This window comes from Scomber japonicus, chromosome 17, assembly GCF_027409825.1.
Source record: "Scomber japonicus isolate fScoJap1 chromosome 17, fScoJap1.pri, whole genome shotgun sequence".
Lineage (NCBI taxonomy): Eukaryota > Metazoa > Chordata > Actinopteri > Scombriformes > Scombridae > Scomber > Scomber japonicus.
The window spans coordinates 28,515,826-28,587,914 of NC_070594.1; the positions used below are offsets into that span (position 1 = coordinate 28,515,826).

Here is a 72,089-nt window from a genome sequence, read left to right on the forward strand (position 1 = left end):
CGTTGTTCCCACCTTGGGTAAACCGTGTGGGTTTGTTGTGGTGACCGTGTTTATTGCTCGCCGGCTGATAAACTTGACCAGGCAAACAAGCCGAAGGTTTGTCCAAGTTTTTGATCGTAGCAACGACTGTAACGTGGCTCTTGAGGGTGTGAGTTTGTGTGTATGTGTGTGTGTGTATGTGTATGTGCGTGTGTGACTCTTGTCCAATTTTTAAGATGTTAAATCATATTCAATTAGACAGGTAATTTTTCCTACCACCATGTACTAGATAAGGCTTTTGAATGAATATGAGGTGATATTCTCCTTCGTCCAGTGTTGCTAGATTGGATGGCGCTCCCGTGCTTTCTGTGGCTGACTGCTACAGGGTGATTAATGTGTTCATTTCCCATTATTAAAGACTAGAGCAGTGCTGCAGGCTACAGATATAGGGCCTCGTCATAAATCTTAGCCAAATGAACAGTCAAATAATCGCTCATCGGAAATGAAATCTGGGCTCATTAATACTGACACCCAGACTGGGGGAAGAGTATACACACACACACACACACGCACACACATATACATACACAAGTCTGGGGCATCTCATTCTCATGCAGCCACACACCCGCATGAATACACACACACACACACACACACACACATACAAATGCACACAGAATGAGGACTTGAGGGGGGCTCTGGTCTGGTCTGCCACCTTGGCGCACCACTCAACAATGACAGGCTAATCATTAGAGGAGAACACACACAGGCTCATTGTGTGTCTTCTCTCATGTCTCAGCTCCCACACAGTGAGCAGTGACCCATCGGTGCAAGACAAAGCAATCACAGGCTACGAGTGGAGCAGTAAATAATAACCTCTGCACATCGTTTGACTTCACACCTCCTCTCATTCCCTTCATAGTCTTTCCAGTGGATTTTTACTGATGGATTTATTGCTCACAGTGTAGAAATTGGAGTTTATTTTTTGTTCCTATTCTCTGTCTGGGTTTAATCTCAGCATGGGGTAATGAATATGAATAATCCCAGTTTTACACTTTTGAAGAAATATAAATTGGAAACCGGTCGCTGATTTTGATTCCAAATAATAAAAGTTGAGACTTGACCTCAATATAATTGTATGGGTTTAAAGAGGCACTCCACACTTTTATAGTTACAGGTGTCTTTACCCATTATGAGGAGTCTGTAAAAATAGTTTATTTTATTTGAATAGCCCAAAATCATTAAAAAATAAGGAAAATTGTCGTTAAACTAAATGATTTAAAAAAAGAGAAAAATCAGCAAGGAATCCTTCTACACACAAAGAAAATGTAATATGTTACAGATTATAGTTACTGTATTTAAAGTGTAATAAGTAATGTAACTATTTCAATGACTTCATCAAAGTAATGTAACTTATTACATTTGATAACTTTTGTTCTAACCAATATTTTCAGCTGTTAGGGTAAATGTTCCCATTAAGCACCAAAATGTAAGTTAATCTGTTTTTCATGGATACTGACATGATTTATAAGAGAGATCATTTTTTATAAAGCGACATTTATCTCTCATTGTAAAATGTATTCATTAGTTCATGTAGATTTTAGAATATAAAATAAAGATATTTGATGAAAAAAGTCAAAAGTCTGGCATGAGCTTAATAGGTACTGTGACTCCATTTAAACCCATGTGTGTTCCAAATAAACCCATTACTAAATATAAAAAATATTGATTTCAAAGAATTAAAAACAGCAGTATATGTATTCAGTAACATGTTAAATATTAAAAAATTAGGAAAAAACCCTCCTGAGTAAAGTCTTAAAGGTGTGACTTCAGATGTAACCTCCTTTGTAATCATCAACATTTTCATCAGTAACTGTAACAGATTACTGATGATTATACTTATACTTATTTTTTTATTATTTATCTTGTAATGAAATGATGTAACACTGTTACATGCACCGTACATCTGAACCTCCACCTCACATTTCGTATCATTAATACTTCAGACCAACTTTACAATCATCTGACCTCCTCCCATTATAAACACAACCATGGCTCTATGTAGCAGCGCCTGTCGCTCCACCACTTTGATCCAGACTGAAAAATCTCAACGAGCACTGAATGGATTGTCACAGACATTCATGGTACTCAGAAGATGAATCCGCATGACTTTTCTTCTTGTGGTTCAGAGTAAAATACCTGGATAACTATTGCATGGACTGTCATGAAATGTGCAAATGATTTATTTTCATGACTTTGATACATTGATTTTTCAGCATATTGTCATTTTCAGAATAGATTTGAATGAAGTTTTGTTAGACATTCATGGTCCCCAGATAATGAATTGTAATCACTCTGATCCTTTAGCATGTATGGTTACATTTTTTAATTTTCAGCCCTCCATCTAGACTCAAACAATTTCAAAAACTCTCCAAAGTGTATAAATCTTGCAATGAATTTGAAATGAAATATGTGTGAGTGCCTGTGATTGAACAACTGCATATTTGAGTAATTGTGATTCTCTGTATTTGAAGATTTAGGTGTGTGTGTATGTAATTGGGTGGGTGAGGATAATGATGAATGTGATTGTATGGAAGTTGGTGGTCAAGCAATTTAAACAGGTCAAATTCATGTCATTTAATTTCTAGAAGGAATAACAAATATGTTGAAAGGTTATATGATTATATGGTTATACAAATCACAGTAACATACTGATTCCATTTTTTCTGCAACATTTTTTGTGGAATAAACAGATAAAGATACAACACCTAACCCTCCTCAGTCACCCAACTTTACAGAAAAGCACATAACAGAACATTTCCAGGCTTTTCATTTTGATGTGTGAATATGAAATTTGAAAGTTATAGATTGACTTGATTGAGTACATCTATGAAGGCGACCAAAGACAGAGAATGAGGTCATATTCAAATCGAGGTCACAAACACCAAACACTTCACTAAGGAACAACATATACTGCATTTTTGGGGCCGATGCCAATACCAATATTAGGAAATAAAAAAATTCCTATATCAATTAATCAGCTGATAATCTTATATATACAGAATATATACATAAACACTGTTAACAAACACTTGTGATAAAGATACAGTATGTAATGGAGGCTGTAACATTTTACAGTTTGAGAATAAACTTCACTGGGAATATAATATGTAAACTTGAATTAGGATTAGGGGTTAGGGTTAAGGTTAGGGGTTAGGGTTAGTGTTTGCTCTCATTCGGTGCCAAATATATGGAAAACATTTTTTGACAGTTAAGATATATTAAAAATATTTGAAGAAAATGATATCATGTAACAGGTTTTGCATAGCAGTAGTGATTCTGGAGTCAAATCACAGCAAACACACACACACACACACATGTGCTGCCTATGTTTTTTTCTCAGATCCACCACTGTAGACTCAGAGGTGCAGAGTAAGTAGTCTAATGACTAATAGCATGCAGAGGATTGATTATCACAATGATTAATGTTGAGTACTGGCTGCATTAGCTGTGAGATTTATAAGATGAAAGAGTGATTTATGATTTATGGAAATGATGAAGGTTCCCTTTCTTCAAAAGCTCAACAATTACTGCTTTAAACTCAGTGTGAAGGATTCACATCTAGTGTAGGTGGAGGCACACATCTTAACAGAGTGATGACCATCAGCTTGTGTCAGCAGAGGGAACAGTGGATGACTGTCATGCAGAGGGAAGCTGAAGGGGGGAGCCTCAGGAAATTGAGTTGATGTGATGCTGAGTTTGATAAATCATGATGAGAGGAACAGTGGCACATCTTCAGCAGCTTTCATGTTCACGTTGCAGGTTTAGTTATCCAAACTTACTCATTCACTAACATCTAGACAGAGACACCAATGAACACCAGAATCAGACATCAGCTCTGTGACTGGGTTGGGCACACAGACCCCCCAGACCCTCAGTAGGACAATGGGATAATGCTGAGCTGTTAAGATTGAATGTAACTTGAAACTGGTCCATCTGTGGTCTCATGGGTCTGATTCATAAATTCATTAGTGAGGACTGTAAATGGTCCCAGAGTCCCGCTTCACAAATGATTGTCTCTTGCAAATTACAGGTCAATTCTCAAGTTCTATAGTCATTTTCTCTGCTCATGCATGGTGGAAAGTAACTAAATATATTTATTCAAGTGCTGCATTTAAGTACAATTTTGAGGTACTTGTACTTTACTTGAGTAATGCAACTTTCTACTTCCACTCCGCTAAATCTCAGAGAAAAATATTGTACTTTCTACTCCACTACATTTATTTGACAGCTTTAGTTCTAAAATCAAAGATTAGAGAAAAAGTCCAAAAACTGAAAACACATTTGTGTATCAGAACTTTGTTTTTTCTTCTTTCCTCTCCCATGAATCATCTCACCAGCCCTCACATTTATCTGCTGACCCTTTGGAGGGGCACCAACCCTCGGTTGGGAACCACTGGACTAAACCAGCTAACTGTATATAAAGTAGTGTAAACTAGCTAACTGTATAGTGTAAACTAGCTAACTGTATATAAAGTAGTGTAAACTAGCTAACTGTATATAAAGTAGTGTAAACTAGCTAACTGTATATAAAGTAGTATAAACTAGCTAACTGTATATAAAGTAATGTAAACTAGCTAACTGTATATAAAGTAGTATAAACTAGCTAACTGTATATAAAGTAGTATAAACGAGCTCCACCTAACACTGATGCTTCACTACTACTAATACTGCATACTACATCACTCATAATACTGCAGTACTTTTACTGTAATACTGCATACTACATCACTCATAATACTGCAGTACTTTTATTGTAATACTGCATACTACATCACTCATAATACTGCAGTACTTTTACTGTAATACTGCATACTACATCACTCATAATACTGCAGTACATTTACTGTAATACTGCATATTACATCACTCATAATACTGCAGTACATTTACTGTAATACTGCATATTACATCACTCATAATACTGCAGTACTTTTACTGTAATACTGCATACTACATCACTCATAATATGTACTTTTACTATAACAGGACATTAACTTGTAATGGAGTATTTTTACATAGCTGTGTTGGTACTTTTACTTAAGTAAAGGATCTTAATACTTTTTTCACCACTGGTCACAAGTATGGTGTTTAATAATACAAAATATAGCAAGAAGAAATGATCTCATGTTGAAAGTAACAATGTGCATGTTGCAAATTTGGTCAAATGAATAGACTACTAGATAGACTACTACCTCTACTTTGCTTTACTTCCCAGATCTACTTTAGTGAGTGCAGTGTTATTGGAGCAGATAGAAATTAAAGACCGTGTAAAGTGAATTCAGACATTTTCTTCTAAACACATTAAATTGTTCATAAATGTATTTCTAAAAAAGGTGTAAAAACCATTTCAACCATTTAGATTTGAATTGTGGAGCTAGGCTTCACAAACTGTGTTTCAACATTTCTGTGTTCAGGATTTAGTGGGCGGGTCTGAATCACCCGCCCCTGCTGCTGTAGAGGTATAAATACATTCAGCACACACTACTACTACTACAGTCTACAGTTAGCCAGTTAGCTGAGTTAGCCGCCGAGCTAGCCACCGAGTTATGGCTGATTTATCCAACGCCGTCCTTGTCCTTTTGAAGTTCTGCGTCGAGGGAACGTGTTGCTAGGGGGTGTGACTGTGTGTGTGTGTGTGTGTGTGTGGTTCAGAGGAGTCTCTATCTGTATCCTTGTTTATCTTCTGACCACAGTAGCATGTAGCATTGCGCTACGTGCGCTAATAACAAAAAACACATACCTTTTGCTCATTATTAATAAATAAATCAACTGCCAGAGGAACTGACGCTTTGACCGGACCAATCTCAGCCCTTGCGGTCTGCGTTGCCGTGATGCGTAGTTAGGATTTTTTGGAGGTGCGCGTCAGGCTACAGCGTAGGGGTTAGCGTCGACGCAGAGGGCTACACGTAGCTACACCGTCAGTCCGACGCAGAAGCATAAATCAGCCTTTAGCCGCTGAGTTAGCCGCCGAGCTAGCAGCCGAGTTAGCAGCAGAAAGCTCTCAGACGTAGTGTCCATGTTTCTAGTAGAGGTGGTGACTTTGATTGACAGGTGACACTTGGTAGGGGGCGGGGTTTCAGCTGACTTGGCAGGCACTCCCACAGCGTTTGGGAGCAGAGAAAGAGGCTGAGTTTTACACAACTTTGAAGCCTAATTTCATATTTTTTGCGATTTTTTTAATCATTCAAATATGGCAGGGTGGTTAACAACACACTTTTCTGTGGTATGTCAAACTCAGAACACATATTTATTCTTACTTTACACAGACTTTAAGACCCACAGAATTGTCTTTTAAAAGACCACAATTATCTTAATCTGCCAGCAGTGATACTGATCCAATGATCCAAACCTTCACCAGTAGTTGTACAAGTGGTTTTGGAGATTGCACCCATCCACCCTTCTCTGCACACAGCTCAGTTGATACAGCAGCTCCGCTCAGATGAACACACCAATACCTTCTCCATACACACTGTTTATCATTGATCAGTCGGCCTCAGCAAGTCCTTCTTTACCTGCATACATCACCGGCTTGCTGCTATTGCTCCACGTCAAACACACACACACACACACACACACACACACACATTTCCTCTACATTGACACAAATACACTCATGCAAGAAAACAGACATTCGTGTACATGAATCCCAGAGCAGCACCAGCATGCAAATACACATCTATGCATACATGCGAGCTACCACACACTCTTTCCCTCTCTCTCCCTCGCATACACACACACAGTCCACCCCCCCCCCACCCCCCTGCCTCCTCCCCACCTCCACCCAGGTCTCTGCTGGCCTCCTTTCTCAGCCAGTTCTGACAATGCTAATGATTCTCACTGGGGCACAGGATGACGGGTGACAGAGCCAGCCAGATCAGGGCTGGCTGACGATGGAGGAGAAGGGGTGTAGATGGGGAATTGGAGGGCAAGGAGTGTGTGTGTGTGTGTGTGTGTGTGTGGGGGGGGGGGGGGTTAGTAGAAGAGGAGGTCAAGGATGGTGGTGCACTGGCTCCTTCTCTGGTGATGCGTCGGGAGGGATGCATCGTTCCCCGGCTAGATGGTAATTTATTACATTTAAGACAGGGCCTGACACCCTGAATCAGCCTCCATTCAGATCACATTGGCTGGGCCAAGGATGGTGGGAGGGTGAGCGTGCGGAGGTGGGTGGGTGGGTGGGTGGGTGGTGGAGGGGTGGGAGGGGGGAGTAAACATAAAGGAGGAAAAAGCAGGGAGGGTAGGAAACAGAGAGAGACTACATGGAAATAATATGCGATGAGGAGAGATGTAGCCTCGGGCATGGTGCATGTTTTGCCTGTTTCCTTATAGTTAGTGTATTTATAATTCAAATATATGCCTTTAATAATTTACACATGGGGCATATCAAAGGAAAGTGTATAAGATTTTTCTGATCAAAAAAAAAAAAAATATATATATATATATTTATATATATATATATATATAAAACGTGCTGGAAATATTTGACTTTTTAAGCAAATGTTTCAACAGTGTGAATAAGGAGGAAACAAAGACAGCTGGATTATTCACATTTCACATTTATTAGATTTTAATTAAACATCATTTTATTACATATATATTTCTTCTTAATTAATTTGGATAGAGAAATGTACAAAATGTTGCATAATGTGGCAACATTTATTTTGAAATAAAACCATTAATAAAACCATTATAGATGTCATTTTGCTATAATAATCAATGATCTCCCTGTAATATTCTTTTTTTGTCAATGTATTCTTGTAATTATGAGTTATGGAGTCTCAATTCTCTCTGACTTCTCTACATAGTCCAAAGATCTTTGGTTTCTACTGAAAAATGTACAAATCTAAAAATAGCTCAAATATATAATTATTTATAAATGTCCTAAAACAGCTCTTCATTGTGGTTTTTAACAGATGCTAAACAATCTGGAGGAAACTCTTCATTTTTGGGGGGGTGGAGGGGGGGGGACTATTTTCAGTGGTGGATTAATACAGATTGGGATTCTGAGTATTTCTAGCAGCTGGATAGTGTGTATGGCAAATTAAAAAAATACATCATGTATGCCCTTTGCAATGACACATATAAGCATTTAAGTGATTTTGTGCCTTTATAGGTCGGGCAAAAAACATTTCTCACCGTTAAAAAGTGAATTTTTATGATTGTATTCTTAGATTTAGGCTCAAATGTCTACTTCAGGATTGATGTCTATGCCAGGGTTCAGTGCAGTGTGCTGTGTGAAGTTTACCTCCTCCTGTCAATGCAATCTTTATATGAACCATATAGAACCTTCTATCTTTACTTAATCTTGTCCATAATGTAGCTGCCATGAGCAGATAAAGTAAGAATGTTTAAAAGCTTGGTTTTGTTTGTAGAAAGAAAATTTAAAAAAAAAAACTCACATACCTCATAACTATAGAGGAGTTAGAGAGCAGCTTCATTCTGATCAACATAACACAAGGAAGTAAAAAATCTTACATGGAAACAGACCAAATTTGAAGGATATTTAAGTCTAATAATGATTTTAAAACTATATGAATGAATTCAGAATGATAGAGCAGTGTGTGAATGTGAAACCTGCCACACAGGGAGTGATATCAACCTAAATCTGTCCTTCAAATGGCATGTAACCAATCATTTTGGACTATTTTTGGGATTAAAATGTGTTTTTGCAGGCATTGTCTCACCTAATTACATTAAAACTCCAGAGAAGAGAGGAAGAGGAGAGGAGCTGACGTAAAATATGTCATAAATGAACTTTAATCACTGAGGTTTTATGAGTCCCAAACACAGAAGTCAAAGTGTTTGAATCTTAAAATCACACAGAGAACATTTGCAGGTGGCTTTATTGGGTCATTTATGGTAACTCTTAAGGAACAGTTTACCTGCTGAAATGATGCTGAGCATCCCCCCCCCCCCCCCCCCCCGCCTCCGGAGCATGACCTCTGACCTCTTGTCTCCTGTTTAGAAGCAAAACAGAACATTGTATGAACACTTCAGGCATCAGAAGTAGTAGCAGTGATAATGGTAGCAGTCTGTTTATGGATTTATTTTCATATTCTGACTCTTTATCTGCGTCACTAACCGCCTCCTCCAATGCAAAGCAGACCAGACTAGCAGTAGGTGGCACGTCACAGGCTCAGGTCCACCTATTCACACGGTGGAAGCGAGCAGGCTGGAGAGAAGTCAAGCCACACATACACGGAACACACTCAGACCGGAACAGAGAAGGTGTGTTCTTCAAAATAAACGCATCTGCATTTTTCTTTTTTTTTGTTGTTTGTTCTTTTTCCAGCTGGAGCTTCAGATCTGCTGACGTCTGTTGAATGAAATGTATGAACACAGCATGGTGATTGGATAAACCCTGGTGGCTTGTTATAACATAATTTTTAGAGCGAGATTTTTGATGTACAAACTGTCTGTAACCAGCTGACATTGATGAACCAATGACATTTTCTTTATGCATATTTTCACTAATTCATTTTAAATTTTGTTTAAAAGAATCACTGATGACCATTTATTATTGTTAATGTGTTTTACTTCATTTTATTTTACTTTATTTTATTTTTTCCATCATCTCCTTATTGTATTCATTGTCTTCTACTTTCCTTCTTATTGCTCTCTGTGTTGTATGTCTTTGCTTTGTCTGTCAAAGCACTTTGTAAATATCATTAAGTTATTGTTATCATCATCATATATTATTTCTCAAAACACTTCTGGATGTGATTTTCCTCCCAGCCATCCAGTGGTTTTACTTCCTCGATTCAACTTGCAGAAACTTCATTAACTTTTTTGTTCCATCACAGTGAACATGTCACATGATCACATGAATTAAATTGTAAGGGTTTGGGGGGAAAAGCCCAATAAAAATAGGAATATGCTTTGGCACAATAACAGTAAGGTAAAGTAAAGCATGAATTATTTCTTTTCCACTATTTTCAAAACCCCCAAAGCCTCAATGATAAGAAAACATTGGTGCTTCTTTTTTTGGGCTTATGGATCCTTGTAATAGTGAGCATGATGTCCAACATGACATCCATTTGACTAAAAACCAGTTCAAATGACCAATTCTCTTTTTATTTATGTTATTTCCATTCCTAAAGACTGCACACATTTCACATTAAAGCTGGTAGCAAACGCTTTAATAAAGATCATTTATCACACAACAAGCAATATGCACAGTATTCAAGGAGAAGGATAGATAGATAGATAGATAGATAGATAGATAGATAGATAGATAGATAGATAGATAGATAGATAGAAAATATAAAATATAAAATATATACACATAACACTAATACACACAAGCCCAAACACATCTCACCCATACTCATGACCACATATACATTCATAGGCTATTCTATAACGCACTGATATAACTGTATGAGTATATCAAGGAGTATGTTAAGAATCTGCATTTCAGAAGGAAGTGCATACTACATATATAGAAAAGCTTTAAAAGATTCATTTATATACTTGTATTCTATTTGCACAAGACACGCTGTATTTACTCAGGATGGGGAGCGTGCCCTGAGATAACCTGCTAATTGCGCAAGTTGGCGCCATTCCATCTTCCAACATAAAATCACTAGTCTGTTGTAAAAAAAATAAAAAAAATAAAAATAGCCACATTATATTACCTATTTTGCGCAATTATTCTCTGCTGCGGTGACAGACCTTGGAGATCAATGAGTATCTCCGGTTTTTATTTTGAAAATACTGACCGGGAAACGACCGGGACACTCGCAGTATTTTAGCAATTGAGCAAGGGGGGGCTGGTTGTTGCACCCACCCTTCCCCTCTACGTTCCGTCATCAGCGTGTCCTGCAGATCGCAGAGCTGTCCTATAAGCGGTGCCACAGCCAACCTGCGGACAGTGAGCGTGTAGGCGCGCAGACACATGGACACCAGGACACGGTGAGAGGAGAGGACTGAGAGGACTGAGAGGACTGAGCCGCGGACCCGTCACACTGGCAACTGATGCTGGGAACTAACATCAAACACACAGATCCGATCAGATTATCACTAATCCCCCTCGGTGAAGAAACGCAGGAGTTGCCAGTGCGCTTTTTTGGCACACTTGGTGAACCTGAGGACATATGATGATGTTTCCTTCTTGTTTTTGATCACTTTGCATTGATTTCAGCCATTACTCTCTTGCATATACTGCCAAAGATCAGGACAGGATTATAATATAATTTGCTCTTGGATTTAAAAATCATCGTCTTCATCATTTTGTGCAACAACTTCTTTTAACGCATTTCTTTGGGGGAAATTGCGCACGGAGATGGCGCAAAGGGTACGTCTGATTTGAGATATTATTTTTTGAATTTTTATGATTTAAATGAGTTGCTCATTATTATCCATTTGCAGCACCGAACATTTCACATCCTTAAATCATATTTAAGTGATTTAGTGAAGGCGAACATATGTACGAAAAAACAGGACGTGAACTTTTACGCAAAATAAGAAATTCATTTAGTAAATTTAATTCTAAAATATAGCAATTTCAAAGGTAATATGGAAGATTTAATTTGGACACAGCTCATAAGGCCTATGTATACTCTTACTGAATATAATAAACAAATTATGGGAATTTTACTGAGATATTAATCATATCTTTAGCATAAAACAATATTAACTGATGTTTTCTTTTTAACTCAAAGGACAAATGTTTCATATGTAATATAATGTAATATAATACTCAACTCTAACTCTCAACTTTCACTCCAGTACGATGAGCTGGCTCATTACGGAGGCGCGATGGACGGAGTCGGAGTTCCCACTTCCATGTACGGAGACCCGCACGCCCCCCGGCCTCTGCCCCAGGTCCACCACCTGAACCACGGGCCGCCCCCGCATCCAACGCAGCACTATGGAGCCCACGCACCGCACAACATCATGCCCAGCAGCATGGGCAGCGCCGTCAACGACGCACTGAAGAGGGACAAGGACCAGATTTATGGGTGTGGAATAATAATATGAAGAATATAACTAATAATAATAATGTTACATGTTTACAGTAAAGAGGTAATATGAAACACTATAAATTGATAAATTATCTCGTTTATTTAATAAGCAAAAACAGCTGATTTGATTTCAGCGGAAAGTCAGAATAATATGGAATATAAATCTCCTTTTATCCCCATTTTAGAACTAATCATTTAATAATAACTAATAATAAATGTTTATGAGATGAAATAATTCCAGTAAATTCCAAAGCAGCTCCACATTTATCAGGATTTTTTATTTTAAAGAATTAAGACTTTTCTCCTCACTATCATCCAGAAATGATTCAAATTTCTTTCTTTTTTTAAAGAGGAATAAATAAATATTCATGTTAAATACAATCTGCCGCCGCTTTGATGTGTAGCCAATAGTTCATGTGCAGGCCTGAGAATGCTTAGAGAATAAACCAGGGCCTGTCATCCTCTGTGTTTGCAGACACCCGTTATTCCCTTTGCTCGCTCTGGTGTTTGAGAAGTGCGAGCTGGCGACCTGCACGCCCAGAGAGCCCGGCGTGGCGGGAGGAGACGTCTGCTCCTCCGATTCCTTCAATGAAGACATAGCAGTGTTTGCAAAACAGGTAGGAGGAGATGATATGAGATGATAGATATATATACAGCTAAAAAACATAATAACAAGTGATGAATTATTATATATCATAATAATTACAAAGATGTATAAAGTGTGAGCATCATTAAACACATCTCTCCATCATTTTAATGTTCTTCTCACTTCAGATCCGCGCAGAGAAACCGTTATTTTCCTCTAACCCGGAGCTGGATAACTTGGTGAGCATCTCCTGTGTTTCATTTTTTAATTTAGGAAAAAATATATATTAGTTTTATTTTGGTAATTTGGTAAATATACACAAAACGCTTTACTGCTGCGTCTTTACATCTACATACATGTTTATTTATATTGATATATTTGTGCCTGTTTATTTGTTTTAGATGATTCAAGCGATTCAAGTCCTACGATTCCATCTGCTGGAATTAGAAAAGGTAAACAAAACAAAAACAAATCTGTTGTCAGTGATTCCCTTTTTTTACAGGCACATTCAATATTTTAATAAAACTCGAAGAATCTAAATTGAAATCTGTATTTTATTTTTTATTTTGTGCAGGTTCATGAGCTGTGTGATAACTTCTGCCACCGGTACATCAGCTGCCTGAAAGGCAAAATGCCCATCGACTTGGTTATAGAGGAGCGAGACGTTTGTAAGTCGGACTTCGACGACCTGTCAGGATCCTCCACCAACCTCGCAGATCATGTGAGTGAAAACAGAGAAAAGCTCGGAGTCTTTTTTTTTGACTCAAAGCTCTCAGCCGCAGCGGTGACTGCAGGAGGAGAAATAACTGTTTGTGTGAGCTTCATGTTGAGGCCTGCCTCTCTGCGTTCACTCTCTTTATTCCCTTTATAAAAGGCTGACATGCTCCTCTTGTTCATCCACACAAGTGGTTGATATGCCGTTGACTAGGAGTTGCCAATCTGGGGTCGGGGGCCCCTTCAAGCTGACACTAGATACATTTGAGGGGTCATGAAATAGACTAATTAACAGAATTAGAAAGAAGGAAAAGCATGAAAAATAATATTCTGCTTTTCTTGATTTTGTTCTAATTTTGTGGATTTTCAAAATAAAATTCTGGAGAGTTTGTCCCTCCAAAAAGAGTTTAATCTGGTAGAATATCTCAGAGTGTGACTGAGGTTTAAGAGAAAAATGTTGAGAACTATCAGTGTTTATCAGTAGCACTTCTTTCTTTTACCTATCATTAAAAATATTATATTTACTTACTTTTTATTAATGAATCCAACAGATATTACACTTTAATTTAGTTTTTTAATATATGCTGCTTTTTGCTGTGAAAGGGCTGCTGGGGGCGCTGTGCAGAGTCACGGATGATGATGAGGATGAGGATGAGGATGATCCTCTATTAGCACAAAGTGCAGCTGCTAGTGTTGTGTTTGCTGTTGGGCTTCACTCCTCTTAGCCTGGAGTTTCCCCACCAATAGGATATAGACACACACACACACACACACACACACACACACACATACCACCCGCTGTGAGCTTTTCAAACACACTCTTCCTAGTTCTGCTCTATTAACAAAGAAGCACATGCAGATGTTAAAAGTTAAGATATAGCAGCAGTGTCGTCAGATTGGATGGGACGTTTAACTGATGACATCATGAGAGCTGTTCGACTGTTTTTCAGTGCTGTCAAACTGTCAGATTTCACTTTTAGCACAATCCTAACTGCAGCTTCAGTCTAAAAACATCAGCGCTGACCTCAGTCCTTTAAATTCTCCCCTTCTTCAGAACACACGCTTCCCTCTGCATCGGGCAACAAAACACAGTTTGTGTGCGTGTGTGTGTTTGTGTGTGTGAGGCCACCAGTTGATGTGACAGGACACTCTCCTGCTGTAATGCTTTCCTCCTAACGGCTGCTGCATAATGGATGTGCGCCGCTCTCCTCTGGGTACAAAGACATGCACAGCTGTGTAACAAACATGAACGTTAACCGCTGAGTGTACCACGAGCTGTTTATCATACACTGAGGCTAAAAGCATGTGTGTGTGTCCCAGTGCATGTGTGCATGTGTGTGTGTGTACTGGTTTGTGTGTTGGAGCTGCTGTGTGTTCTCCACTAAGAGTTTTTGAGGCTGATAGTTGGAAGTGAAGCTGCTGATATTTTGTTCCCCACACAAAAATCATAATTTTAATCCTGAAATACATCCAGCTCTGGAAGGAAGATTTTTAAGGAAAACTGTACTATTAAATACATTTTCTGAATCATTTTGACTTATTTTAGAATCCCCTCTACAATTAAAACTCAAAATTAAATATATTTTCTTTAAATGAGGCTAATTGACCATAATTTCCAAAAGAATATGTGTAAAAGCTGTGGTAATAAGTTGGAATGAAGTTGGCTAAAAACCTCCAACACCGAATTTGTACAGTCGAACCAAACCAGGTCAATTTTAACCCGGGTTAAGCACCTACTGTACATTACTTGTTGGTAAATCTCATTTTCATGATTCTTCTCATGTAAAATAACAAAGCAGCATCATGTGACATTACTTTTTTTTTTTACAACCTACACCTGTGACATTTTTCAGCTATACCTCCATACCTGTGTGTGTATACTGGTTCAGTAAAGTCATCATAACACACTCAATACCATAGGCAACAGGCAACAGCTTCCACTGTGACACACATCCACACTAAACATCTGCATCTGAAACACACATTAAAACACCTGCAGGGGAACATTTGTTCTCTTTTTTTTTAAGTTGGAGAGCATCTCTAAAATGTTGCATCCATCCAGGAAAATACAACAAACAACCATTTATTATTATTATATTATTATATTATTGTTGCCTTCAGCTGGAACAGACTCACATTACAACACAGTGCAGACATCACACATCTATTACACTGCACTTTTATTTCTTTTTACAATTAAAGAGCATTTTATCCAGCAATATTCAGTATATTAAAATACACATAGAGTATAGTATAGTGCTTCTCTGTACTGTATCACATCTCCTGTTTAAATGCTGCTGATATCGATACAATTACAGCATTCGCATTAGTCTAGCGTGTGTGTGTTTCCTGATAACATAGAAACATTTTTGGTCCCTCCCTGATATGTATATTACTTTCACTCACAACAGCGCCACTGACACATTACTGATTTTTTTTTAAAATAGCCAGTTTGACCTGCTTGTGCTGAGCAAACATCCATATTTGCATGTGTACATTTTGATCTGTCTTTACCTTGTGCGTGTTTAGCACTGCTGCTCGTTAGGTGTAGGTATTTAATCTTTACTGTGAGTAATGTGTGTGACAGTATGATTAAAAGTACTACCGTATAATATAAATATGTGTTTATGATTGGAATACACATCAGGCCTGCGTCTAACAGTGCCCTCCGCTCCTTTTAATTGGGTTTTTAACATATGTGGGGGTGTTAGGAAATAAGACCTTTGTTAGCTTGATAAACACATGGCGCCTCATTGAAGGAGCTGTGTGTACTCAGGAGTTGTAATTATTGTGTGGGCCCCGGGTTAGAAAAGAGGGGCCCGTCGGTGAGAGGCTTCATTCACACTGCGCCATTGTCTTGTCGCTTCTTGTTGTCATCTGCCAAGCTCTTCATCTGATCACCATCCGGCAAACAGCTGACGCAAAGAGGCTGAAGAGGGAGATCTGCTGTTTGGCTTGGGCTTACGGCTGTCTGAGTGGTCTGATGGGCAGACCCCATAAATACGGCCGTTCTCCTGATGCTGGTTGCAGAATCGGGCAGGACAGAGGAGAGTTCACATTGCTGCTCTGTTAACCTGATCTGTCCTCTAAACTTGTATTTTTAACTCTTTCTGCAACATTTGAAAAACCTTTCTTTTGGACAGAATGGTAACGTTGATCTCATTCAGTCAAACTGTTGACAACTTGTTTACTGCCTTGCTATGCTAATCACTCCACAGCTGTCTTTGTGTCTTTGGGAAACTGCATAATGGACCTCATACTGGACCTACTGGACCTTACTCATCTGTTTTCCCCCCATCTCACCTCCTTTTCCTCTCTTTTTCTCCTCTATTTCCCTTATCTTTCCATCCCCTGGTGTGTGGACCTCTCCCTGACCTCACAGAATCCAGCGTCCTGGAGAGACTTGGATGACGCCCACTCCACGCCCTCCGTGGGCACCCCGGGACCCTCCAGCGGGGGACACGTCTCCCAGAGTGGAGACAACACCAGTGAACTAGGTAAGAGAGCCTGCAGGCCTCCTCCATATCAAAGCTGTGACTTTACTGTGACCTCTCTCTGAGGCAGAAGGGAGGGCGAGGGGGGATTAATCCTTAAAAGTTCATGCACTCACTTCATCTAATCACTTTATCTTAATTGCAATGATTACAAAGTTATCATCTAAGGTTAGTGAGGTGTTTTTCCCTAAAACTGATATTTGTCTGTTTATCTGACACTGAAAACAAATCCTGTTTCAGTAACCTTTGCTAAAAATTACAGTAGCCTTTAAAAAAGTCAAAACTAGATATTTGTGATACTTTTTTCAGGTTTGTGTCCTCAGTAGGAACCAGTAGGCTTGGAGTTGAGTGCTACAGGCAGGATAGTGAAGTCAGAAAGTATTAAGAACAAGACTAGAGTTAAACTGAGGTAGTGTCGTCTGTTTTTTCTTTTCTTTTTTGGGGCGGGGGGTTAGCAACCTGGGAAAGTTCTATATTCTAAAAAAAGATAGATTCAGTATCTTTAAGTCTGACTACTTTACATGTTACCCTATTTAAAATATAATAAGTAACTATTTCAATTATTTCATCAAAGTAATGTAACTTATTACATTTGATTACTTAACCAATGTTTTCAGCTGTTAGGGTAAATGTTCCCATTAAACACCAAAATCTAAGTTGAGGTGTTTTTCATGGATACTGACATGATTTATAAGAGAGATCATTTCTTATAAAGCAACATTTATCTCTCATTGTAAAATGTATTCATTAGTTCATGTAGAGTTTGGAATATAAAGTCAAAAGTCTGTCATGAGCTTAATTGGTACTGTGATGCAATTTAAGCCAAATAAACCCATGTCATGATTTATTTACAAAATACAAAAAATATTGATTTCAAAGAATTAAAAACAGCAGTATATGTATTCAGTAACATGTTGAATATTAAAAAATGAGGAAAAAACCCTCCTGAGGAAAAATGTTAAAGGTGACTTCACATGTAACCTCCTTTGTAATCATCAACATTTTCATCAGTAACTGTAACAGATTACACTTACATTTATTTTGTCATTAAATTACTAAACTAGTTACATGTAATTAGTTTCTCCCCAACACTGACCTCTAGAATCTAGTCCTAGCAGTGTAGGGAAGCTTTTAGAAGTTTTGTTAGTTTTTCATGATGTGTTTATGAACTTGAATGACTTTAATGAGAGATTCACATCTTTATTATTGTCTTTGGCTTTTTATGGACACAAAATAACACCAGCTTTGCCCTTTAAACGAACACATTATCAAGTACAACACTAATAGAATAATGTGTGAACAGCCTTCACTTTTACAATGCAACCTCTCAATTACAACTCCGTTAGCGGTGATGAAGAGATCTTTAGATTCTGCTGTTTCTCTGTGACGCCTTCATGGCCCTCCTCACGTCACCCTGGTGTTCCTGCAGTCGATGGGATTTCTGATGTGCTAATTGAAGGCTATAAGGGTTTTATGGCTTGTTTTTGTTTTTCTCCCATTTGGCGGCAGTAAAAATAGAATGGACTTTAAAGCAACTTTCCACCCTCTGCCCATCAGGCGTCAATGAGCAGAGCATTGAGGAGAACAATGGGAGGATGCTTTGAATGACAAGAGAAACTCAAAGGATTAAGAAGACAATCAGAAACAGATCAGGACTCTCCCTTTGAAAATCATCTTAGCTACCTGCAACAACTTGAGAGTGTGACATGTAGTCAATGTTATGGCAACTCTTAATTTAGCCGTTGAGTATCTAGAAGTTGTTACTGAGGTGAGTTGAGAAAGGCCAGAGTGTGAATAGCTTCTTTCCTTTAGGCTTTTTTTAAACAGCAGTGCGGGAAACCCAATGTCCATGGCCTTTTGACCTGGGAGAGAATGCATAGAGGATGGGGGGTGCAGAATGCCCCCCGTAGGGATGTAAGGACAGAGCACTTTATGTATGAGGAACAAAGGAAAAGAAGAGGCCAGAATGATCAGAGCTGCGGTTGCTGCAGCAGGATTGGTTGCATGCTACCTGCTGCTTCTCCCCGGGTCTCTCTGCCTTGTTTTTTGGCCTATTCTCATTCCAGGAGGAAACAGAGTCAAACACACAACCTGAAAGGATAGAAAAGGATAGTAAAAGGTGTTTCATGCTAATCTCATTTGAAGCAGGTAAATGGCCTCCATAATAATAACAGCTATCACCACATGTCTAGAATGAGTGCAGGGCTGTTAAATCCTTCATGAGGCACACTGATGAGAGAGCGAGGAGCAGATTGTGTTCATAATTAACTAGTCCGGCATTAACGGTTATAGACTACCTCCGAATTCCCTCCTTCCTCATTGTCGACATGTGTCACGAACAACCAGGTTCAAACCTGCCATGAGTATGTTTCACCAGTTTTTTTCCAATATAGTTAATGCTGGTGATGTCTGTATACTGCACATGGAAAGGGGCGTGATCAGGGTGGATGGTTGGGCGTACTGTACAAAACTCAGGACATTGACGTTGGAGACCAGGGTTGACCATTGTGTGTCTACAGAAGATTCAATTAGTCAGTTAAACACATAAAGTATGACAAATCTAGAAATGAACACTTTGTTTTTGGTGTTTAGTCAAAGAGAAGCACATTGAGGGAGTTTAGACTTACATTAATCTAAACTTAAAATTACTTGAAATTAGGGCAGGATCGTAGCTTAGATCAAATATTGAGAAAAGTAAATATTTTCCATCTCATGTGTCGAGTCAGCAATTACTTCTCCAGAAATGACATATAAGAAGAAACTGCAGCACATGATCCAGTACAAAGTTCAATGGCAGTGGTGTAGTGTGTCTCAAAGCAGAAAGTAAAAGATGGGTGTAAAATGCATCCAGATTTCATTCTGAACCAGATCTTGTGTCCTAGACCGGACCCAGATCAGTAAATGTTAGGGACACTACTTAATAATTGGTAATTGGTAAAATAATTCATTTATTGGTTTACGACCCATCTAAATAACCGATTGCTTGTGTTTCTTGACCCATCTCACTTGATATCGCCAGTGTCATTATAACTGGTTATGATAGTTACAAAGCTTGACTTGTGTTATGTTGCTGAACAAAATAGGTCAATATAAACCTATAAACCTTTGCCTGCTACAAATTTCATGTATTGATTTACATGAATGTATCTCAAACCCAGTAGAAAATACTCCTAAATATAGTTTGATATCTCCTTGGATTAACCACTACGTTAGCCTGTGGAGGTTGTCTTTAAGTTCCTGACTAAACTAAATTCTCAGGTTTAGCTAGTTAATAAATGAGGTTCTGGAATATTCTTGTGATGTCAGAATGATTAAGAAAGTTTGAAACGTACTGTCAATCCCACCAAAAGCAGACAGGAGTGATTGTGCGGTCCCCTACTGTAGAGCGATGTCATTAGTCATGCCTGCATGGTCTGATGAAACCTTTTAAAATCTACCATCATTTGGGAGCACTAAAGTGGTGGCGATGTGGCTTCTAGCCCTGGCTAACCACAGGTAGATGATCCCATCCATTGTGTGGCTGGCGGTTTGTATCATGGCTGCCTGCTTCTCTGTAAGCTCCAAGGCTGGTTGGTTGTTGCCTTGTAAGCTGTGTGATATGCAGAGAGGGTTCTCTTTGATACCTCAACCCCCAGGGTGACTGCTGTTGACCACAGCTAAAGGGGCTGTGCTATCCCAGGAATGTTTAGAAGGGGTCTGGGGGAGGACACGGGGGGGAAGGCTTGAAATGTCCATCACAAAGACTGAAATAAAACAAAAGGCAGTGGGAGTGACTCGAAAAAGATCCTTGCGCACTCGTGTTGAGAAATGGAATGTGAGGAACAGGATGTGTTGCATCTTTTTGTCACTTCCAGAGCCTGGAGTCAGGAGCAAGGAATGCAGCGAGGTGGAGGTGCTGACATGCCAATGACATCACAGCTTCACTGACACCGCGGGCTAATGTCCCTGTTGCATCTGTCATGCTGTGGATCTCAGAAATGTTTTACAACGAGTGGGAAGAGATAGTGAGGGAGGATGGGGGAGGGCAGAGAGAGATAATGGTGGTGGTAGAAGGAGAGGAAACAACACATTGTTGTGTCTGACAACAAATTTGTATTTTTCTATATAAAAGGGAAGATCCAAATTTGATCTAAATCATACACAGTTGTTTTTCTAAAGGGTCAGTTCAGGCAAACTTAAAGAAAACATGTTTATTTTAGTCACTTTAGTGGTTTCTCTCCATGGAGATCATTTTTTCAGTTATCTGTCACTGAGGTTCCTGCCTCTACCTCAGAACCATGGAAGTAAATGGAATGAAGGTGTGGTGCTCATAGTACTGAAGAATAACACTTAACCTCTCTGTGACCAGATTTCCTTGGAAACACTTACAACTAAAGAAGTCCTTGAACAGTAATGGCCTCTGCATATTTCTTTCACTGGTCTTTTCATCAAGTCAGTTACGTAATGGCAACAGGCACGTCCACCTCAGAGAATGTGAAACATCATGGTCCATTTAGGCAATTTCGTGCGGTTCATTGTTGCTGATTGGCTGCTGGATTGTGAAACAAACAGTTGTAATCATCTAGTGTAATCATCACACACAACAGTATTCTTTTGTCCAGAGAGCAACAGTCTTGACATCGGTTTATCTCCTTCTTAATGGGTAATAATTTGAGGTTCCACTAATGAAAGTAAGTCAAACGTTAAGATGTGTGCTGGCTACGTGATAGTAAAAGAATCAGTTTTACACCATGCTGCTATCAGATGTTTTGTCTACATTTCAAATTATAATAAACTCAGTAGTTGCAGACAGTGCACACTCAGAGAAGATGGTATTGCAATTTTTCAATTGTGAGAGCACAGCAAATGAATTTCATCAGTAAATGAGAAAATATGTTTAACACTTTACTTTAATTGCCCCTATTTAGCATTTATGAGCAGCATATACTGTAAACATTTCACAAGCCATTTGTAACATTGTAATATAGTTATAAAGCAGTTATAAGTCTAATGTATTTGTTAATTACTGTAACGATAGCTCTTATAAACAGACAGTACATAACAATATAGAAAACACAGTTGTAAAAAGATAAAATAGTATAATTGTTGACCAATACAATAACTAAATAAATAAATATAACCCAGTTATTAAATTGTGTTTTTTAAATTATATTTTGTGTGACCTGATCCTTTGAAGCAGAAGCAAAGAAGATAATATACAATATACAATGCACAAAACTGGGGGAACATCACAAAAAATAGTCTCATCCTCTCTCAGTGAGATCCCCTCATTTGCCCAAATGAGATTCTATTTACCTATTTTATATTTATATTAGTTTTATATTTATATTAGTTACCAAGCTGCTTGCTCACGTTAGAGTCATGCATCACCTACAATGTGATGAATGACCTAATAGTGAAATGCAAATAGTCTCTTTCACTGGCCCTCCTTCCAGAGAAAGCATTGTCTTCTTCATACCACAGACGTTGGATTTCTGTACAGCAGTAAAGACTTTTTCAAACAGTACCTCACTCACCTCACCTACAACTGGAGCTTCCAGCATGAAAAAGAACTACCTGCCATCAACAGCTCCTAATCATCATATTCACCTCCTAACACCTAGGAGTCTCTAGGTCTTGGAAAGCTTCCAGACTACTCCATTTAGAGCTGTGTATCATGTTTAATAAGGGGAGGAGCCGCGAGGTGTCACTGATGATGGATCAGGGTCCCGCTGAGCTCATTAGACAGTCCACACTGGCTTTGCATGGCTGATGCAGCTGGGGGTGCAGCAATCAGTTCTGCTAGCTGCTCCACACTTTGTCTTATGGACACGTCATCCATCGACTGCTTCACCCAGCATAACAGACTCAGAGGTACAGGGACAGGAAATAAAACTATATTTAAAAAAAGAAACATGAAATGTCAAGCATGTCTAACATGATATGTATAAGAAGCTAATGTGGTCCATTTTCTTTTTTTACATTAAAATAAGCAAAGGCATGACAAAAACCTTGCACTGGTAGAGAGATAAAGAAGTGAGTAATCTTCATATCTACAAAGTGATTTTTAATCTTAAAATATCTTAAAAGGAATTTAAAAAGTCTGCTAGTGTAGTGAGATTATGTGAACCTTTTTCCAATACAAATACCAAATGTGATGGATCATTTAGACAATTGTTGAAACTGATATCAGAGATTTATTTTTTTGGAGGGGATAAATATATACGTATATATATATAGGTAAAAAGAAGTTACTATTCCCCATTGACTAGTTCAATGTTATATCTTTTGTTGAGTGGTTTACTTACATTACCACGAATGTTTTCATGAATTTCTAAATGGTGGTCATGTGCTGTTATGTTGCGGTCATTGTCATCATGGCACAATGGCATCTACCAATTAGTATACACATACAAGATAATATATCAGTGTTGGGTGACACGATGGCATTTTATTCAGTTTTAAGCAACATTTTTACGATTAACTCTTTAGACCTTAGTCATTGTTAAGTGTACCTTTTAACCTTTTAATGATGGATTTTAGTCATCGGGCTTCTGGATCTTAAGTTATCAGAGAAACAAGTTAGAGCTGTTAGCGGCCTCATTCCATTTACTTCCATTTAATCACTGGGTTTGTTTGTTTTAGAGAGGAGGAGACCTCTGCAGATAATCCTGAACAATGAACACTCAAGGAATCCTATAGCTGGGAGAAGTTAGTTGTTTAGTAATGAAGACAACCCATGTAGGGCTCTGTGTCAGTACTCATCACCTTTAAGGTTTCGACCAAAATAAGTCAATACCAAGTAGTATGGAAACGTCTCCCGTCAAATGATACCTGCAATCAATCCTTTTTGCACCCAGAGCTAGAAAATATGACTATTTGTATGGATTGCTCACAGCCAATCAATGCAAAGTTCTTCAATTTAATGCGACGTGATTGGCCCACTGCCACAGCAGCTACAACCTGTCTGTGGTGGTGAAGTCACAATTTAATGCTTCTATTCACATTACGGGTATCGAATGAGGTACTCAGTTGGCATCAGTATCACTTTAAGGATACTTGGATTGGTACCGGTATTGTCATTTTTTAAACGATGCCCGCTCCTAATCCGATGCTACTTCACCACTTGATTGAGAGACCCCTAGTGGCAGAAATTGACAGACACATTGTACATTTAAAGAATCCAAAAGTCATGTTTTTGCACATGTCTAACAATACAAATGCACAAACTAATAAGTAAATAATTACAATATAATCTAAATATTTGCAAAATAATTTAAAAAACAAGCTATAAAAGCTGAGTTGGAATTGCCTAAGTAGCATAAAGAGTTATAAATATATAACAACACAGGCTGAGCAGAGTCGGGTGTGTGAGAGCAGCAGAGGTGGAAGGCAGTAGAAAGGCGAGGAAGACTTCTCTTCATATCTTAGGGTGCTGTTTTTTTGTGTGTGTGTGTGTGTTTTTCTTCTTAGCCCCGGGGCAACACTCCAGCCATCCCTGCGGTAATGCCCACCCTAGTCCCCCGCCCCCCCCCTCCACCTTACCTCCCCCACCTCCGCCCTCCGGTGTCACGCGTGCAGACAGTGACAGGCAAGGGTGGAGTGGAGAGGGGGGGGGGGGGCGAGAAGAGAGAGAGAGAGAGAGAAGAGGGGACGGGGGTGAGGGAGGGAGAGGGGGGTGGGTGGCGGTATGGCAGACTTGCACGGATGTACGACTTTGAGACTGCACCGTCACACACTGGTTAGATTGGCTGAGTTGCTGGGGAACAGTCAGAAGCGATTAGTGTAACAGAGGATCTGCCCCGCGGCTTTCCCCTCTCTGGAGCAGAAGAAAGAGGGATGAGGAGAGGAGAGGAGGTGGACCAGAGTGGGGTGTCGAGGGTGTGTGGGGTGGTTGTGGAGGGGAGAACGGCGTGCCTTCTTTAGATATAATTAGACAGAGTGAGTCTTCGTCCTTCTTTTTCTTTCTTTCTGTCTTTCTTTCTTTCTTTCTTTCAATTTGTAGCATGCTTTTGTTACAAAAATAGTACCCAAATATATATATTAGCCAACTGTTTATTATTCAGGCCGGTATTTTCTTCATGATAATTATGTTGAATGGACTTTCTCTTTTCACTAGAACACTATAGCTTGATAATAATTCATTTCAGTTCATTCATTCAGCTCGATATTGTTTTCATGTTTGGTAATTTCCTGTTGGAGGTTGGTGTTGGGTAATGGTTAGGACACACATCTATTTAAGAGCTTCTATCTCTGTATGTTATCACACCTGTCACCATTTTTAAGTCATTATTTCTCATGGACTATTGCTAGTTAGATGAGTAGAAAGGTGACATAACCCCACCTTTAAGAGTTTGGTTGCTTGAGTAGTAGAAGAACTGGAACTATATGAAATCACACTGTTAACCAGCATGTTGTAAATCTATTCAATATACAGTATTTGCATTCTGTTAAAGAAAGCCTTTTTATTTTAAGGCTTCTAAATTAAACAGCTGATTAAACTCTCTGTGCTGGTTAATTATGCCAGTATAAACTCACGATGTGCAGCCAAGCAATGTTAAAATCAAAAGAATCATTAAAATTTGAAGTCCAAGGTTCCAAATATGCCAAAAAGGTCAGGCTGAATTTTAGCTAAATGTTAACAAAACGAAGCACATTCAGAATAGCTCCTTTTTGTGGAATGGTGCAGCCATAAAAGCACGTAGTCTTTTTGAATATTTAACTTAGTGAACACATAGCTTCAGTGAAGTGCTGGAGTGAGATGATACAGCTTATAATGTATATATATATATATGTATTATAATAAGATGACTTTTAAGTTCTTGCAACTTAAAGGAAGAAACTTCACATAAAGGAGTTAATTGAACCAACCAGTTTAAAAAGAAAGTTTCACAAATGTTAAATAGAAAAAAAAATCCTCCTCCTGTCCCCTCAGGGAACCTTTGCCCATGAAATAAGTTAACTGGCAGAGGCGGTGTGAAAGGTAGAGGACAAAACAAAGTAAAGAGTAGAGGACATAGGCAGTGTGAACCCTGTACCCTGTCCATGACTCCTAGCTGGACACCATCCGTCAAAACTCCCACAAACTCCTGAGCCCCTGACCCTCCAACACATCCTTTTTAATGTCAATATTCATTAGCTGAAATATTTATGCATGAATATGGCTCATATAGGCGCATTTGATTGATGCATCTCTAAAAACAAAAAGACATGCTAGGGCAAATCTTAAGAAAAGTAGGGTTCCTGTCCCGCCTCGGGGGAGGAGTCTCTCAGATGCATTATTCACATGCCCTCCAGGCAGGCTTTCAAGGCTTCTCTGCCCCGAGGGCAAGAAAAATAACCACCACTGTTAAAAGTAAATCATCTCGGCTGATGCACAATTAATGGCAGAGAGGGAGAGGGAGCGGAGTGCCCCTTGTGCTGCGAGATGGAGTGAGTTCGCTAGCATGGGCGGAAATACTCAGCTTTAAGGAAGCCTCCTGCCTCGATCCTCCCCAGCTTCCTGCTGAAATCAAACGAGGATGCTGCTAATGGCAGGATCCAGAGCCTGGCATGACGCTGCCCTGTAGACAATCCGACACAGACGTATCCTATGATGATGGTGGGGGATGTGTGTGGTGGGGTGTCGGTCAGTAAACACATGAGAACGGCAAGGGTGATGGCTTCACCCCCTGCCAAAACCCACCCACCCACCCTCATTCTGCCTCAGTACCCAAATGAGCGCCTCATGTCCAACTTCAGACAGGACAGGGTTTGATGTTATTGGGTTCATACTTCATTCACAGGCTAGATATGTGTTTTTGTTATTGTTTTTCCTCCTCTTCTTTCTTATAAGGAAGTCATTAGTCTTATTTCAGACAGAGGTCACATATAAGTAAGAGCACATAGCACCGAGTCTGACTGTAGTTTGAGCATTCATTATTTCATGTCAGGCGCACAGCTCCGGCAGTCATTACCTCATGTCAAACGCGTGGCTCAGATTGTATTAATAGCTCTTGGGTTTTATTGAGCTCCCACACTACAAACTCTTCTTCATTATCCAGTGGCCAGGGAGTCAAGCAGAGGTGAGAGGAAGGATCTTGTGCTGCCGTGCCACATAGGAACACAATCTCCCTCTCGCATGCCCTTTCGTGGCGTACGAGAAAACGAGGAGGGTGAAGGCGACGGGGGCTAAATTAAAGCTTTCTCGTAACGTGACTCGTCTTGTCTCTGATCACAGGAGACGGCCTCGACAACAGCCTGGCATCACCGGGCACGGGAGACGAGGATGACCAGGACAAGAAGAGGCAGAAGAAACGGGGCATCTTCCCCAAAGTGGCCACAAATATAATGAGAGCGTGGCTCTTCCAGCATCTTACGGTAAGAGAATCTACACTGAGTCCTGTTAAGTTTGCCTCCACCGCTTTCTATACAAACACATCAGACTGTGACTTTTTATAGCTTCCAAACACACCACTTCTTCTCTGTAGCAGCAAGTCTACACTGATCTCACATAATGCTATATGCGAATGTTGTCCAACCCCAGCCCCTCCATCAGGCAACACTTGTTTGAAATGATGCCTCTTTGCCCAGGAATGAGCCTAGGCTGGGTTTCCCAAAGGCATCTTGAAACTAAGTTCATCTTTGTTCAATTGTAAGAGAATGGAGCAAAGACGAACCCCAAGTCTAAAGGTCTCTTTTGAAACACCAGTCCAGTATGCCGAAATCAAAATCAGAAGCAGCAGCACAGTTTCAGAGCTCTTTAAAAGGGGGTGAGCAAGTCCCCACGAGGAGAGCGCTACCTTTTATCCGAGGTCTAAAAGATACCACCACTGCAACCTCTCCCACTCTTAGATGTGTTATAACCCCTCAGTTGTTTAGTTTGTAAAAGGCCCACACAGGTCCTGTACTCAGAGTAATCCTTTCCTTTCCAAAGCCCACCTTTAGATTTTCTAGATAAAAAAAGGAGGATAATTGAATTATCCCCTCTCTGTTCCCCATCCCCTTTCAGGCCTAATTTGTTAAGCACAAGTGTTTGCCGTGGCAGGATGTGCCTATGAAAAGTGTGCAAGGGGACTTTGGCCTCTGAAAGGCCTATTGCAACACCCAAGCGATCAAGCATTCATCGGTCGTTGAAGGGTGTGAAAGGAGCGGGATTATGTTTTGTCAGACGTTGCGGTGTGAGGCCCGCGGTTTGAAGACCATTGGGGGGGGGGGGGGGAATTCTCTCCACCATTAGTCGTAGCCTCCTGCTTTTGTCGCCCATTCTGAAGAACCTTAAAAGATCCCCTTGTGAGGAAGCTATAGAGAAAGCAGCTGTGAAAAGTTTCGATTCATTATATTATTCATTATCGGCCCATTAGCGTGGCCGTAACTGTTGGTTTCCACGCAACCTCGCATTAGTCCACATTCAAAGGTTGATGCCAAGGTTTGAGTTTTAGGAGCGAAACCTGGAAATCCACTGGAGGTCACAGGTGTCATGTCAGGCATGTACAGCTGAAGTTGTATCGTTTTCCCAGTTGATATAAAGGATTTGATTCTCTGTTAATATTCTGAGCGAGCCCCGTGTATCTGAGGCATCTTATTAATCAAATATTCCAGTCTAATTAGAAGAAGAAATCTTTCCTGGTCCAATGTTTTGACCCTACAGTCAGTTTTCCCTTAGCAACCATTAAAAGCATTGTACATCGAATGTCAATAAATCTCTTAACCCTAACCCTAACCCTAGAATGATTACACCCCTTGAACCTAACCAGAAACTGGACTTAAATAGCTAACTCCTTGATTCCATAGCAACATTAAACTTCCTGTATACAACCAAAGCACAGTGGATACTGCACCTAAATAATACATGTTGTAAGTATGCCATGAACCTGTAAATGTGGAGTGTACATGGTGCAAAGGTTAGGGTTCAAAGAGGAGGTTAGTGAGGGACTGCATTAAAATGTGTAACTGGATAAGAATAGACTGATAATGTAAAGTCCAGCGTTCTATGGATTTTATTTGGTGCAATTTTAGTGTGTGTCTTTTATAAATGATTGATTTTTGCATTCATGGTTTCCAAATTGTATTCAATAAAACCAGAGTCAGTAAGTGGTTTTTGTTGAGTAATCAATTACTGAATCAAAACAAGGCTCCCTCGGGTGCACATCATGTATTTGTGTGTGTGTGCATGTGTGAGTCTCGGTTAAGCACAGCAGTGGTCCCCAACCTTTTTGACATGTGTGTGTGTAGTAAGAGTGTCGACTAGCGACCCTCCCTTTGCAATAGCTTGTATGTATGTGTATGAGTGGTGCAACCAAAGAGGGATTTCCCCTTTACAGATTGGCTCATTTGAATAATGTTAGAGTTGTTAGAAGTGTTTAAGCAAAAATGAAGAGAATGGTAGAGATATTATATGATTTAGGAGTGTGTGTTTGTGTGTGTGTGTGTGTGTGTGTGTGTGTGTGTGTGTGTGTGTGTGTGTGTGTGTGTGTGTGTGTGTGTGTGTGTGTGTGTGTGTGAACAGCCTGAAAGGCAGTTTTAAAATGAAGTGTTTGGAAGCTCATCCTTCACTGATGACCACAGGAGGCGGTTGCTGGCCTGACAGACGCAGAATGGCGACTGGCCCGAAACCCTGCTCCCAGTACACGGGTCACCTCTGTCTACCATCTGCCGCCCTCCTCCCTCTGTCACACACACATACATCCAGCGGAGGGACTGGGTCCGGAGAACGGGGCGGGTGGTGGAGTGAGGTGGGGGTTGATGGGGGGGGAGGGGGGGCTGGTCTTACCGGGGCCTCAAACAAAAGCCACTATTGTGCCTCTTTATATCCCACCCGATCGTTTGTCAAGCAATGTCAAATAATGTCAAATACTGTCACACAATGCCACGCGCTTTTAGCCTGAAGTATTCGGGGGGGCAAACCGTGGTCAGCCTCAGAGTTTTCAGAGTCAACTTGCACACTCACTTCCAGGAATTACTGTGCATGGGGGAGACTGGCACAGAATATGATTACACTTCCTGAGTTTTTTTTGCTTGGAAGTACAAGAGGCTGCACTTAAGGGCAGATCAGCTCTAGACACGGAGGCCCCCCAACAAAAAAAAAAGCTGTTTCTTTGGCTGAAGTCTTGACATTTCATTTCATTTTATAATTTTAAAATGTGTTTGTCACTCGCAGCACCCGTACCCCTCAGAGGAACAGAAAAAGCAGCTAGCGCAAGACACAGGCCTCACCATCCTACAAGTCAACAACTGGTAAGTTACTTTAAAAGCAACTCTGTAGTGTCACACAACATCTGACTGATATTTGATCTACTCAGACTTGCAGGCACAATCTGTTTGTTTTTGTGATATGTATTTTGTACTGAGACTTATTATATGAATTTCTTCATCTCAGGATGTTAAAGTTTGTTTTCTCGCTATGAAACAATCAGAAACCATTTCTAGAGTTAATATTGCTCATGTCCACCCAAAATCATAAAATAATATAATAGGCATTTCTTATAACTTCAATCAAATTTAGCATTTTTCTTTATCAGCAGTAATCCAGTGATTGATGACTGTAGTGTAAATCCATGGTAACAGTAGCCAATGAAACCTTTAATGGCAACCTTACAACATTATGTAAAGAATATTAGGTTAAAAAATTTACAAAAAACGTTATTGATCCCCTTAGAGGGAAATTCAAAATTGACACAACAGTATTGTTTAAAAGTGAGAAAAAATAAAATAAAATATTCAATCTCTATAAGAAACAATAAATATACAATACATTAGTACAATTGAGTCACTTCTTTGTCACTTATCTTATACTGTATAAAAGTACTTTATTTGTTACACATACAGTTGTACATTGAAATTCTTATCATAACATCCCAGCAAACACAGTCTGACAAAGACTGATATGTGCTTGAAAGCCCCACATAAACCTCATAAGTGACCCTTGGATTAAATTTTTTTTGGTTAAATGTATGCCGTGTCTAAGATGTGTTCTAAAAACCGTTCAAAACACGAAATATCCCACCTCTTCATCCCAGCCTCATTTTACATGTATGAGATGATGGATTAAAGAGTGTTCGGGCCGAGCCACCTTTTGTAGACAGCTTAAAAAGAGATAGGTCCAATCAAACAATCACACATCCTGGATTTAGTTTCAGATGACACAGTTCTGCATGTCATCATTTTACTGGCAGCTTGCACAGGGTTCAGGTTTGGATTAATTGAGATGACATTGCTTTGGCGCTTTAATCCCTCTCTAAAATCCACCAAAGAGTCTGCTTTTAAGTGTATCAGGTCTCCAACAGACCTAATTACACAGCTACCCACCTCTAATCCACAAGTAAAGACGACTACGGGTTTTAGGCAAGGCTCCATCCCTTACAGATATCAAAGCTTGCAAACTCACTGTACTGTCTGTTTGGTGGATGTATCAATGGCTAAACATTGGCAAAGCAGTTAGCCTTATTATGGCCTGAGGCTACAGGGCTAAACCTAAATCAATACATTTTTTAAGCTATGTGACTTTCTCCTTCTACCCCAGATTATGTCAATAGGAATAAACTAGATTATTAGTTCAATCCCTGAAGACACACAGCAGGGGGGGGGTTCCAGGTCTTCAACAGCTGCCAGAGGAAACTGACATATTTTGTAAATATTTTTGTTAAATATTTTCATAATATTTCAACGGTTGAATATTTTTTTATTTATTTATATATTTTTTTTAATATTATAAAAGATCTCTTAAAATGTAAGAAAAATATTTCTTCATCTAAAGCATTTAAGAGTATTTGACAGAAGGTTGGAAGGCAATTCTCAGGATTTTCAAAATAAAGGAGAATCTTTGCTTTGACTAAAAGTGAAATACTAATAGATCATAGATTAAAGATGTTGAACATCTCTGTGTAAGTACTGTGATACTAAGGTCACATGATAACACCTGAAATTTGACCCCTTGTTACATTTGAGAGCTGTAAAAACACCATATACACATTTCTTTTAGCTGGACTTTTCCTAATGTGACCAAGAATCTACAAAAATGGAAACACATCGCATCATTTTTAAATCTTTGTGCAGCTGATGCACACTTTTATATATGCAAATGTCCAAATTTGACCTGTGTTAATTAAAAAAAAAAAAAAATCAGCATTCAAACATGTTATATTCATCATATTTTACTGGACCATAAAATAGTGTTTGTGAATGTCTTTATTCACAGAAGGATTAATCAAAGATTTATTAATGACAGATGGGGAATTTATGAATGTGAATTGGTGTAGAGACTAATTATGAGTCAGAATATGAACAGTAAATAAGGGTTAAATCAGGCTGTGAGATACAGTCAAAAGCTCAATGACCAGCTTAGAATGATTGTGTTTTGCAGATGATGGTCAAGTATGAATCTGCAATTAGACTTCGATGTGTAAGGTTTTAAGAATTTGTTTTTTCAATCAAATTGTAACACTTTGTAATATTATTGTGTTTCCCAGGTTTATCAATGCGAGGAGGAGAATAGTCCAGCCTATGATCGATCAGTCCAACAGAGCAGGTAAATTTGCACTTCATTCACTGTCCAATGTAATTAATACTAACTTTCAGGTGGAGAAGATAGGTTAAAGGGAAACTCTGCCAATTTTCAACCAGTATTGTAGCATAACAATGGGTAGTATATACTAATGAACAATGTTTAACCCAAAAAACCTGTCAAAACCTGGCTCTTGCTCATTTACTGGTAAAAGTCTGCCAGGTGACACCAAATACTTCATCCAGTGGATTATAGAGATCTGCCTTTGACTAAAGTTTGTTTTTTCTCCTCTATTACAGTAAGTCAGGGTACAGCTTACAGTCCAGATGGCCAGCCAATGGGAGGCTTCGTCCTTGATGGGCAGCAGCACATGGGTCTCCGACCTGGAGGTGAGTGATCTCTCTACAGCTATCATCAACCAAGTTTTTCTGCTAGAGGACAGATTTTTTGAATCCAGTCATTTATGCTTAGATTGATGTGTTTTGGGCTAATTGTCTTTGAGAAAAGTGGAAAAGAACCACTTTAGAGAGAAGATGATGAAGGTTAATATAGCTTCATTACATGCAGGGGTTCTTCCTTACTTCCCCAATGAAGTTTTAACTTAACCAGTGAGATTATTCTTGCTGCCGAAGTTGCTATGGTTTACACATGTATTAAACATTTGTGGACAATCTCTGACCACAAAGCATCAATCAAAGGAACAGATGATCATGAATCTGAATCACATCATTTGTATGTTGCAACTAGTGATGAACCAGCCCTCCTTCTACTCTAGTATTCGCTATAACACTTTAATTCTTCTAACCCTAACCCTAACCCAATACACACCATCACATGCTTTAACAGTGTTCTTGCTCCTCTCTGCAGGGCCAATGGGTGGCATGGGTATGAACATGGGTATGGATGGGCAGTGGCACTACATGTAAATCCACTCCACTGAGGCGCGCCTGAACAACAGGGTGAAGTAAGTAGTAGTAGTAGATACACACACACATCTGCACACATCTGCACTCCACAGCTTTCACTCATCTCACTATTCCACTCCTTTCTTTCCTTACCAATCTATCTCCACTGGTGAGATTCAGATTTTCATTGTTATTTATAATGTAATAACCATATGCTTCTTCACAATATGAGTGTTTGTATTGTGTCTATGTTAGCTTTCACATAGCTTGTTTGTGTGTGTGTTGAAATGAACATTTAGAGACATTTCAGATTGACTTACTGTCAGTTTGACCTCAGAGTGAAGTGGTTTAGAACATCTGAAAAATACTGTTGGTTAGTTTACAATCTGTGTGATGATCACAATGTGTTGTACCAATAACACTCTGTTCCCAGCAGTTAAATGAGTAGAATACAGACAGTATCTAACAGTAAGGAGTTGAGTTTATTCTGGGAATTTGGAAGTTTAAGCTACTACTTCATTACTACAGTAGTTTTCTTGCTATGGCATTGATACAGTGTTATAACTGATTCAAAAACAATGGACAACATTGTCCATGTATTATTTAACTTTTATTTAACCAGAAAAAAATAATTGGAATGAAAAATCTCTTCTATAAAAAATGCCCTGAAACGGTCGAGATTAGCAGCTTCGCAATTAACAGGGTCGAAGACATAAAACAAATGTATAACAATTTAAAATGAACATAAAGAATAAATTACAGAATCGTAAAATATTAACCAGATGTTCATTGCAAGTCATCAACATCAGGAATCAATCAATAGGAGTAAGTCAAAACAGCCAGAAACAGCCAGATGTGTCTGCCTCCAAGTCATTAAGAAAATAATAATATTTATTATTATTATTATAATAATAAGACTCGGTTGGTAATAAACTGTAATATTCATAGATGAGACTGTTTTTATGCAACATGGAATAAAGTTAAGATTATTTAAACTGGTAGAATAAAATGATAGCTGTGTGCTGCTTTGACTTTTCAAAATAAAATGCTAAATAGACTCTCTGGACGAGTTAAAATCTGTCTGAGGTCGCTCAAATAAATTTAGTGTGGGGAAGGGGGGCACACACACACACACTCTGCTTTATCACTCTATCTCCCCCACCACTTCCTCTCTACTCCCCTCCATCACTATATCTCTCTCCCTCTTCCTCCATTTTTCTTTGCCTCCGTCTCCTCTCGCCCCGCAATCTGATTAAGAATTGGGGTAAAACTCCCCCCTTCCCCTCCCCCTCCCCCCTCCTTCCCCGCAGCCTCTATCAGCTCCCCACCGCCGCTGACAGTTCTCAAATCAAGACGTATCGCCTGCCGGAGGCACCCGAGCACAGAGAATTTTATTTAACACCCACTCTCCACTGCTCAATGAGCCACGCTGTAATGACACTTACCTTGATTAATAGAGCTCTTTATATGTAAATAGGAGCTGCATTTGCTTCATTTTTTTTTTCACTGAGGCCAATTTTCGCCAACACAGCCCCCTCTTCCCTGTCTGATCATTCCCTCAGGTTTGCTAATGAAGTTCAAAGAGCAGATAGTGATGCTTCATCTAACAAAATAAAAAAAAAGATAAAAAAAACAGAAGTGTAGCTCAAGCATCAAGCATCAACCATGAATAAACGCCAGCTATACACACATATATATATATATTGGAGAGTATTTAATCTAATTATTTCATTGAATGATCATTGACTAGTTACAGTAATAGCTCAATAGAGCCGGGTGTTTTTGCCTCCCCTAATTTGATCTGTGGCGAGAGCGTATGCTGACTGCGGCAGTAAATTTCCTCAGGACCGCAGGAAGGAGAGAGAGCAGCGTTTGGAGTAATATGAGGGTTTTCCATGCACGATAAAGCCCGAGCCATAACATTTAGCCATTATGGAATACATGACTGAATCTGCACTATTTTATGTTCCTCTCTGCTGCGCAATACAGCTGGCTCCTCCATATGCCTGATTATATATATATACTGCACATGTGGAGTTTACATGTTTGTTAGAGGAGAGGTAGAAGAAGAAGAAGATGATTCATAAAATAGTCTGAAAGTTAAAATGAGCATCAGGGTTTATTCTTACACTTGGAACCAGTTTGATAATCTTATCTCAGGGGCCACTAAGTCCTCGATTCAGTTAAAAGCTCCAGGAAAAAAAAGCTAGTAAGAAAACTTTATTCATTTTCCGTCTGTCAAACTGAAGAGAAAAAGTGTTTTTGATATATTTTTTTTTGTTATGACTAACAAACAAGAAGAATATGGAACACAGATGTTCACATATTACAAACAAACCAGACAAATCAGCTTCCATACTTTAAAAAAAAAGTTCATACTTGATCTCTTAGATATTATAAAACCTCTAATTGTGCTTCCTTCCACTTCAAGTCAAAGTTTAAAGTCATCATTCTTTACTGTTATCTTTCAGTGTCACATTGATAATGACATTCAGAATATAATATGTATATAATACACAAATATGGCTTTATTTTATGTGTTTTATGTGTTTTATGTGTTAGGTTTGCTTATCTAACCAAAGACAGATGCTCACTTATGTTCTGTGGAAGCTATTTTCTTCTAAACACTGTGGTGATGTCAGAGAGTCCATGATTTCATGACATTACTAAGGTGGGGGGGGGGGGGGGGTATAAACCCTCAAATGTGTGTGTAGCTTATATGATCAACATCTGTTTAATGTTGATGCATCACAAAAACTTCCACTAAGGCTATAGATGGATGAATTCTTGTTATTATGCTCCAAGAAAAGAATCTTTCTCCAAACCGTCTGGATTTTATGGATATTGTTATGGAGTTTTTCAGTGTATGATCAGGGTGTTTAATGCTTTCAGACAGCAGCCACTAGGTTACCTCCTTAAACTAAAGCTGCTTCTTTAGCTAAATAAACCATTAAAATAAAACATCAACAAAAAAACATCAACCCATCTGAAATAATAATAGTCACATGTGAAACACGGCTCCTTGTGAGAAATTAACATTCTGTAGACACACACTGAATTGTGTATGTGTTATTGTGTTTGTATTGAACTGAAGGTCGACTCCAAATATTCAGTGTTGTTATTTTGGGGGCCACATTAGCTCTGCTCAGGGCCCCTGAACCAGCTCAGAGCACCCACAGCCAGGGCCAACTCTTTTTTATTTTACATGAGCAGAATGAAATGTTTCTGCAAACATTAGTAGTAAGAGAAGTAGTAATGATTTATTGTGGTCTTCATTAACAATGTTCACAGGAGGAATTATATATTATAAGGAATTAGAAAACAAAAAATAAAACATTTATATTATATTTAATATTAATGAACAGCTACGCTTTTAATTGCTTTTCACTCTGTAACACTTCTTCAACTCACTTAGATACATTCAGCAGCTGGTTGAAGTCACTCATATGGTAACATCTGCTCATGAGAAATGAACATTATGGAGATTCTGACTGATTTGTGTATCTGGTGTTATATTGAAGTAGAATTTTTGTTGTCATTTTGGAGTGTGGGGGCCAAATGAGTTCTATCCATCCTAACCCTCTATGCCCCCCCCCCCCCCTCCCCTTCTCTCTCTCCTCTCCAGGCCTCCATGGTTGGCTCAGGGATCTTCTTCATCAGGCTGTGTGGAGCTCAGTAATACCGGTGCAGTCGCCGTCATACCCACCTGACTGTAACACCCACATGAACAACTCCCACCTCACCTGCCCCCCCCACCTCGCCCCCCCTCCCCGACCTCCTGGAGCCTGCACTATTCTACCATATGAACGTGTGTAAGAGAGAGGATCACCATGGAAACACCTAACCTCTGCCACCCAAAAGCCTACTATCGACTTTTCAACAACAACAACAAAAAAAAAACTAAACTTTTTTTAGAGAGTGAACACAGAGATACTGAGGTGTGTGTGTGTGTGTGTGTGAGCCGAGGAGGCTGCACGCGGGGGAAAAAAAGAAAAGAAAAGAAAGAAAGGACCAAGGACTTCATAAAAAAGAAGAGAAGCGGTCTGACACATCTCCTCCACTTCATTTTAAATTATTTATTTATTTTTCTACAACGGTGGACCACGAGGATGATTTCACTCTCTCTCTCTCTCTCTCTCTCTCTCTCTCTCTCTCTCTCTCTCTTCCTCCTTTTTTTTCTCTTTTTTTTCTTTTTTAATAAAGCTTTACCCTCAAACCACAAATATCCCCCCCATACCCTGTCAAAAAAAATGTACAAAGAAACACACACTGACACACACACATATACACATACACACACACACACACACACACACACACACACACGTTCTCTCCTTCATAGGACAAAACAAAACAAACAAACAAAAAAAAAAACACTGTGGAATATCTTTCTTAAAAAAAAAGAGGACTCGGTGAGAGTTGTAATTGTTGTGCTTGTATAGATTTTGTGCTCTTTATTTGGCTGTTTTCTGTCCATGTTTGCGCTTTGTGATCACTAGAAGTTAGAGTGAGCTTTTACCACTGACATGTTTTAAAAGAATCCCCCCACCCCCCAACTAAAAACCAAAATTTTTTTAAGATAAAAAGAAAAAAAATCAAAACAAAGCATCTGGATGCTCGTTTTTCTGCATTTCTTCTTTTTCTTCTATTTTATTGTGTGGAACTGAAAAGACACATTCAATTCCCTTTTCTTTTTTTCTTTTTTTTTTGAGACAATGTTTTAAATAGTTTTATAGCACCAAAACACACACACACACACACACACACACACACACACACACACACACACACACACACACACAGAAGATGTCTGCACACACACACACACACACACACACACACACACACACACACACACACACACAAAATAAAAAAAACAAAATAAAAGCTTATAATTAAAGGAGAAAATACGAGGATGCAGCGGTGTGTTTTAATGTGAAGGAGACGCGGTGAGGCCTGATGCTTTCCTGCTACTGCTGGCTCGTTTTTATATTTAAAAAAAAGAAAATGGAGACAGGTCATCATGTGTAGGGCTAAGCGTGGGGAGAAAATGGTTTAAGCAACAACATTAGTTGTCTGAGCAGGTCACGTAGTCAGCTTTGGTTCGATATGAGACGGGATTGCATTTGTCTCCCGTTATTCGATTGATGGTGACAGGAATGATGGATGGCCCCTGCTGCTGAAATTCAAGAAAATCAGACTGAACTCAAAGCAGCTTTCACTAAATGTTTGTGTTTCTGTCTGCTTTAATGCTGTGTGGGTTTGCGTGATGTGTGCGTGATGTGAGCGTGAGAGTGAATGTGAGAGTGATGGAGGAAAAAAAGTGGAAAACGGTGGTTGAGTGAGTGAGTCACGTTATTTCCCTTTAAAAACAGAATAAATCCCTTCGTTTTCAATGAAATCCTGATGATTTTAATATTTTTTTGTTATTGCGCTTTTTTGTTCATGATCCTGCATTACGGTAGGAAGAAAGAAAAAACAGAGAAATAAATAAATAAGATGACCGGAGCGCACAGAGAGGCCCATTTATCACTGTCAGCCTCTAACGATCCTTTCGCGCTTTCTATTGACGAGGAAAGCAGAATCAGAGCTGCAGCAGAGCAGCAGAAGGTCTCGTGCCCTCATGATTATTGATAAATATTCATTTTTAATCGACGACAATCAAACGAAATTATGACGCACTCGATACTCAAATGCGGAGGAGCGCTGTAGATTTTTTTTCTGCGGTGTCAAAACGATTATTATTGTTGTATTTAGCTGGAGATGAAGGGATGATAATTTGTCTGTCCGTTGACCTTAAATAACGCCTTTCTGCTTTTATTCCAGCCACCTTTATTAATGTCATTTGGAGCTAAAATACTTAATTGCTGCTTTAAAAAAACAGTCATTGCTGTAAGGATAGAAGGACGGAGGCCGATGAGTGTTAGCTGCAGGCCTCTATGTCAAATGATTTTCCACTTTGGCTCTTTAGACAATATAAAATGTTATGATGAATAATAAAAAAAAAAACTATAATTGTCTCCACGTGTTCCCTGAGGATAAATATGAAACATAAAACTCAATGCACTCCCACTAGTGTAGATCGTATATAGCTCGTGTGGATCAGCTCTGACATATTACAGGCTGACTGCTTTCTGTTTTTCTGCTCTGTTTCCAAATGTATTCCACCTCATAATTAGATTGTATAAACGGCAGCAGTCTGCACTTTATGTCATAACTGTATCCGTTATATCGAAAAATTCTCTTCCACCAACATTTATCTGAAAGTATAGAATCTACAGAAGAGAGAAGACAAATAAAGAGTGGGATTATTTTCTGGTATCTTCTCTGTGCAGCAGCATACAGTATGAGCGCCGCTTTATAACAGGCCTAATTCGTTCAGTTCTGCCGACTGTGCTGAAGATAAATGCGTTTTGAAGGCTGCCGGAAACAAGCGCGTATCCCTATGAAATATGGGTCAGAGCTCCCCGCAGAAAGCTGCATCACATGATGCACAAACTCTGTTTTTCTCTGAATATCCAAACTGGCCCCTAACAGCAGTCTGGCTGTTGAAGAGTGCTTTTTAAATCATAAGAGGCTATGCAGCAGGATCTGTATAACAATGTGGTGCAGAGATGTTAAACAGTTTAAAGAAGCTGACCAAAGGAAATAAAAAAAGTATACATATAAAATGAAGACAGACAGGAGTATTATATATTATAACACTATGAGCTACTGACTATGATATATAGAAATATGATACACTTAAGAATAATAAATAGAATAAGATAAACTAAAATAATTCTCACTATTATGTTCCATATACTCTGAATGTTAGAAAGTTATTATGGGATACCTTAAAAAAAGAATATGTATTCTCATTGGCTTCATATGTAATATTATTGAATTATAACATAAATATCAGTAGTATAAAACATGTGTAGGATAATATTATTATAGCAATAAGCAATATCATGAGAAATGATAGTGTTTGATATAAGGTCACTATGAAGGAATATCCTATGATAGAGATGAGAGAGGGATCCATTCACTATATTACATATTATTATACATACATTTTGTCTTATATATATATACATATATATATGTATATAAAACAATATAATAAAATTCAGTTATAACAATAATATTGCGTATATACTGTTTCTGAATGCTAAAGAGAGCAAATTAAGATTAAGTGTTTCCAACTCATTTTAAAGCTCTGTCTGGTTTATAATTTGGGTTTGCTTATCGTTCTATCTTAGTTTTGGATCTTTGAGCACAGTGACATCACTACACAAAGTCTGACAGGTAAAGAAATATGAAGAGTCAGAAATAAACCAACTGTATTTAACTGTGTTTGGACATCACATTTACAACAGACAGTTTAGGTAATAATTCACCATTATTTTCTCTTCTAAATAACTTTGAGGAGTGTTTGTTAAGTCATCTAACCAGGATTTAGAAGAGATCACAGGTCTGCCTGAAGCCCTTACCACTCTCAGAAGGTAATAACGAGGAAAAAAGATTTTATATACTGGATTTTTAAAGCCATTTTTCCACACTGCCAGGAATAGCACAGAAGAAATGATATCTAAGCTTTTATTAGAATAGAATAGAATAGAATAGAATAGAATAGAACAGAACAGAACAGAACAGAATTATCATTGTTTATTACAAATTTGCTGTCTCTTTTAAAAAAGGAAAACTGTACTCCATTCATTCTGCTCATCATCCATTCACTCACATCACAAATTAAAAGAAACTGTCAGTTGAATAAGTAAATCATTATAAAATATTATATGAAATCATTTAAAGTGCTCATACTGTTATTACACTTTAGTGTACTATGATTGCACTTGAGGTTTTTTTTATACAGTCCAATATCACAAATTATAAAATAACAACATATGAGTATATGAGCTCAGTGTGCTCTTGTATAGTTCAGTCTGGCAATAGTGTATATTGTTATTGCATTGAATCTAATGAAAAGACTAAATTCAACAATGTTAGTAGTTAATGACTCAATATTCAGCCTCAAACCCACTGGTTCCTATAGAGGAAGAAAAAAAAACTCATCATAAATACATTGTTTCATTAAAAAATAATCCTGAAACAGCTGTTCACTGTATAGTTTTCAATACATTGTATCAAACAAGAGAAAGTAGAAGTTTCCCTGGTTGATAAAACGACATTTGGTGCTTTAGTGAGTGTTTATAGCAGCAGGAGAGTGTGTGTGTGGGATTGAGTCAAAAATGTGTGTGTTCGTTGGTAATGAAGGAACGTGTCACCCAGAGAAACAGTGTGACTCACTGAGAGGTTTTTATAGATTTCTAGTTGAAGGACAGAAAATATACCAACATCACGTACTGTAGGTGTACGGCTATGAGAAAGCAGCATCGATGAAAAAAGTAGAGCTTGCACTCTTATTCTAAGCCACAATCAGGACAATGTTTCGATCCTTGTGGTGTTTTAATAGCTTTTGGACAACAATTGAGTTCTACAGCACAAAGGAATAATCTATGTCAGGTTTGGAAGCACATACGTTTATTGTTTCTTTGGGTTTTTCAGGCATTTGCTGACAAAAAGAAGAAAATATAGAGCATATCCAGGCTTATCCATGCATTGAATTTGTAATTGACATATTCCAAGTTCTTCACAATAACTGACACAATCTGATATATCTGATAATTAAAGGATCAAGGCTTCTAGACCTCTGAAATGTGACTCCGCTGTGTTTTCAGTGCTTGCAGTGAGACATGGATGCATGTAGAGTAGATGTCCTCAGTGGAGAGAGAGAGAGAGAGAGAGAGAGAGAGAGAGAGAGAGAGAGAGAGAGAGAGAGAGAGAGAGAGAGAGAGAAAGAGAGAGAGAGAGAGCTGGTGATGCTGGTGGCTCAGTCCTCTCCCCAGAACACTCATCTTCTCAATCATGTCTTCATCCTGTCAACAAGCCAGAGCCACTGTCCCAGATACAGTATTTACTGCTGACATCATTGCACCCATTACCTAATACATGCTGTGTGTGCACTAACACCCACCCCACCTCCTTTCCTCTGGGTCAGGATTCTTTCTTTCTTTCTTTCTTTTTGACTTTTTTTCTTTCTTGCTTCCTTTGTTCTACATCACAACCTTTCTCTTTCAGTGTTTTCCAGTCAGGGTTAGATGTAATTTTCTTAGTTCAACCTACTAATTTCTTCCTACACTAATGGCAGTAAATGCTCAACTGGAAAGTGTCAAGTTACACATGACCCCCCCCCCCCCCCCATCATTTCACCATGCATTTGGCGGCAGGTAGAAGGAAAGGGGGGTTAATGTCTATAGACGTGGCGTGACCAAACCTCTGGGTCAGCTTTGTCAAACACAATTTGACATATGTACATCCTCTCCTTCTGAATCACCCCATCCAGTCTTTGAGCCTTCATCGATGTGGATGGATGTTTATTCCCAGGATGGACTGTAGGCCGAACATGCTCACTGTTTAAATTTGGAATAAGGAATATCAGGTGTGGGAGGGGGCCACAATACATACACCAGGTCAAAGGTCAGAGTTGAAAAAATGGGCAAGAGGCTGGTACAGAAGTCTCTATAGGGAAGCTGTCAGTTCTATACTCTATATGAACTATACTCACTCACTATACTGATGGCAACACATGATAATATAGATTGTTTAAGCTGCATTTGATGTTCTTTGCCTGCTGTTTGATGTTGAGCAGGTAATAAACAGTAAGCTTACAGGCTGTATGATTAAATAAATAAAGTTTAAGCATCTGCCGTCCATAAAAACTTCGCTAAATCCAACTGCCAATGAAGACCGCGTGATAGTTGAAAGCTCTGCCACAAGCTTGTAAGTCGATCTTGAATTGACATGGTTTTGTAGGTAAAAGGTAAAAAAACCCTAACCCTAACCCTAACCCTGAGGCTTAAAAAGCACATAGCATGCTCATTTCTGGCTTCATATGTTTTCTGAGGCTCAACTGAAATATCTTTGCATGATTTAAGTAAAAAAAGGAAACCTTATCTATCTTATACTGACATTTATGCAGCTCTTCTATACAGCCTCTGTCTGAAACAGTTTTAAATAATGTCTCTTTAAAGTCCTCATCCCTCTGCAGATTTGCACCAGCGTCATAGGCTGCATAACAAACAGTAGTAGTAGCATTTCACTTCTTTATCTCCTTCTTTATGGCAATGTCGTTCATACATACATACACACATGTATGTATGTGCACAGTTTGTGTTGGTTCAGGGAAGGGGGCTCACTGAACCCCCTAAAAACACATGTAGGGGTTTTAGATATGACCTGTGTTCCAAATTGCGTACTTCATCTGTCATTGCAGCTTCCATCAATGCATTGTCAATGTGCTGTCACTGGTCTGATGTATCTTCTGCTGGACAAAGTATTGTGGGGCAAAAAAGCCAGAAAAAGCATGCTGGCTTGTGTACAGGGAATGTATTGTAAGAGCTGGATAGGGCACTGTCTCTCCAACTGCAGGCAAGGTCAATTATGAGTCTTTCTATTGTGAATTTTTGATTCATGGAGATTTTATATTTGTAAAACTTTCCTTGGGCTGAGAGCACATGTTCAGTGGGCCACACAATGCCAAAGCAAACCCGGAAGCTAGAGACTTATTTTTGCATAAGCAAACTGAGCAACCCAGTATCCAGCTCTTATAATACATCTATGCTTGTATACTGTACTGTAAAATGTGGCCAGATGTAGTAAGACATCCTGGTACTTTTGGCATACTGCATTTGAGTTAGGCAAGTTATCAACGGTTCAGGCTGGTGGTGGTGGTGGTGTAATGGTGTGGGCGATATATTCTTGGCACCAAGTACCAATTGAGCATTGTTTAAACATTAGATTGTTTAACATTACAGCCCATCTGAATATCGTTGCTGACCATGTCCTTCCCTTTATGACCACAGTGTACCAACCTTCTGATGGCTACTGCCAGCAGGATAACGTACCATGTTACAAAGCTCAAATAATCTCACACTGGTTCTTGAACATGACATTGAGTTCACTCTACTCAAATCGCATCCAGTAGAGCAGCTTTGGGAAGTGGTGGAATGGGAGATTCGCATCATGGACGTGCAGCCGACAAATCTGGAGCAACTGTATGATGCTATCATGTCAATATGGACTGAAATCTATGAGGACTGTTTCCAGCACCTTGTTGAATCTATGCTACGAAGACTTAAGGCACCTATGCAGTCAAAAGAGGGTCCAACCCAGTACTAGCATGGTGTACCTAACGAAGTGGCCATTGAATACTATGTGGTAGATGGGTATTGGAATGCACCCATTATCTATATATTTGGCAGGACTGGCCATGGACTAGCTCTACAACCGTGGTTGTCCCTGACTGATAAACCTTTCTGACTGACTGAGTGATGAAGCTAAATCATTGGTGAGCTGGCTGAGTGTCGGAGTTTCAAAATGCTGTCTTCTCCTCTATATACCGTCCATTATGACCATCTCTACAACTGACTGTACTGTCAGCAGCCAGCAGGAAGGATTCTCCATGGGGTGCTTGCATTTTATAACTGAACTTATACTAGGATGGACATTTTTATCTCTCATCAAAACACAAAGTCTTGCAGATAAAACATGTAGTTTGTTATATCAATTTAGTTTTTTCTCTGCAGGTGCGCTTGATTTGACTGTAACTGTGGCAGAGGTGAGCATCCTAAATTTTCAACTGAAATGCTGTCAAAACCTTGATTAATGATTTTCACCACAGAGTCTATGATCACCAGTCATGAAAGAGGCAGAAAAAAGGTGCATTGAAGCATGAATGACAGGAATAGTGAAAACATCCATCCAAACATTCATCATGGGTGGAAACTATTGTTCTTGCAAATGCATTTATTTATTTTTTTACTCAAATGTAGTTTAAGCGTGTCATGTGATATGCTACATTAATACAGAAAATATTACTGGGACCACTACTTAAAAAATTACATTCTGGAATACACATTATAGACACCACCACCACTGATTATCCCTGTAACAAATACACATACTTTTACACACTGACCATACACAGTCCAGCCATATACACGGTTTTGAACTAGTTATGTTTACAATAACACAGAACTAATCATTACTTGTAATGCCTTGCACTATAATAATGAATAGAAATGGTAAACTAATTATGCACTTTTTGGTCCTGTGGCCTGGGTATGTTTGTTGAGGTATGGACGTGGTTATTCCCTATTTCTTATACATTTTTTAATAAACCCTAGCCTTAAAGTTCAAACTGTACCTATATATATTAGAGCCCAAATCACCATTTCTACATACAGTACAGTAAATGACAGAAAACCATCAGATCATCAGTTATTTTATCTCAACAAAACTCATTTCCATCAATTACAGGACATCTCAGTCTCCAGTCTAGCCTTGCGTGCTGAATGCCTATGGAGTCCTTTTTGTCTTTACAGCTCATTGGTGAGAATCATTGGCTTTTAGACAATCATTACAGTAACACTTTACACATTGACTAAAACAGTCAATGTATTGACCATAGTGGGGAACAATCCTCTTCTAGCTTGTTTCTTCTTGTTAGGTTCTGGTCAGGTTCAGTGAAGAAGAAAATAAAGTCTGTTTAGGCTTCGTCGAGAGAGGATTGGTTTATCAGACATGAGTTTTATAGACCTACACGATTCTATTCAGGATATATTAAACATGTTAGACTAGGAGAATACGTTTTCATCAAGGGTACCAGCAGCTTTGTATTACAATGACATGATGGGTGAAAGCTGTTTATTGGCCTCAGGTGCAGGACATTATACGTGCCTTTTGGATGGTCGAATAGCAATTACTGTAACTTTCTGACATTGACTCAACAATCATGACCACTTTATGCAGTGATTGGTCAACTGTGTGCAGGTGAGAAAGGAGCCAGGGTTTGAACATCTCTCTCGAATGTGTGTTGTTATCCACATATTTAAATGATTATGGGCCAAATTTTCACTTCAACTTCAAGTGTGGCCATTCAGACCAACTATTATTATCCTCCAGTAACCCCTACACCTTGACTTTGCTCTGAATCACGGTATTGATATATGGTTCATAGTCCTCAGAGGATAAACCACAATGATTTTTACTTCATGAAGTGTGCATTTTCTCTCACTGGTGTTTCTGATCTATTTAAAGTTGTTCTGATTAAACAATTGATTAAAAACATTTGTTGTAGTTTTACAGCCACACACTCTGCTCTCATCAACCTGGTCTCCAGAAGCAGCAGTCGGCAACCCACTGTACACTACCTGTGACGTTCTGCCAAGGATAACGTGGTTGGTTATAATTTTTTGCTTTGGAAACGGCAATTCAACAAGGTCAATTTACAAGCGTGTTCCAAGGCTTTCAACCATATCACTTGGTCTTCATTACATGGAGTTTGCTCAATTGTCTTGGACTGCAGATAGTTTTTTTTTCATTTGCACTTCACCATTTGACATTTGGGCAACAATGGATCAACTTAGTTAATGAGTTTGCATGTAGTAACAATGCAATGCACAGAGGATCATCATCAACTCTACAGTTCCACTCAAGTCTCAGAGTCTTGGTTTTATTGTACAACCTGGAAGCTGATCAATTTAAACGTTCAACAACAGACATTTTTGTCAGGAGTTGTTGGAGACCAAATCAGAGCTAATAGGACAGTGAATATCAGACTTGCATCCTCCATCACCATTGTCTGAGTCCACCTTCATTAAGTGGATTCAGACTCAGAATGAATGTTGCTCTGTGTCTGCTTGATGTGTAAATAGACAGTTTTTTACAATGATAAAGGCAGATGATATGTTTTCAGCTGGTTTGTCTCCTCCAAATCAAAAAATCAATCAATGGTATGTTGGTTGTCACAAACCGGGCCAGTTAGTGGCAAAAAGGGAGTCCACACATGAAATAACAGATCAAAATTAATTTATTATTGAATCATTTTAATGTGAAAGTAAATAATTGTTAAATTAGTTATGTAGTCACATGGTATATTCATGGTACCCTGAAAAAGAAACTGAATGTTTTTGTTGATTCTTGATGGTTTTAACTTCACCACTGGACCAACTTTCCACTTGTAATTGAAAATTAAACTGCACCCTGTAACAAATTACACTAACTCTTAATTTGTTTTCACCTCTTTTAGTCTCATTATTAACTCTCCTGTTATTTCAGATCCTGCCTCTCTCATGCCATGCAATCTACTAATTCCCCCTCACCTGGTTTTCCCCACCCATCTCCTCACATGCAGCCCATTTGCTCATTAGTCTCTCAGTATATATACTAGTCCATTCTCACTTACTCCCTGCCAGATTGTCTTGTGTGTTACCTGCCAAGCTCTCTAGCGTTTCTTGTTCTGTTTTGCCTGTTCTGACCTTGTCTGCTTTGGATACCTGCCTGCCCCTTGTCAGATTTGTTTTCCTGTAAGACTGATCTTCTGGGTTTGACCCTGCCTGGATTGGTTAAGTAAACTGGGTTCTCACCTGCCAGTACCAAAACATTACAGCACCCATAGTAAATGGTAAAATCATTATAATTATTGAAGTGGCAACTCATCAAATAGTGATTGGCTATCAAGCATTACCCAACAGTGGACTTTTCTTCCCTATGGAAGAATTTTTCGCCTAACCCAAACTCTCAGTGTCCCATTCCTTTAGTTTTACAAAGGATATCAGTATTTTTTTGTCAGCCAGGCCTTTCTCCCCCTGAAGCTCTGTCCATCTGGCTCTGGATATAAGTGTTTTCCTTCAGATTAGGGGGAGACAGAGGAGGATTCGGACAGGCACGCTGGACACTGAACTTGCCGCACTAACCTCTGCTCGAGAATCAAAGTGACACATGTCGTCCCAGGTTTTTCACCTGACATTTCTGTTGCCACTGTTGTCCAGTCTGTGTGACAGCCCCCTCACACTATAGTTAGCACATCTCTGCAACCCCTAACCCCGCTGCTGCCTTCCACCCTCCACCCACCAACCCTCCTCCTCTTCCCATGTAGAGAAATTCACCACTACTTGTATTGTTTACAGGGACAGTCTAAAAACACAAGCCAAAGCGGTCCATCAATTTCCATTCAGGGCCTTTTATTCTTTCTTTATTTGACTTTTATTGATCCAGGTTAGCTCCATTGAGATTGAGCATCTCCTTTTTCAAGTCGGCTGGCAAAGGCAGCAGCAGAAGCACATTTACAGCTGAGGCACAACGAATGTGTAAAGAGTAATGGCAAAGAGAGAAGACAAAAGTCATCTAAATAAATGGAAGGAAGGAAAAATGGCAACCACCAATGTATTCTTCTTAACCCATGTGCATAGAACCTCTGTATATACATTAACATATAAGTGGGATATCGTGTGTCTATGAGTGGAAGTTAGCATACAATAAAAACAAAGGTAGTAAAAAAACAAGCAGATTCAATTTTTTAAGAATTTGACAATTAGTTTATATAGTGGCATCATAGACTTTATTATTGGTCGAGAGGCCTGCCCCCAGAAAATTACACAGTAGGCCATATATGATAAACATTATGCAGAACTTCTTTTTTTACTCTAAATCAGAACATACTCCATGTTTTATATGCTAAAGGGGCCAGAGATGATCAAACATATGTTTGTATTGTTAAAAAGTCACAGTTAAACTCCTTATTGGACCTCTCATGAACAAATGTTACAAATCTCCATGTACAGAAATCCTAATTTCGGAATTATGAGGGGTACATACTGTTTAAAAAAAGTACTGTCAACTCCATTCACAGATAGTATTATGAAAATCAAATGTATTAAATAAGGTTTTACAGCAGACAAATCAAAGCAATGTGTCATTATTTGTACTGTACCTCTGAAAAATGTCTTCAGTTAAACAAACGAATTAAGTTGGTTTAGAATATGTATATAAACTTCAGTGAGCCTAAACAGAAGATAAGGGTTAGTACTCAAAATTAGACTACCAATTGTGTGTGTGCTGTAACTGAATACCTATGTTGTAATAATAAGAATAAGAATAATATAATGCCTATGATCTGATCTGCTTCATTTCTGGTAGATGTACTGCTGGGGACTCAAGGAAGTGCAGTATTGAGTATGTTCAAATCTGAACTTAAGGCACAGGAACAATCTATGAGCCACTTTAGGTTACTTGAAATGAGAAAAGAACATTTATTTACTATTAGAGTACTTATCATTAATACTTCTGTGTATAATAGAAATATTAGTTTCTTTCATGTTGTTGGTGTACTCATTGACAACTAACCCTAACCCAAACCAACTGTATATGCATTGCAGTAGCGTCTGGAGGCCAATCAATCAACCCATTCTAAACAAACAGGCACTGCACGAGTTGAACTATAAATGAACTGAAATGTCTAAATGTATGTGTCCTTCTCCTATTTCGACAATGATTCATCCATTCTGCTTCGCACTTAGCAGGTGTTGAAGGTGGCAGATGATGAGGATGTGCTTTGTAATATAATAAATACATACCTCATAAACAATGTCGTGTCTGCTTCTTCTTCTACCCATGGAGTCAACAAGCCAAAATACAGACATTGTGGTTGGAGGTGGGAAAAAGTTTAAGAGACTTATTAAGCTCTACTATTGAACTGTGCACTGGGAGAGGAGCTTGACATGCACATCCAAGACTCAATACACATTTTCAATGGGAACTGCAGGTCTGTCAATCTGTGTCTCTTAAACCATTCATATTTGGCAGATGTATTGCTGAGAACCCAAGGCTGAATTTGGACATAAACTTCCAAAAAACAAGTTAACAGCATATTGCTTAGCTCCATGTCCAGACCAGTGTATGCTGTTTGATATATATACCATCACATCACATCACAGAGGGGTGGGGCTTCTGAGCTCTGACTTGGTTGAGTGGAACAAAGGCACACACCCGCTCAGTTAAACTGCCCAAGAGAGAAGAATGAGTGCACACAGGAGAACAAAACAGGTAGAAGCAGTAAAACTAGCCAATAGGAGTTGAATTGATTGGCAGCTGAATCAGTCAATGGAAGGCTATAAACTGCTTCTATGGTTCAATTTCAGCTTAGTCTCACTGGTGAAGTTTCTGTCTATATTTAAACAGTTTGATTTATTATTGCTCATTATTTTAATTGATACATTTTTCAATTGCTTCTTGAGGAATAATAATTAATTGGCCCATTCTAAACATGTTTTAAATGAGCACTGCACTTCTCTTGTCCCACACTGTGAGAGGAAAGAATATATTTTTATGTGATTATGTGAGGGATTTGACATGAGAAGAATCCTGTGTGCAGAGTTTGTTTTCACATTCACTTGCAGAGGAAGGAAAATTTCTCTCACTACGTTTGAGTTTCAGCATAATTTGTGACACCACAACTGGTTTGGAAGCCAATCCAGTTTGTCATTTTTTAAATGATGTGGACACTTGTGGGCACATACGTTGAGAATAGACTTTTCAAATAGGAGACATCTTGTGTCTAGTAGCTAAACTTTTATATTTACATAATATTTATTTCTACTTATATTTACACATTCATAAATTCTGTATTTTTGGAGATTTCATTTTAAGAATTTTGAATTAGAGTAGCTTTTCTAATCGAAAAACCTGTAAAACCTGTCTAGAGGGGATTATTAACATCACCAAATCCTTTTATAATGCCGAAAATGCTACCAGTTTGGGTATAGCACCATTAAACAAAACTGTATTAAAATGTATTTAGCAGGGTTAGGGTTAGGGTTACCAAGGCTGACTTTGGTGAATAAACTTAACACACTATAGGCTGAATTCGGTTTGAAATTAGCATCTAACATGTTACTTAATTACTCCCACATGTGGAATGCTGTGCCTTGACTAAGTGCTGACAAATGAGATATTGTATGTCAGCATAAATTAATGAGAAATTAAAGGTCAGAGTTGAAGCGAAACTTCTCTGAGCGCACATATGAGTTTGATTAGCGAGGCCGCTGTGTTTGGCTGGATCTGTCACAAACAGTCAGGCTGTCAGGCCAATCACATGCAGGCTGAGGGACTGAAATGTGAGGCTTGTTTAGGCACAGTGTCGCTGGCTCCATGATGAAAAGACAAATGAAAATATCAAGGAGGGGACAAGGTGGAGGTTTTTCTTACAGTTCAGAGGCTTTTACGAGTATTGAAAGTCATTTGAATTACTGGTCACATGATCATCACACCATCCAGGTTTTTCATTACGTTTGACACTTACTTTTACTTTCAACGTTACGGTCTATTCAGTGCAATAGTTGTTACTATACTGCCACTGCAGCTAGATGAAGAAGCCTCATATTAGCTTCACATCAACTTTTAAATGCATTATTGCACTGTGGAGTAATGAAATCAGCGAGAAAAACCTTTCAGTGTTCATATGGACACCTGACAATTGGTTTAATACACACTTGAAAAATTGTGAATCTGTCCTTTAAGGTCATATTCACACTGACAGTAGCTCTGTGTATCTAGCACCAATGCTGCATGAACACTGTATTTCTATGTCTTTCATTGTTGCAGTGAAAGATTAAATGATAACTCTGTGATCACTTTCAAGAGTAGTACATTCGTACTTAGAGATAGGATTTTATGTGCAGTGTTTTAGTATGTGTTAAGCTTTCTAACTCATGAATGTGTTACTCAAACTGACTTTTTTGGATTGTATTTCATGTCTCCTTGCGCAACACACCCCCACTAATATAAATCCCCTGCATTGTTTTAACCCTGGGATTTCGGGTCTGAACACCAGTTACAGTAATACATGTTGTGGGCATCAACCTCGTGACCTTTCAGTCACAGCGTAGAATCTTGATATGTTACAGTTTGCTCCCATTTTACCCATTACTGCACACACCATGGAACAGCTGAGTCTGTGCATTTGACAGCTAAAACGTCTTGGATGGAGATCTGAATAATCACTTAAGGTTCTTGCATGTTTCATTCCATTTATTAAAAATCATATGTACTATAATATGTTTGTCAGTTGCCACTAATTGTAATGCATCCCGAAAAAGTCTGCAGTGCATAACCACACAAACAATCATATTTCAACAACTAGATAGATGCATGTTTCAAGACTGCATTGTGATTGTCTTCTTTATTTTACAGGTCTGTAATGTAAATATTCATTCATTAGTCATTTATTATTAGAAACGGTACTAGACTATGTTGAATTGTAAGCTTGAGTTGTGTTCATTAAACAGCATGTATCACACAAACAGAATCAGCAAAGACCTACTCCTGTTATAAATACAGCACAAATACGCTTGACGTCAACTTGGAACCCTTCGGCATGATCCTCCCCTCGGGTCAAATGCCTGCGAGGGAGAGAGAGTTTGGGGTCTGGTCTGACGGATGGTCGGGGCAGACAGAGTTAAAATGTGCGGGGCCTCTCGGAAGGGGAAGGTGCAAGGGTTGAAGCAGAGGACACGACTCTGAGTCAGCGCTGTGTTTATAAGCTCGCAGCCATTTCTCTCTAGCCTCAGATTACAGCAGCGCTCTCCACCGGGCGGCGTTGACGACAGGAGCGTCAAGTCAGCGTGATAGCATTTGAAGCGAAGTGTTACCAAATCCTCGACTCTTATTAGATTAGATTTTTTGATGGTTTCTGCAGCAGCGGCAGCAGCGAGTGGCGCTTGTGCTGTGATTTTGATGAGTAGAAACAGCTAGATTTCCTCAGAGCTGCCCAGGCTTCAACGGTGGGAGTAAGCGATGGAGTAAAAAATTGGCTCCATAGCAAACCCTTTTTTTTTTTATTGGATGGATGGATGGAATGAACTTCCTCTGTGAGAATCTCTCATGGGTGGCAAATGCCTTTACCCTTTGCCTGCCATGAGACCTAACAGGGTCAACTCAAAGAGGAAATGCACTGAACACTTCCATCACATGAATCTCACAAGCTCAGCCACAGAAATGCAGGATAGTTGTATCACCTCCAACAACAACAAAGGAATGTGTTCAAAGGGCACATTCTGTCTTTAACCCCCAATTAAACACATTTATTCATTTATTTTGGCTACATTCACATTCTAGTTCTCAGTGGACCCATTTCTGACTTGCATGTTTGACAGAATCTAAGCTAAATACACAGTGACAGTCAGATGTTATGTTGGTGAGTGAACCACAGGAGACAAAAATAACTGTTGAGCAACTTTACTCAGACCTCAGCAACAGCTAGCATTAGTAACACACCCGTCTTCACTTCTTCATTCCTCCAGCGATCTCTATCATCCCCACAGTGTTACAGAGCCCCCTACTGGTGAGGGGTGTAGTATCTCTGACAGTCCAGAGTATCATACGGGTAAGTAAACACATTCAGGCCTCATTCACTAACATGTTCTTACTCTCAGCAAAAAATCACAGCCGGTTTTCATGACACGTGCGTATAGCGGGCAATTTTGTTCTCAGCACCGTGCGTATGTTAGTGAATCCGAATCATTCTAAACTGAGAGGCCATGTCTGCTATCTGCAATCAGCATACCGCCACGCCTCTATCTCTCTATATAAGGACATCTGTTTGGTATATTGCGAAGAGAGTGAAGAAGTTGAGTGATAAGAGATTACCCCAAAAGGTGGAAATCAGAAGACTTTCACAACAGCAGAAATTTAAAGGTGAAATGGTGGAATCCAGAAAAGACACACTTTCAACGATCAATGGTCAGTTTTGCGTTAAAAAGCAGAAACCATCAGCGGAAAGCATCTACGGCTTACTTTCTCAGGACAATCAGTGACAATCATGGCCTATTCTTTTCTATAAGGAGTATACTGTTCTCATCATATAGTCATTACAGCCAAAACTGTGAAAATATTTATAATACACCCCAATTGTTCTTACATGCATCATTTACACATGTTTGTAAAATTAGCTTTATGTTTCCAAACCATTTCACTTTCTTTTGCTACATTTACATTTGAATTCTCAGTAGAATTATTTCAACCAAATTTTAAAATGTTGCATTGTTATTGTTACAGAGCTTCATTGATGAATGGAGTGAAATAATTAAGACAGATAGAATGGTTACATCTTATATTATATATTTTTCTCACTGACTACTAACACATTTTGGGGGTTGATATAGCCTGATATACACTCACCAAGCACTTAATTAGGCACACCTGTGCAATCTAATACAATCCAATACAACAGCTCTGGCATAAACATACATTTTTTACAGTTTGTTGTTGAATTCAGAGAGGTGATAATTCTACTTTTCTACTTTTTATGCCCCAACACTTTCCAAGTAATATTTGAGCAAATACAGTGCCCAGCCATCCAGTCGTCCCTGTCCCCAACAATGTAGGGTTAAATGCTGAGGCATTTATTCATTTAGTGCTATATTCCCTCCAGTGTGGCAAGCTTTTGTGGAACCTGAGGAAATTCTGAACAGGTTTATTAAATTTAATACTATTTGTGTTACTCAGTAGTGTTGCATAAATCATGGGTCACCAAAGACTTGAGGTATGTAGGAATGTTTAGGGAAAAAAATACCCATGCGTGTTCAGGGTCAAATTGAAACTACACATTTGTGAGCCATACATTTTCAGATGGAACCAATGACCTTGGGGCTGAGAGCAACAGACAGGATATGGAAGGAGGGAAGTATTGAGTGACCTACTAACGCATTGTTTGTTTTGTTGCTTTTGATGTGATTTGTTGACAATAAGAACACTATAGAATATCACCAGCATTATTATCTATGAACATATCCACCTATCTGAGTCATAAGAATCTAATGCTTATCATTAAATGGTGCACAAGTATTATGCCGCAAGAAGACCAAAGTCCCTGTGGTATTTTCATGTTTTTTAACTTAAATAAGCCAAAAATCTCTGTCACAGGTGGGAGAAACTGTCTTAGAATCTACGAAGGGAACAGCATTGCTGTCCCTCCACAGCTGCTGAAAGAGAAAACAAAATAAACCAGTGGAGTTAATGGGTGTGCTCCAGAGTGCACAGGCTGTATATTTGGTCTTGTCAGGTGAGGCCGTTTGATACTGATTACATCTATCACAGTGAGCCAGTGTAATTATGTGAAAATAAACACATCTGCCAGTCCCCTTTGCATTATAGCTTGTCAGAATATTTGATCCTTGCCATTGATATATCATCACATAAACATCTACTCCAATCAAAGACTAGATGGTAACACTTTATCATAGAGCCAACGTTTTACAGTGTAACTTCCCATCGCTTACCATTGAATTTCCCAGGATGGTAACAACCATGGTAACAACAGGGGGTGGGCTGGATGATAAAGTTAACACTGTTCTCCCATTAGTTAACATGTACAGACTACTTAACCTATAGCAATGACAGGGTAAATTGAATAGCTATTACTGTATTATAAAGTGTTACTGACTAGATTCATACAATGCAAATAATATCTGATTGAAGAAAGAAATGGCTTTCACCCAAAATACATCACAGTTCAGTTTTATGATAGTGGGAGGACACATCTTAATTGAATGTAATCAAAAATCACAGAAACCTTTAAATTATTGAAATAACACACAAACACAAGTCAGCAGGTGATGAATGAGCTGGCCCAGACCGGACTCATCCATCACCTCACTGGTGCGCCTGGCAGCACCAACGTGACAGGAACGGTCAAATAACGTTTAGCACACGGGGAACCCTGTGTTTGGAGGGAGATTATTACTGTCACAGTTTTAATGGATTAGCTTGGACCAGCACAGGTTCAGCCAATGGGGCACGAGGACTTTTCATTAGCATAGCTATCAGAGGTCCAGCCAGGCAGCAGCAGGTTGGTGATTGACAGATGGAGGTGGCTGCCCAACAGACATGTAGCCAGTCTAAGGCCAAACAGCGAGGAGCCAATTATGTGGGGAGAAACAGGGTCATTCATCATTCAGTTAGACACCTGTCCAGCCACACAAAGGAGAGTTGGGAGCCTCAGCCAGCATCCCTAGACAGAGATGATGCTCATTAGATTGGACTGGGAGAAATAAAGCAAGCCCAGGGTTCAGATTTAGAGCACACAACACAGAGACAATACAGATGATGGAAACGTGAGGTGCGTGTAGTCGTGTAAGTGGAAGAAGAGGAGAGGAGCTTTTCTTTACTTGTCCCGTGAATCTCAGGAGGGGGAGTAATGGCTCCTAATTTCCTCTTGTGCTAAAAATATAGCAACGAGTGTTCCTGTAGGTTCTTTGGATATAAAAAGCAGGGAGAATTTTACTTTTTTGATTTTAGTGCAACATTTTTGGCACAGCTGCCTTATTTACATTGAATGTCTTTTAAAAATATATGCACAGACAGCGCCAGGGTACCATGCTGGGTGAGGCTAACATTCAGTTGTTTTACATAAGGGCTTTCGAGGACCAGGAGGAGAAGGTGGGGGGTGAGGAGGAGTCCTGCAGAGGGGATGCTTATTATGTTTGCTACATGCATTCTCATTTGAACGTACAGCAAGCATACCAACAAAACCACAGTATAAGTGATACAGATATAACACTCTACTCTACTGCTGTTACTGTAGAGATGCACACATACCTCACAACATGGTTACAGATGACAATGCAGCAGTCAGCCAGCAAAAAAAGTTGAATCAGGTTCAATTTATACCAGAACACAACATGATGTCATCCAGCAAGGCGCTACGTTGGCCAACCACGAACGTTGGTAGGAGATCAGACCAAAGACGACCACAGGCAGAACAACCTTGACTACAAAGACCACCATGCACTCGCTTTGCATTGTATCAGTATTGTATTGGAATTTCTGGTATTATCTCTATTTGTGCTATGACCAGGTAGGTGTGTTTCACAAATAAACCATGTGTTGACATGCCCACACCTCTTGAACACCCCTTGGTAGTATTGATACATTGGTGGATTGGGTCTGAACACAGCCCTCTTTTAAAACAGGTTAAGGGGCAGCACTGGTGGGTATATGTTGTTTTAGGGGTTCAGTGAGACAATGAAGTACAATACAGGAAGTCAAGAGAAATCAAAACACCACACAGCAGTTTATGGTTCATATTTTAACTTTCGATGCAATGATCATCTGGTAAAAAAATAAAACATTCACATTCACTCATACTTGCGTGTATGTCATTGGACAATGCAGTCCCTTGCCAGATGACTGATGCAGTGTTTTCCCATAGCTCTCTGCGGTGGCACCCTTACTGTATCAACACACTACCCCCCATTCAAATTAGCAACACCACAGGTGTAGCTAAAAATAACACATTTTGATTTAAGGAGTTGGTGAGCAGTGCAGCTATTTCTTTGACGACTGCTGATTGCAGTGACTGTTTGCAGGATCTCCTCTCTTCATAGTGGGGTTAAGATTTGTCAACAGTCATAGAACCTGGTGAGATTAGTACCAAACACAAATAGTCATATTTTCTAGTTCTGGGTGCAAAAAGGATTGATTGCAGGTATCATCTGACGGGAGACGTTTCGATACTAATTGGTATCGGTTTATTTCAGTCGATACTTTAAAGGTATCGAGCACCAATAACCAACCTTACTTGATTGCTGACAAGATGTAATGCACATATAAGAAAATAAGTATAAATAAGTTTGGCTGAAAACATTGTAGACCAATCTCTTTATTGGATAAAGTCTCCTGAATTGACACTGTTCTATGTGGTGATCTTGGCCAAGTGACCACAGTCAGAACTGTGTCGTCAGGCCTGACTGTCAAACTATAAAGAAATTGTAGAGTTTGAGTATTTCAAATATTAGAAAACTCATCTTTTATTTATCACAGTGTCAACTATTAGATCCACAGAATATAACTTGACAGAACCAAATGACCAATGAAGCAGTAGTGTGATGTTGGCTGTTGGAAGAAAGTTGGTTTCTTAAGACGTTATTCTGTTAATCGTCTATAACCTTAACAAAACAGGTAAGCCACTACATGATGTTTCCCTTAACAAACAGTTATTATACAAATCCAAACCATTAGTCACATGTTTGGAAGGCCGGGACAAACTACTGTCAATCATCCTGCCATCAGGGGTTCAAGATCAAGGAGAGGTAATATGGGTCATTTTTAAAGGATGTGTCACCTGACACATTGTGTATATCGTGTACATGTATGTTAAGATGACAAATTTCAACTTGAAATGAATACATTGGTATTGGTAACAATTTACTGTACAGCCAACCATTTGCAGCCAAGTGACTTGTGATAGAAGGGTAACTGCTAGATGAGCAGCGTTCCTTGGAATAGATGGATCTATGTACCTCATTGATTGTTCAAAACATCCATGGATGCAAAGACACAAAATTAATATTAATCTTCTCACCTGACCATTTCCCATCAGTACCCAAAAAGTGAGACTGTTCCTTTAGCACACAGATACCCAAACTGTAACACTGGGGCATGGAGATGTGACAGATGCACCGAGTACTTCTTACTCATATTGTGTTACACTGTTATTGCATTTTAACAACCAAGGACACAGGGATTTGCCTTTTAAAAGTGAGGGTGTATTCGTCAGCCCCCTCGAACCTCAGCTTCCTGGTCATGCCTCATCAGCCCTCAGCCCGGCTCCCTCCACTGCTCACAGACTATAAACCCCCGCATAACGCTGAAATTAACAAACACTTGACATTTGCTCCATGTCCAATTACTCAATATCCAAGGCTGAGCACATGTTTAATCAACATTCATATCCCCCAGGGATGGAGAGGGAGCTCTCTGCTCCACCACCCTAGCCACATTAGGCCCGTTCCCCTGGGCCCTCTTGGCAGGCGTCACTGTTTACCTTCTCCCAAACCATGCTGGAGACTGTGTCATCCTCCCTCCTTCCTCCATGGGTCCTGCAGTGCATATGGTGATGCCAAATGAACCGCATGGGGAATGTTGGTTGGGAGCAAGAGATCGATCCACCTACCACAAAGGGGTCAAGTGTGAAAAAACCAAGCCCCCCCCCAACAAATACCCCCTCCAGAGTTTGCTCAACCCCAAATGAGTGCCGAGCATAGGTTGGATGTAAGGGGAGCTGTGCTGCTCCACAGATCCACGGCAATGGAGTGCTTAGATGAAAGAAGTCGGCTTCAGTTTATTATTTAAAGAAATTTTAAGGACAGTTTAAGAGTTACATATTAACCCCCCCCCCCCCCCCCCCCCCCACCCCCCCCCCATTGGCTCTCCTGTGTGTGTGTGTGTGCGAGAGAGAGAGAGAGAGAGAGAGAGAGAGAGAGAGAGAGAGAGAGAGAGAGAGAGAGAGAGGAGAGAGAGAGAGAGAGAGAGAGAGAGAGAGAGAGAGAGAGAGAGAGAGAGAGAGAGAGAGAGAGAGAGAGAGAGAGAGAGAGAGAGAGAGAGAGGAGAGAGAGAGAGAGAGAGAGAGAGAGAGAGGAGAGAGAGAGAGAGAGAGAGAGAGAGAGAGAGAGAGAGAGAGAGAGAGAGAGAGAGAGAGAGAGAGAGAGAGAGAGAGAGAGAGAGAGAGAGAGAGAGAGAGAGAGAAGAGAGAGAGAGAGAGAGAGAGAGAGAACACGACAGCAGTGTGGAGCCTTGGTTCTCCTCACAGTGGGGGGTTGGGGGGGTGGGGTACAGGGCAGATGACTCCACAGCATCTGGGATGTGTTGGACACATGCATGAGAGATCTACAAATATGCATGGATGATAATGAGTCCTTCATCCTTGCAGCAGTGACTGCTCCACTCTCATCTCACATTAGATTTGTGAGACAGAAAAAAAACGATTTTAACAAATGTACTCCTGTTAAAATAAACGTAACCCTCGCTTTAACCAAAAACCTGAAAAGACTGGGTCACCATGTCACAAAAACACAACAAATAAGGAATAAACCTTTATTGCATTCTCATTAAAAAAACTTTTTTCTGAAGAAAGTGCCCCAAAATTGTGTTTTTTGTGGTTTCCATATAGGAAAAAATGTATTTCCATTCACTTCAATTGTAATGGGTACAACTAAGTAATTTTTTTGCCATGAATTGCAGTAGCACTGCAGGTCAGCTGAGAATTCAGTTGTTAAAAACATTAAGGAGCGAAATGTGTTACTCAGGTCCAGCAGTGTACAAAATGCAGAAATGAGAATTGTAAAAGTTAGAAATAAATGTAATAATAATGAATTCATTTTTACTTAACACTTTACTTTACAGGGAAATTCCAATTTTACCGATAATTAGGAGCAATGACACAATTCTTTCCAGGAAATTAGGAAATTATTAGGATGTAGATTCAAGATTCAAGATCACTTTATTGTCATTGTGTAAAAAATACACAAAGCAATTCAGTATGTTTCCTAAAACGGAACTCAAGATACTGTATATACATAAAGAGAAAGATTTACATACATATACTCATCAAAACACAGTTCACATTCACCTACCAACATATTCTTAAAAAAAAGTTAAGACTGAGATGACCACAATAAGCACTTAGTATAGATGTTGCACTAAATAAATAAGCTAATAAATAATATTGCACAAGGATGCTGATTGATTTGGTGTGCTTGATTGTGATACATAAGGGAAAATAGAGCATTAACCAAAAGTTATTTGTAGGTTATACACAGCTAGTTATATTACACTGGCAGCCCTGCAGACCAAGTCAGATACTCAAGAAAACAAACAGATAATGTTGCTGATCTATTTAATAGCGTGTGAGCAGGATTATGTTTTTTTTAAGATCTTTTCCTTATTCTGACCAAGGGTGTAAGTATAGAGGATGTAAAGCTGATTTATGATTTGTGATATTGGGTTATATAAATAAAAACCTGACCTGATTTAACTTACCTATAGTGTGTTTAAATATATATATACATAATCATATTGATACTTTTTTAAACCATTTGGCCAGCACAATCAATTACAATCTGAGAGCAAGAAAATCAATAAACTACATTTTCATTTAATTCAGTGTCTTTTTATGAAAAAATGTGCATAAATTAGTAAAAATAATTTATTATGCGTTTTTACTCTGCTCATTTAGGAGTCCACATATAAGTGGCACAAGTAGATTTTGTATGCCTCAAACTAGATATGTTGTGTTTGAAGTCAAAAATTACTATTTGAATATTATTCTAGACTCTAGATTTGATATCAGCTTTAATTTCTTTTTAAATCACACTTCTGCACACACACACACACACACACACACACACACACACAGAATACAGACTCGGCCAGAACGTGTGTTGTGTAGAAATTGCGGATTGCTGATCAAACAGAGGATTACATCTGTATGTATGTGTGGTGTGGATATAAGTGGATGTGTCAGCGAATGATGGATGACCAGGGGAATGTGCTGCATCCCTGAAGTCTTATACAACCGGCCCAATCCCCCATCCATCTGAGCCTGCCCTGGCTACCTCATCTGTCAGGGAAAAGCCATTTTCTGTGCAGCGGTGCATGGTGCTTTAAGGTTATTCCATTTCTTTATTACAAACCAGGATGTGGTCCTTCCAGTATACAGTACCGTACAGCCAGTCCAAACACAACCTCCTTTATGAAACACCTTCAATAAGGAAAAATATGTGTTGAGACTGTTCAAGATTTTTGGCTCCACTTAGAAGATAATATTCAGCTGTAATTTCTCATTCATTCTCCTTGTCATCATTTCTTTGAATATAAAAGAAAGCAATGTGATGGGAGCCAATATTTACATGTCACAGTCCATGTTGTGTCTGTGATGTGCAGGGTTAATATGAGACGGGTCATGTTTGGAGACTGTTTCTGCGCTCGGGGAAGCCACACAGGGAGACAAAGACAGAGCCACCGTCATCATTAATCTTAGTCAGTGGGCAAGGCTAGCCCAATCTGCATGACCAGGGCAGTGACAAATGCCACTATTGGACTGGGGCATCGCATCTCCCCGGCTTCATTTCCCGTTAATGTCACATCCATCACAGCCGGCCCTGTCCTGCCATGTCGGAGGAGATGAGACTGGTCGTGGGTAAGAATTAATTGGAAGGACAAGAGGCGAGTTGATAGGATGGAGGCAGCGGTCTGGGTAAAAGGAAGAGTCCACCAACTCACATGGAGAGGAGTGAAGTTGTTGTTGTTGTTGTTGTTGTTGTTTACTGGTAGAAATCTACTCAGAAGTGAATTCAAATGAAGACGCCTTTTATTGTCACTGTTAGTTAATGTTGGAAATGACAGAACTTGCTTTAATAGCGCAATGAATTCTCCAAATGTTGCTATTAAGACTATTAAGAGGCTGTTAAATAATGAGACTATTGCTTTTCTGAATGATGACACATCTTTGTGTGTGATTTATTGTGGATGGATTTAGTTCCGGCAGCGCTCGGTGACGTACTACTGCCCTCTGGTGATAAATCCTGCTTTGAAAAATGTGTGAAACCCAAACACAGTTTCATTCCAGTGTTGTCTCAATTTAAACCCCAAGAGCAAGGAATATCACTTATGTAAATGGATGAACTCCAAAGCAAAGATAAATTCATTATACATTATTTAATATTATAAGAACTATCATATAATCTATCATCCGTGCTATAAATGTTATTACACAAGAAAATAACATCATAAACCGAAAAGAGGCAAGCAGTCATTCTTATTTGTTTCTTGTTTTGACCATCAAGACTTTATAGCCAAACTTTTATATTTTTATGAGTCAAATCAAGTAGATATTTTTCTTTTTAGTGGCAAAGTTCCTCTTTTTGTTAATATACTTCCACCACAGCTCAACAGGAAACACTAAGAGGGAATCTGATGGTAAAAAGACTGTAAATGTGTCAGATATTACTGATATGACTAACTCACACTGATGAAGCTCAATAGAAGCTGATCATCTACTTTAAATGAGTGTGTAGACACACTGTGGATTTAGTCCTCCATCACTTCCATTGAAAACACATTTGAAGGAGATATTTTAATAGTCAGTATGAACAGGAGGAATGACTACAGCGAGGGAAATGACTTAAACTGTTCATATGGACACAGTTGAAAATTATGGATCAATCCTTTAATGTTGGTAAGAGCAGGAGCAAGAAAAATGTGGAAAAATAGTACCAGCACAAGGAGATCATCTTCATTTCTTAGTAATTAATTACACATCTTTGAGCAAACAAGTTTAACAGTGTGGCTTCCTCAGGCTCCTATAGCCAACATATGCTTGACAAGAAAAACTGTACTTATCTCTGCGTCTTTCTAGTTTTCCAAAAAAAATTGGCGACAATTTGGGTTTAGTATTTGGATGACTGGAATCCAATTGGGAATCAAAGCACTGATCTTCCCATAAGTGGATGACCCGCTCTACCTACACTCTACATGTGTATCTAATATCATTAACAATGAATTTACTCAAGTTTATACTATGAAATCGCTCCCTCATTCACTATTCACTGTTTACATAATAAACTATCAATAGCTCACTCTGTAGGAAGCAGAAACTGAAATTTTTTTGAGTCATTTTGGCGCAAGAGTAGGGTGTGAAAACATAGTAGCTCATTTAAGATATTTAAACTGTGTGACTATAGTGTATGATTGTAAAAATCAGAGTAAAAGTCTGCCTGTTCAGGATAGTTTAACCTCCTGCGACCCTGCATCCTCATATGGAGACATTACATTTTGGGTTTGCTTGAACTTACTTTACCTTTGACCTGTTGTTCTCACCTTTTTGTGCCACCTAGTGGTAGAAAAAGCACACTACATCAATCAGTGTGAAAACAAGATGTCAGGTACAAAACATAATCAGAATTGGTGGTTGAAAATTGTTTTTTTATGCTTAATAATATCACATGAAGCTAAGACAATGCTAATCAGGAAGTACTCATAAAGGCAATGGGACTTTATGATCATTCATGCAAAGGGAAAATGTTAATGTAAGGAAATAAATAGTTTTATACACTGGTGAATGAATTGAGTTGAACAGTAAAATTAACCCATTGTCCCCATATGAGGACTTAAAAGAAAAAAAAACTACTTCCTGTTCAAAGACAATGCTTAAGTTTTTTGTACTTATCAGGTCCTACTAATCCCAAATATCTAGGAAACATTAAAAATGGATACAAAAGCTCAGAAAGTCTTGTGAGCATGCATGTGTTTGGACAACTCAAGGCAGCTGTATTATTATGTATAATGTTTTTTTTTAATGATTAATACTAAATAAAAATAGTGCTTTCTTTGGACAATAAAGCATTACAATTCAAATTATGTGGAACAAACAGACTTTTATTTTTCTATATAGTAAAATATATTGGAGATATTAAAATGAGGTTATTTTTTTCACTGTTGTAGTCATGACTTGGATGTTGATGTAACCATATAGGATCTAGGAATGTAAGAATCTATTTGCAATGCAGTTGGAATTTAAGAAAGGAGTGTGCTTTTTACTACCTATAGAAGCATTTAGTGCTATAGAAGCCTTACAGGGATACTCTAATGTTGATCACATGCCAAGTTCTTACAGAGTAATAGAATGACATCATAGGACATTGATGGAATATGATCGTGATTAGATAGAACTCAGTAATGCAGACACTCTTAAGGTCCCTGCAGAGATATTATGGTTCGTATCAAATTGATATTTTTGGGTTAGAAACATAAAAGTGACATCTTCCATCAGCCTGTCTTCTAGCCACCGAAATATTAAATGCACAGTCCTTTGCCAGACAATGACACGTGTAGAATCTGAATGGAATTGACAAGCTTGTCCTCTGACAAATGGGAATAATGCACTTCTATCATCACACACAGCGCAGACAGAGAGACAGAGAGAGAGAGAGAGAGAGAGAGAGAGAGAGAGAGAGAGAGAGAGAGGTGATGGCTGCCTCCGCATGTGAGTGAACGAAAGGCCTCGGCCAGAGGAGAGTGCTGAGCGGTCTGACAGCAGTCTGATAACAGGCCACTGCTGAATGATTCAATCAGGCAGCTCAGCCCCTCAGCCAAGTGCCAAGACGCGCCCCTCCTTGTGTTACACCGATTAGCTGCACACCCATGATGAGGGATGAAGGAATTTGTCATCATTTGCATCATTCCACAGAGACGGAGCTGAAGCCAGTGATGGGTCCAGGGCCTGTCATGTCCACAGGCAGTTTGCAGAGGGTGTGTGGAAGGATCTTTTTTCTTTTTTTTCTACATTGTAAACAAAAATCTCACTTTCAATTTGTCACAACAGTAAAAAAAAAAAAACAAAAAAAAAAAACAAGAAAGGAGACTATAGCTGCTATATCAGGTCAGTTTCCTCATCGTTTGCGACAACATTGGTATTTCTGGAGCTGCTATATTTAAATACTGCAACTCTTTAAATATATCTATATATGTGTATGTTTATGAGAGAGGACTGCATACTGTAATGATACAATGTGAAATATCAGTGATGTGGTACTAAAACATCCCAACTCATTAATTTGATCAGGAAATAAACACTACCATGAATATTGAACTGTATGAAAATCCAAATCCTTTGGACAAATTGATAAAAATATATGATCAAATGAGTGTAATTATTAATAATACAACAGTTATTGACAGTGATACTGCCCATATTGTGATTATTACACCCACTGACTGATACAACACAATGTAAACTGCTGTTGTCAAGAGAACGCATGTCAGTACAGCAAAACAGCTGTTAAATTATATGTATATGTTATTGGAATTTTTATGAAGTATTTAATGTAATTATAATTGGTGTAATTTTATTGTATCTGGTTTAGTTTAATTCAATTTAATCAAATGTATTTTAAACATATTTAATATTATTATTTTTATGGTTCTTTATATTTATTATATTTTATTTTGTTGTTATCAGATTTAATTTTCATTTACGTTTTGGTTTAATTTCAATTCTGAAAATTCTATTTACAGGTAAATAGAATTAAATACATTGTAATTACATTTAAATTGAACTTAATTACATTTAATAAAATGTAATGAAATTGAATTGAGTAATTATTTCATTTTTTCATCTCATTTAATTGCTTCATTGAATTCAATTGAGAGCAAATTAATTTCTGTTCTGTCACAGCTGCTTCACTGCTAGATTTCCAAACTTATTGATGTCTATATTGTAATGTAATGACCATTGTCAGCATGAATCAGCTGTATATTCTGTATAACCACATATCATGTTTGTTTCATCTCCTCACAAACAGAAATTTAAAATTAAGGTTTCATGGCGAGTTATGTCTGGATAATTCATGTTTGAGTGCATATAAATATAAAAATGTGAATATTATTTTTGTTATTATTTGTTTCTAAATGACACATTTTAAATGACACTAAAATATTATATTAATGACACAAGTAATGTAATCAGAAATGCTAAATTGTCTTGTTCTGTCTATAAGAACACATCTGTATATTCATATCACTGTTTGATTTTAATGACCCCATGACCTATTTTTCTAGTGCCACCCTGAGGCCAACTTTATGTTTTGGCTTTCAGAATATCCAAATTGCCAGGACACAGTTTTTATCTATATTTCAACTTTATTATCAACTTTTGTTGATTTTTGTTTGTATTACGTGACTTTCAATACATTTACTCAAGTACATTTTGAGGTAGGCCTACTTATATTTTACTGTAGTACTTTCTATGTGATGCTACTTTATACCTCCACACTTCTTACAAAAAGCAGTGTGTAGTCGGCTCACATTTCAGATGTCTATGAGTTGTAAACAGCTCCACCAAATAGTGATCTTTTACCTTTGAACTTCTCAAATGCTTTCATTTCAATAAATGTTCAAATGATCCAATATTTCAGCAAAAATCAAAGATTAGAGAAAAAGTCAAAAAACTGAAAACACATTTGTGTATCAGAACTTTTTTTCTTCTTTCTTTTCCCATGAATCATCTCACCAGCCCTCACATTTATCTGCTGACCCTTTGGAGGGGCACCAACCCTCGGTTGGGAACCACTGGACTAAACAAGGCTAACTGTATATAAAGTAGTGTAAACTAGCTAACTGTATATAAACTAGTATAAACTAGCTAACTATATATAAAGTAGTGTAAACTAGCTAACTGTATATAAAGTAGTATAAACTAGCTAACTATATATAAAGTAGTGTAAACTAGCTAACTGTATATAAAGTAGTGTGCTCCACCTCCAGCTCCACCTCCAGCAGCTACAACAGTAACATGCTACTCTAACACTGATGCTTCACTATTAATAATCTAATGATGTCATACATAATAATATATCACTACTTTTACTGTAATACTGCATACTACATCACTCATAATACTGCAGTACTTTTACTGTAATACTGCATACTACATCACTCATAATACTGCAGTACTTTTACTGTAATACTGCATACTACATCACTCATAATACTGCAGTACTTTTACTGTAATACTGCATACTACATCACTCATAATACTGCAGTACTTTTACTGTAATACTGCATACTACATCACTCATAATACTGCAGTACTTTTACAGTAATACTGCATACTACATCACTCATAATACTGCAGTACTTTTACTGTAATACTGCATACTACATCACTCATAATACTGCAGTACTTTTACTGTAATACTGAATACTACATCACTCATAATACTGCATACTACATCACTCATAATACTGCAGTACTTTTACTGTAATACTGCATACTACATCACTCATAATACTGCAGTACTTTTACTGTAATACTGCATACTACATCACTCATAATACTGCAGTACTTTTACTGTAATACTGCATACTACATCACTCATAATACTGCAGTACTTTTACTGTAATACTGCATACTACATCACCCATAATACTGCAGTACTTTTACTGTAATACTGCATACTACATCACTCATAATACTGCAGTACTTTTACTGTAATACTGAATATTACATCACTCATAATACTGCACTACTTTTACTGTAATACTGCATACTACATCACTCATAATACTGCACTATTTTTACTGTAATACTGCATACTACATCACTCATAATACTGCAGTACTTTTACTGTAATACTGAATATTACATCACTCATAATACTGCACTATTTTTACTGTAATACTGCATACTACATCACTCATAATCTGCAGTACTTTTACTGTAATACTGCATACTACATCACTCATAATCTGCAGTACTTTTACTGTAATACTGCATACTACATCACTGATAATATGTATACGTACTTATATGTGTGTGTGTGTGTGTGTGTGTGTGTGTGTGTGTGTGTGTGTGTGTGTGTGTGTGTGTGTGTGTGTGTGTGTGTGTATCACATATTCTGTACTTTTGCAGTTTTGCAGTTTTACCACCAGGTGGAAGTATACCCCCACTTTGGGATTCATTCACAGCCTCTCTTGATAATCACTTTGGCTCAAAGTGTGTGCCAAATGACAAAATGTAAACGTCTTCATAGGAGATTCCTTCCAAACATAACAATTGAAGTGAAACATTGAGATCAATGTTTTGTTGTGTTGATGATGTGTAAAGTGGATGAAGATATACATTTACATTGTGCACCAGGATCAGGATTTAATAGGTTTCTACTACATACTAAATCTCTCCAAGGTGCTGACTTGGTGCTGCTAATAACAGTAAACTCTTATTGTACAGATAGGACCATTTTTTATTCCCCTGTAGCCGGCTGAGAATCAGACTGTAGTAATACTGAACGTGCTGCCTCACTGCTCTGTCTGTAATTGCATTGGCTCCCTGCTATGACATCGGAGATATGAGGATTGAGTGGGGATAGTGCTCGGATTAATTCTGGTCATTTACGAACATCTAAATTAAAATCTCTCTAAATTAGAAGTTTGGTGCTTACAGGAGCTCTCAAACATTAAACTGGCAGCCTAATTTCAGTATTCATCACACCCACATTCAGCTGTATGTGTGTGTGTGTGTGTGTGTGTGTGTGTGTGTGTGTGTGTGTGTGAGGAGGTACAATGGATTAAAAAGCAGTAGAAGATTCTTAGTTTTATCTGTAATGAGGTGAACATTAATATGTTCCTGGTGTCATTCCTTCTTTTTCTTCTTTCTTTTTCTCATCTGTCTGTAGGTCTAATAATAGCCTCATAGGCAACATGTAATCTTCTCATCACCTTTGATGAAATTCACTCTTTTTGTCCTTGATATTTTTTAACTTAAAGAGGGATTTTTCTCTGGCTGTGAGGCTGGGTCGGTCTGCTCCCCACCTCATCACAACTGCATATTTTATAGGTCAGCTGGTGATTACAGGGTAATTTAATCTGTGACATTGCTGCGGTGCATGTAGACATGAGACCTAATCCTAGGAGCACCTCCCCTGACCTGTGGTGCTCTTTCTTTGATTGGGTTAGACAGCCGTGTATGTACGAAGGCTAAACGTCACATCATCACAGGAGACCCTCATCCCCCCAGGGCGCCTGCAGCTGTCCTCGAATGCAGCAGCCCTCAAACCAATGTCTAACATGATAGATTAGTCACAGTGTGCTTATTCTTACTAATCTGTTTAACTGCTTCTGTCCACTGCAGTCCTTGCTATGACAAAGACCTTTTGGTGGCGGAGACAGAATTGAACATCATTGGAGCACCAGTATATGCAGTCATCTAAAGACTTCTCAGAATGATGTCTCTCATTGAGTAGAATGAAGCAGCAGTTGTGTGTCCTGCTGATTTCGGTGCAGGGTTGATTAATATAACTTTAATGGAAAGCAACCACTGCAGTCATATTATTATATTAGATTAATGATGTAAAAGCTCCAATATTTCCTATAGATGTGTATCTTGAATATGTGTGATGTATTTTGATGTTTCGCATTTTCCATGCTTACATTACATTTGTAACTGACTTCAAATACCTTATGTCACATGTATATCTGTATAACCACTGCAAGTGAAACACTGTGATCGCCCAAATGTATGTTGTCATGAGGGAATTTCCCAGTAAATGTGATAAGTGGAAATAATGCTAAGTACTTATATTGACAATGACACTCATGCAATGTTGGTTGATTGGGGTTTGTGGACCCCCAAAGGAAGGATTATATGGTATTATAAGGTCATTTTAGGTAAAGTGTTAACAATAGGATGCTGCATAAATTGGAGAATTCTCCTTAGAATCATTATGACGAGAAAACATAATAACTCATATAATGGAACTGGACCGTCACTCACATGGACAGTTGTCTCAAAGAAAAGGTCAGAAAACTGAGGGGATAATAGCTGTAATTGCCTTTTTTGTTCATTTGTTTGTTTTTAAAAATGGCATTTTGAAATTTAAGAGAGTTACACTGTAGTGAGTCTCCCTATTTTGCATTTGTAGTATATATGTATATATATATATACATATATACACAACAGTGTTTTACTATATTATCATGCATGACCTGTCTGTACAGCAGCCTCCACAGGGGGAGTTACAGTTATAGTTGAAGAATACATTAATAAACATGTATATCTGTTAACAAGTACATTATAGTATGTTATAAACCATATATTAACCAAAGGTACTTACCAAAGGACAGGTTTACAGTTTTTCAGTTTTTCAGGTCTGTCTTCAACCAGCAGTCAGGTGTCAATATGAACAATGAAAGAGGTTTTCCTCTCTGTAATCATTCTTCATGTTCATACTGACTATTCAATGTGCTTTCAATGGAAGTGATGGAGGACTAAATCCACAGTGTGTCCACACACTCATTTAAAAGTAGATGATCAGCTTCTATTGAGCTTCGGCAGTGTGAGTTAGTCATATCAAGTGATATCTGACACATTTACAGTCTTTTTAGCATCAAATTCCCTCTTAGTGTTTCCCTGTTGAGCTGTGGTGGAAGTGTAATAATAAAAAGAGGGACGTTGGCCTTCAGATCAACTTTTAAATGATTCATGTTTACACAGAAGGAGGACTGTGGATTTAGTCCTCCATCACTTCCATTGTAAGTGCATTATGAAGAGATCTTCTAATGGTCAGTATGAACAAACGTAATGATTACAGCAAGAAAAACATGTTTTTGGGCTCAAGACATTAAAACATTGTGAGCCTGCCATGTAAAGCAAAGTGTGACCCAGTCTTCTAATGTTTGTTTATTTAGTCCATAACAAAGGCAGTACACGTAATCCTTGTTAAAAGTGCATGTCACCAATTTGAAGCATAAAGGTCAGTTAACTTGTCATGGAGATTAATATTTAACATGGGGAATTGTTGTATAATGTGTGTAATGTGTTATGTTGCTTCTTTAGTTAGTTAGTATTTGTAATGCATTGGAGAAAGCCAAAGACAAATTTACACTATGGTGAACAATAAAGTTAATTCAATTGTATTAAAGTCAATTCACAGGTTTACAGGAAAGTCATGCAATTCAGCTTTCAGATGGCACCAACTGATTTACTGCCATTAAGAGTTTCTCACTAACTTGAACCTGTGTATGATCACGCTGTGTATCTTACCTGTGATTGTGCATGAATTGTGAATACTTATTTATTTCCTGTGGTGGGTGGATGTGTGAGACGCAGGTGATTCCGGTGGACAGTTCCTTTTTTCTTTTCTCTGGTGTAAACCTAGTTGTCAGGTGACATTTTGAATTCACCGTCTGCATGTAGACAGGAGGAGCAGCACTCAGCTCTCTGCTTCCTGTACCATAGCCATTAGTCGTACCGGCCTGCCAGACGCTTCTAAAATAACCTCAGACTGTTGGGGAGAACGCAGGTTTATGATTTTATTATGAGCTCACTAGAAATGCCATTGAAACACTGGTGGGCAGCTTTGTGAGTTCAAATGAAGTGCACTTCTCAGCAGGTCCCAGCTGGGCCACCTTTGGCTTAAACAGTGGAAATGATGTCACCACCTCCTGGGTGGCAGAATATTAAAGCTTTATCCCTTTTTTGACATTTAAAGCAATTTGGTTCTGGTCCATGAAGCTTGTTGTGATGTGTTTTCACTTTGAGCCACGCCACCCAAAGGAGTTGCATGAACTGCAACAGGGCAAATTAAGAGCTACATTATGTGACTGAGCTGCATACAGACACAAGGGAGAATATGGAAGGGAGACCTGTTGTGGTTGTAGATGTGCTCTGAAGGCATCTGACATTTTAAAAATACTAATTCATATGATTGT

General features: G+C 38.7%; 1 protein-coding gene across 4 annotated transcripts; it reads left to right on the forward strand.

The window, feature by feature from the left end:
- Positions 1-11,323: 11,323 nt before the first annotated feature.
- Positions 11,324-33,185, forward strand: meis2b (Meis homeobox 2b). Of its 4 annotated transcripts, XM_053336779.1 has the most exons (13): positions 11,324-11,335; positions 11,770-12,002; positions 12,481-12,622; positions 12,780-12,830; positions 12,993-13,043; positions 13,166-13,312; position 15,641; positions 16,695-16,802; positions 26,998-27,137; positions 29,917-29,993; positions 32,225-32,283; positions 32,559-32,648; positions 33,127-33,185. In XM_053336779.1, exons 1-13 carry the CDS (start codon positions 11,324-11,326, stop codon positions 33,183-33,185), a joined length of 1,170 nt encoding a protein of 389 aa, XP_053192754.1. The 4 variants fall into 4 exon arrangements, with proteins under 4 accessions (XP_053192754.1, XP_053192752.1, XP_053192753.1 ...); XM_053336777.1 differs by lacking the exon at position 15,641 and having other exon boundaries at positions 16,688-16,802; positions 32,225-32,312; positions 32,567-32,648; XM_053336778.1 differs by lacking the exon at position 15,641 and having other exon boundaries at positions 16,688-16,802.
- Positions 33,186-72,089: the final 38,904 nt, after the last annotated feature.

Bases quoted from the DNA above. Each gene is read 5' to 3' on its own strand.
- meis2b (XM_053336777.1), top strand. The intron at 12,831-12,992 runs GTGAGCATCTCC...TATTTGTTTTAG, and splicing joins ACCCGGAGCTGGATAACTTG to ATGATTCAAGCGATTCAAGT. The intron at 13,044-13,165 runs GTAAACAAAACA...TATTTTGTGCAG, and splicing joins ATCTGCTGGAATTAGAAAAG to GTTCATGAGCTGTGTGATAA.